General features: G+C 47.1%; 1 long non-coding RNA gene across 2 annotated transcripts; it reads left to right on the forward strand.

Moving 5' to 3' along the window:
- Positions 1-21,958: 21,958 nt before the first annotated feature.
- Positions 21,959-34,359, forward strand: LOC144806106 (uncharacterized). 2 transcript variants are annotated; one of them, XR_013605692.1, is made up of 4 exons: positions 21,959-22,079; positions 32,270-32,423; positions 33,226-33,382; positions 33,495-33,648. It is a non-coding gene; the product is annotated as an uncharacterized LOC144806106 (long non-coding RNA). The 2 variants fall into 2 exon arrangements; XR_013605693.1 differs by lacking the exons at positions 33,226-33,382; positions 33,495-33,648 and adding an exon at positions 33,694-34,359.
- Positions 34,360-72,089: the final 37,730 nt, after the last annotated feature.

The raw sequence follows: 72,089 nt of genomic DNA on the forward strand, positions 1-72,089 counted from the left end.
TGACAGGCACAGACTGTATTGCACGAGGGTATTTTAAAACGCACTGGTTACATTTGTTTGTAACACACATTTTTCTTCTGAAAACGGAGCATGTTCACTGTGGGATATTTCGAGCACCTGCACTTTCACTCTTGTTTGTGGCGAACTTGGTTTGGTTACAATTATGTCCAGCTTTATTGTTATCAGCATTAGCACGTTTATTCAGCATGTTTATTTATGCATTCATGATAACGTTATTGGTTCACATGACGTATTTTATTTTATTCACGTGTATGAATACACAGTACACCGTAGAATGTAGTTTGTGAGATATATGCTTTTAAGTTAGGAGTTATCGGTATAGGATATTGAAATGTTTTTCATTTGGATTGTTTCCTTAGATCTGTCCCCTGAGGAAGGGCTGGTCCCGAAATGCTTGGGATGCACAATGTGATGTGCAATAATTTAATGATTGCAACTCATTCACCCATGGAATGCAGTTTATTTTGTGGATAAAATCATGGATTTTCACCGGTCACACATGAATAAAATGTGACAGCTGTTTAAAAACTACGTTTGGCATTAACATTTGATATTTTTTGATTTATATGGAATTAGACCAATGGTCTTCAAGTAGTGCACGGAGGTGCTCACTCCATTGAGTGAGCCTTGCATTAGTACCTTGGTTTTCACACTGTTAGAGCAGACAGTGTTTCCTCTGTTGCACACTCAGTGTTCAAAAGACATTACCCGATTTACTTTTAGCTGTGCGAGTACCCACGCTTTGAATCCATCACTCGAACATTACGAAAACACTCGTATATATTACACTCGTCATTTTCGGCCCGCTATGACTAAAATCGTCACAATACGATGACTTTTATTGAACGGGTTCAGAATCTCGGAACCTCAGTCCCTCCTTTTGCCCTTACATAGGCAATCACCTAAACCCACGTCAGTCTGAATCCAGGTCTATACTCATCAGATCATCAAGATGTTGCTGTAGCATCATCCTATTACTTAGCACGTCTCTTGATACAGGTCTCCTTACACACAAGGTGGCACAAATGCCACAAATAGCAGGAGCACACTGTACGCACATACAGAACAGGAAAAGAATGGCTAAGATCATCCCAATGATCATCAGAATCTTCCATCCCCAGGTGGATAACAATCCCCCAAACCATCCCATTAATGACCAATCTCCTTCGTCCACATGTATAGACTCAGAGATCTTGTGCAGTTTGGAAATGGCTTGGTACACCGTTGGTGCATTGTCTGGAATGAAAACGCAACAGCTCGAGTGGATCAATTTACATACCCCTCCTCTATCTGCAAGTATGACATCTAACGCGACTCTGTTCTGAAGAGTCATAAGGCGGTCCGACTGGAGCTCAGCAGTCAGGTTACTAAGGGCACCAGCAGTTTCAACTACGGTGGACTCAACCACTCTCGTCAATTGCCGTATGTTCCTGCTGTTAACCATTAGTCCCCAAAACGGCAGAAAGCCCTTCGAGAAATCACCTAATTCTTGTCCTGCAGTATCTTCCTTACTGAAGACACCTCTAACAATTCTCGTCTTGTGGTAATCTGTCCCAGCTGTATAAGTAGGAGGCAACAGGAACGAGACAAAACACGTGCCCGAGAAATCAGGGGGCAACCACGTGTATGCTTTATCGTAACAGACAAAATAGGTACCCTTAGCTGCTAGGAACGATGGGGAAGTCTGGGACGCAAAAACATACATCTCAGTGCAAATATTCTTCCCTAACTGAGCTCTCGGACTCTTGCCATTAGCTTGCAGACATAGATGACCCTGATGGGGTACAATCCAAATCGGAGAGGATCTTTTCGCTCGCTGTTTCTCACTCAGACTCGCTCCATATCCGGTCACGTTCCATCCAATATACGCTAGTGTCTCATCTTTCGGGATAGTCTCATAGGAATCTATTCCTTTAATCATATCGACTATTCCCTTAACTAGAGCACTATTCTTTGGATTGTCTTTCACAGAACGTTGGGGGTACACTTCATGAGCATAGATGAACATCGTTCTGTATGCCCACACAGAACCATTATAGCTGAATGGCAGGACCAGGTAAGGAATACCTTTATTAGTAGTATGAGGCATAAGGCCACACACCCAACAGTTAGTCGTGTTCACTACTAGCTGGTGTTGGTGCAAAAGCTGAACAAAGCTCTATTATTAACGAATTCCAATCTCCTAATGGACTCATGTTCAGGCAAGGGATGAAAAGAATGCGAAGAAACAGTAGAAGAAGGTAAGGGTTGTGTAGTGGGTGCAAACGTCACTTGAAAAGAGAATGTAACATATCCCATTAAGAACATCATTAGGCTAAGCAACATGAAAAGACACAATATTAAAAAACATTTTCTGCTCATAATTGTACACATTTTGCTCTTGAAACTCGTTTCTTCAACAGGTCTCTCCATCTCGAAAAACTCCATCCTCTAACCGCGCTGCTCGCGGCGGTTGGGTGTTCCGTGGTAAGGAATGCGCCTGTCAGCCCAGGGAACGCCCTAAGACCAACCAGAACCGTCGACCTTGTGTCTTCGGCTTGCACTCCAAAGGCTTGACACCACGACCCTACAGCTGAACCTGGATGGTGGTTCGAAAAACAAAAATCAGCCAAAACAGTTTCTCAGATGGGAGAGCTGAATTTCAAAAATAGCAAAGAAAATGAATTTTTATTTTATTGGTCCCACAACTCTTGATCGCAAATTATAACGGCCTTTCCCAGGCAATGTCTGGTCATGGAATAAAAGTTCAGGCTCGGTAGTGTCCAATCGAACGGACGGTGGCACAGCTTTTTGCAAAAGATCGTCACTTTCATGCTCAGAACCCGTCCCAATTAAACGTGCATCGCTAAAAGGCAGAAAACGAGGCACAGTCTCAGTTTCAGAGTCAGGAATGCCCTCCTGGACCCACCGGTCATACGGCAGAGGCAAAGGGGCCCTCTTACAATGTACGCCGTGTATCCAGTTCTTCTTTCCTTGCACTCGTACTGCAGATCGCGTAGACAATAGCACCAAGTAGGGGCAGGTCCAGAGGGGTTGATCGTTCTTTGTTCGCTGGAAGTTCTTCACGAAGATCCAGGAGCCAGGATCGATAGAATGCCCTGAATCTTCAGAAGCCTGAGGCAATGTATCGTGAACCTGTTGGTGTAAAACACGCAATTTAGCCGTCAAATCATGCAGATAGTCAAGCAGTACAGGGTGTTCGATCTCGCTGAATTTTGTCGGCCTCGGCACTCCCCATACGTTTGCCGGGCGACTGAAAATTATTTCATATGGACTAAGTTCCACTCGAGAATGTACAGTCATCCTTGTCGACAATAGTGCTAATGGCAAAGCATCAGGCCATTTAAGACCAGAGCTCGCTTGTATCTTGGCCAGTTTCAATTTGAGGGTGCCATTATAGCACTCAACTAGACCAGCTGATTGCGGGTGATTTGCAGCATGGAATTTTTGGCGAATTCCCAAACCATCACACACTCTCTTCATCACTTGACCCACAAATTCACTCACATTGTCACTCCAGACCATTCTCGGCAAACCATACCTAGGGAAAAACTCTTTAACAAGAGCTTTAGCTGTGGACAAGGCAGTATTATCTTTCAGGGGATATGCTTTAACCCATCTTGAAAAGGCGCAAACAACCACGAGTACATACTTCAGGTTGTTGCATCTCTTCATGTGGATGAAATCCAATTGCAAAATCTCAAACGGATACGTCGGAGGCGCAAAATGACCAGCTGGAGTTGGAGTTCCCTTACCAGGATTGTACATCAGACAAACCATACAATTCTTGACCACGTTCTCTGCACACTTAGGGATTCCAGCATTTTGCCATCCTGGAGCCAACAACTTACAAATCCCTTTCGTACTGATATGGGCCATTCCATGTGCCATTGTAACCACTGCAAGCACGTACGCATCGGGTAACAACCATCGCTGATGTTCTGACAACTCAACCCAACAACCATTCGAATCCAATTTACCCGTACTCTCTCTCCACACGCTCAACTCTTTCTCTGTAGCTTCAGCTTTAATTGACTTCACATTTTCTATCGTATCTTCACATATTCCTCTATCCGGAACCCATCTCGCTGGACCCGCAACATACATTCGACTCATCACATCTCTTGCCGTTTCTTTCGCAACTTCGTCTGCAAACGCATTACCACGACCAACATCATCTGTAACCTTCTTATGTGCACTGCATTTCACAATTGCAACTTGCAACGGCAGGGTCAGGGACTCGAGAAGCTCATTCACCAACTGACCATGCTGTATCTTCGTCCCGTGAGACGTGAGGAACCCACGTTCCTTCCACAAGCGACCAAAACTCTGAGCCACACCAAACGCATACTGGCTGTCAGTGTACACAGTCACTCTTTTCCCTTTCGACAACACACACACTCTCGTTAATGCAATCAACTGTGCTGCCTGAGCTGAATTATGTGGGATACGTGCAGCTTCTACAATCGTATGCAAAGTCGTAACTGCATATGCCGTAGTCGTATCGCCATTCAGAAGCTTGAAGCACGAACCATCCACCCATAAGGTACCATCACACTCCGCAAGAGGAGTGTCCCTAAGGTCTATTCTCGCTTTTGTTTCCTCCTCTGTCCTAAGAAAGCAATCATGCCGTTCAGAAACATCTGTCCCCACTGAAGTCGGAAACAACGTAGCTGGATTCAACGTATTGCATCTCTTTATATGCACATGACTCGCTAAGAGTGTCAACTCATAACCTGACAATCGAGCACTAGTTAAGTGCTGTGTCTTGGTTCTGTTTAACAAGATATCCACTGCATGTGGAACCATCACCATCAACGTATTATTCATCACCAAACCAGCAGACTGTCTAATAGAGACAGCCGCTGCCACTGTAGCTCTTAAACAACTCGGCAACGCTCTAGCTACCGGAACCAAAGTCGACGAGAAATACGCACATGGACGTTGCCTATCGCCGAACTGCTGTGTCAAAACTGACTATGCACATCCCACTCTCTCGTGGACATAGAGTGTGAAAGGCTTACTGTAGTCGGGGGTACCCAACACAGGAGCAGAACACAACGCATCACGTAATTCAGAAAAGCTCTTTTCGCGTTTTTCACTCCAAGTAATAGGATTCGGAGTATCCTTAACAGTAAGAGCCATCAGAGGTTTCGGAAGAAGCTAAAAATTTGGGATCCACTGTCTACAGTATGACAAAATACCCAAGAAAGCACGCACTTCTCTCTATGGGGTTGGCACACTCATTTTCGCAATCGCTTGGATTCGTTCTGGGGTCAATCTTCTTCCTTCCTTCGATAAGAGATGGCCTAAGTAGGTCACTTCTTGTCGACAATACTGTAACTTTGAAAGAGACACTTTATGATGCAAATCAGACAAATGACGCAACAACACTAAGGTGGCTTCTTTACAAATTTCCTCAGTATCTGCAGCGATTAGCAAATCGTCGACGTACTGGATAAAAGCAGCACCATCAGGTAAAAAAATCGTATCAAGCTGTGTTTTCAAGGCCTGACTATAAATTGACGGACTCTCATAGTAGCCTTGAGGAGCGCGCTTGAAGTGGAAGCTTCGACCTCCTAAAGAGAAGCAATAAATATCTCTACTCTCCTCGGCAATCGGGATGCTGAAGAAAGCATTCTTCAAATCAATCACCGAAAACCAGGTAGCCGAAGCTGGAATCATGGTCAGTAAGGCAGTAATATCTGGAACAACAGGAAATTGCGGGACTACAATCTTGTTCACCTCGCGAAGATCGATCATGAACCTATATACAGGCGGTTGTGAAGAATCAGTATGTTTTAAAACAGGCAGAACCGGACTGTTGCACACATTACCTCTCATTTCTTCAATCACATCTTTCTCAATCAGGTCATAAATGATCGCTAGCAACGCTCTTACACCTTCAGTGGAGATCCTATACTGTGGAACACGTGGCATTCGAACATTCGCCTTCAGTGTCACAACATATGGCGGAATCTCCAAAAGACCCACATCATTAGGACCAGTAGCCCAAAGAGTATCAGGAAGGGAAGACAATTCATCTGGGAGTCGGTCTCTCGACAAATACATCGGAGAGATCACTCTCTTACCCAATGTAAGCTGTACTCCCGAAGGAGAACACTGTAGCGTCGCATACAATCTTTTCAGCAAATCCAATCCCAACAAATTCTCACCACAACCTGTCGTCAAGATAAGGGGTGCCTTCCAATTCACAAGGTCCAACAGACAGAGACAAAGGACTAGAGATTTGGTTCCTAAATGGTGCACCAGAAAAACCTACCGAAACATTTGTTAAGCCAGACAAAGGTGTGCCAGGGAGTTTAGAGTGCATAATAGAACTCTTTGCAGCACCAGTATCCAACAGAAAAGGCTCTGACACACCTGATGTAATCACCTCAACGTAGGGTCCACTCTGATCTACTGGAACTGAAACAACTCCCTCTCCTTGTCCATGGCTGTCAGCAATCATTATCGTCCATATTCTGACCTTCGACATAGTAGTCGTCAGCATAGTACTGAGTCATTCTTTCATTTCAAAAAATCTTTATTTCGATCACTGATCATAAAAGATACATATCAATATATACAGTTAAAAACTTATTAAACCAGACTGATCCAACAGTTAAAATGATTGAATTAAAATACATATGAGACAGTAGATAGAAATCAAGTGATAGGGAGCATTATACCAGTCTTTTCATAGCTCGGCTGCGGATAAACCAGAGTGATGTTAAAAATTTTGAAATTGCAAAAACCACAGCAGCAGAAAGATCTGTTTTTAAAACTCTATAGGCGGTTTGGTGTGATCTAAATCCCATGTTCCTGAGCATTGGTACTAGCCAGTATTTCCTGCTCCGCTCGTAACCCTTACAGAAGAAAACAGCATGCATATCATCCTCCTTTGGATGTGCACACATTGGGCAGGATACTACAGTGGAGCACGATTTCCAGGATGCTGTAAATGAAGCTAGTGGAAGGCATCCATAACGCCACTGTAGGAACAGTTTCCTCGTTAATGGAGGAGCTATCTCGTCTAAAGTTTTTTCGAGGGAATATGAGTCTTTCGCTTTCAAAAATAAGTTTGTCAAGGACCCTTCTCGAGTGTCATTAATTGTTCTAGTCAACATCAAAGCATAATAAGCACTCGCAATGACCTTTTTTGGAATCCTGGTACATGAGTTTAAGGGGTCTGTCCACAATTCCGGGTAGCCCAATTCATCGAGCCTCCCTTTCACATACATTAACCACGGAATCTTCCTTGTATTCCGTAGTTCGAGGAAATCCTGTAATTCCTCCCTATAGTGAACGAGATCTGGGCTGCTCCACAATCGCCTCCAAAAAATTAGGGGTTTGAGTCCTAGCTCCTCTGTAATAGGTTTTATTCCCAGATCTAATCTAAGGGGCAGCAAAGGAGTGCTCTGGGGGAGGGCAGCTACCTGTCTCAGAAATTTATTTTCAGTTGTCTGTAGCTTTGGAGTCATTCTACCAGACGCACCATTTTGCTGATCAAAACAATTCATCGAATTTTGTGGAGGAAAGGAACGCGCATTCTGCGGGAACACACCACGTCCCCTACCTCTAGGAGCTTGCTGAACACCTCGACCTCTCACACCAGTCACACCAGTTGCGCGCTGCAACAGAACCGGGCAACTACTTTTAAAATGACCCTCTTCCTTGCAATATGCACACTGATTAGGGCCTACAGGAAAACGCGGTTGAGAAGACTCAAACCTTTGCGAGTTTCTCTGAAACTGCTGAGGTTGCTGATAATCACGCTCGCTACTACGAGGCGGATACGCTTGCTGCAAAAGAACCTTCGTCTTCAACTCTTTAGTCTTTTTGTCTGCTCTGTCCTTCTCGTCCTTATCCCTATTTTCGTAGTACTGTGCAGTAGCCAGTATCTGTGCTGAAGAGGTAACGGCCCAAGAACTCTCTGAATCTTTCAAATTCTTACACAACTCGGGGAGCAAATTATGCACAAACTTGTCAACAAACAACCGTTGACCACCTTCCGTGCTCATGTCTTGACCACTATGGTCGATAAACGTCTCTTCAAACCTGGTGAAGAAATCAGATACGCCTTCATCTTTCTTCTGCTTACACGCAGACAATTTATCCCCATTTACTCGCATAGCAGGCATTAAAGTCTTCATATAAGCAACGATTCTACCAGAAAGTTCTGCGACTAAAGGCTCAGGTTTAGCACCACCCACTTGTCGGCCATCCGCAGCACTAATATTATCCCATGTATCACCCAACTCTTGCGCATGATCCGTATGACGAATTAATGCCCATAAAGGCTGTGGAACAACGTTTCCAAACAACATGTCCATATCGGCTAAATTCATAACACACAAGTCTGCAGTCTGTGATAATTCCTTATAGTACCCTGCAGGATTTTTACGGGGGTCAGGTAAGGTTTACTTAAGAGCCAAAACTTCAGCTCGCTTCCACGGGACATATACCCCAACAAGCTGAAAATGTGCCGGTGCAGCTAAAATACCAAGACCTACATCAGCCTGAACTGCTTCCTTCCACACCGGAGGAACCTCTCTCATTGGATATTGTCGTACCTTCCTCCTAACAGAAGGATCAGGCTCAAACAACGACTGAGATGGAGACTCGCTCCTAAACGAAAACAATGTCGCAACTGCTTTTTCAACATTGGGACCCACTATTGTTCCCTTTGCAAACTCGGACTGTACACGGAACAACTCAGGCGGAGTCTGTCCCAAATCACCATCTTCCCATTCTCCACGAAGGAAAGTACACATCTTATCGAAAACATATCTCTGCTTCGGTTCTTCCCATTGACGGAAGAAGTCCATAACAGACTCTACATCATATCTTAAAGAACGAGTGACCCATTTATGTGCTAAAGGATCCAATACGTCCCGTTCTTGGGAATCAGGCAGTTGGCTACGCAATTGTTTACGCGCTGAAACAGGGGTCAAACTCGATGTCCCAAAGAAAGGAGACAAAAGACTAGCAACAGTATCAGTCATTCTCTGTCGAACAGAAGGAGAAGTCGACAGAAGAACAGGAGGAAAAACAGGATGAGACATAACAGACGCAGAGGCAGTATTAGAAGGAATATCAGAAAAAGTAGACAATACAGGAAACAAAGTCGTAGGAATTAGAGACGGAGCAGGTAGCAAAGTCGGCGGCCCTTGATGAGGCTGCGCCAGAGGAATAGGAGCCAACTGAAGAGGAGCTGGCGGCTGTGGAATAATCGGAGGCAAAGCAACCGGAGGTTGCGGAGGTGCTGTAGCACTCTGCATATAAGGAGGTGGCGAATTCAACAAATGTGACATCAAAGGATCTTTCTCAAGTTCCTTCGCTGAATCCTGCTGAAGAGTCGGCAAAGCTGGATAGCACTTATCAATCGCCATTTTACGTTGCCTGTGCAACTGCTCACTCGCTTGTTCCTCTTCATTATCTTTAAACTGTATAGCAGCCTGCATTATCGAGATACCCTTCTCTCTTTTACTTCTCTTAGCTAATTTAATTTCTTTCTGTTTGGCTTCCTTTCGCCATAGGCGGAAAGAGTCAAACATCGCCGGCCGGGCTTTCTTCTTAAAGAGTTTAACCTCTAGATTATCTAAAATTTCCGTATCATAACTACCATATTGGGGCCACTTTAGGACACCATCCTTCCTAGTGTAGCGGATCCACACTTCGTTATACGTGATAGGACCCACGCCACGTTTTAAATAGGGCTCATAGGTTGGAGTCCTAATCGGAGGAACCGGACACGAGTCCTCCAATCGGGAATCCCTCTTACAACCACAACAAAATATCTTTCCAAGTCTGCTAAGACCAGGCATCTTCGCTCACTAGTCTAGCTTCAAACTTCGAGGGAATATCGAATACGATAGTCTCGTGAATACACGAATCCCTCAGCTTTGGTACTTGCAAGTCCCAAATCAAAGATCCCAAGGGGATATCCAAAAACTAAGGACTGGGAGACGCTCCACTCATACTCAACTGAAGTATCGATGACGTCGCCAGAAGACCCGTCTATCGTCTCGCTTTACAAATCGTCTAAGGGCTCCAAGACAGGGCGACAGTCAGGGCAGCAGTCCTTCATAGCCGTCGGAAAGCGGGGAACCTCGCAGCAAAGACTTTCGGACCACGACGACATACAGGGGTCGATGAAGTGGCTCGCCTTCCTCCAGAATTTTCACACGAAGCTCCTCACGATCTTCAGGCTCAGACCGGTACCGCTGAAGTCGCCCTACATTGGGCGCCAATTGAAGAACCGGGTTTTAGAACCCAGCGGCGCCAGGGGAAACGCCCGAAGTCTCCGAGTTCTCCTGTCTTGGCATACAGAGACACAGGATACTTCTTGGTGACTTCAAAGATCAAATTTATTGGCTGCAACCACAAACAGAGGTCCACAACCACAAGCAGAGGTCCACGAAGTACAATGACGTATATTCGTAGGAGACTGCTCAACTTTACAAAGCTAGTCATCCCTTTTTATACAAAATATTGTGATTTAGGCAAACATTCCTTATTCACGATCAACCAATCCCATGTGTACACGACAAAAAGCATTGCAGGACAAACCCACATTTCGTTGTCCAGCCCACCATCAATTACACAGGAAGGCCCAACATTCTTGCTCGAACGGGCCGGACAGAAACCAATAATAAAAGACCACAACCCAAATCATAAATAGGCCATAAAAGAAGGAGCAGAAACAGATTAGAGGCAAGATAGAAGGGCGAGTGTATGCACCATAAACTCAGAAATGTCCTGCTCTTTGATCTCTATCTTGACCAGCTGCCGAACAAGGTTAGCTTCGGGCAACGGTGCCCAGGTCACACAAGAGTCAGCTGAAGGTGTACGTGTCCCAAGGACTCGTTCGGCGGTAGTCATCAGCCTATGTGAGGGCAACCACAAAATGGCTGCCGTACACAAAATTGAACCCAAGGGTTCAGAACGGAACTCCTTATTTCATGGTGAATCCATCACTCGAACATGATGAAAACACTCGTACATATTACACTCGTCATTTTCGGTCCGCTGTTACCAAAATCGTCATAATACGACGACTTTTATTGAACGGGTTCAGAATCTCAGAACCTCAAGCCACAACCCCAATATCCTATGCGGCGAGAGGCTAAATCTCTGGTTGCGGAAATCCTTGAACAATTAGAATATCAATATGTGATTGAGATATGTGTGTCACCCATGAATAATCCTCGTTTCACTGTTACCAAACCTGATGGGTCGTACTGCCTGGTTTTGGATTATCGACATTTAAATTCACATTGTTGTACATGTGCGGTACAGAACACCCACAGTTCAGCTCTCGTTGACAGTCTGGTGTGAAAAAGATTTAAGACCACACTAGACATTTCCAATGGCTTTTTTAGTCATAACCTGTCCTCTGTTAGTAGTCAATGGACAGCGTTCACTTGTGGCGGCAAGCAAAAACAATTTAAAAGATTGGCTATGGGCTATAAAAACAGCCTAGGCGTCTTTGCCGCAGGTGTAGTCTCTTTTGCTAGATGGCATTGATCCTGATGCGTACTCGTACATTGATGATATTTATCTCATGGACGACGAATTATGGCCGCATCTGTGTTGCATTGACCGCATTATAGTTATGTTTGCGGACTTCGGTTTTAAATTTGACTTTGCAAAGTCACACATTGCGGAGTACACAGTGTTGTTCCTGGGCTATGAGCAAAACAATGAAGGTAGAGGTCTCGCACCTCACTTCCTGGAGAAATGCGCTCGTTTATGGTCTCATACAACTCTGAAAAAACTACAATCCTTGGTGGGATTTTTGAATTTCGGGTGTACTTATATTCCTGATTATGCCCAGCATATCAAACCTCTATATGCTTTGACACAAACAACTTTTAGCAAGTCATGCTGGCTGCCTGAACATTCAGCTATTCTGCAATTTTTGCAGTCTGATCTTCTTGAATCTAAGTACTTATTGACTCATGATAACCACACTAACCTGGTAATAAGAATTGTGCATGGTGCCGTGGGTTTCACGTCCTTGACGTTTAATGAAGGAGACACAGTGCCTATCGCTTACAAGTCACACTTGTACACTTCGGCTGAAAAGCAATTTTCTTCTGTCGAGAAAGTCTTGACAGCTGTACAGATGGCGATTCTAAATGAGAGAGCGCAGTCACAAGGAAAACACATGTTGGTTGTTACACCTTATCCTGCATTTGAAGCAGTGATAAAAGCCAGTGTACCAAATTCTAAAGTTTTATATCCTAATTGGATACAATGGGCAACTTCGTTGACATCTCCGGATGTCACAATTATCTTTGACCACTCATTGCAAACTCAGGAGTTCTTACAGTATGAGTTTGTTCATCCTGCTCCTCTGTTCATGTGCACGCTTGAGGATTACCATTGTATCATTAACACTGACGGTTCGGCGCGCGAACCGGCGATAGGATCTAAGCATTCTTATTCAGTGGCCTGCGCAATTGTGGCTGGTACCATGGTGAATGGAGAATTCAAGCCCGATGTTGTGCACACACAGACATTAGGTGACTGTACCGCCCAGTTGGCAGAGCTACGTGCTCTAGTGCTTGGGTTAGTGAGAATGAGGGGTAAAAGGTCCCAATCCCTTACTAGCCGTTTATTGAGCAATGGTCCCTCTTTTTTGTCAAGCTTGCCCTCGGCATGGGGCAACCCCTAACCCCCTATTATAGCAAAGTTTGAGAAAGGTGTGTCAGGGCAAGCTTTGTTTTTTATGGTCTATTATGGAAAAATTCCAATCGCACGAGATGACTCGTACCGGCATTACACCAAAATCAGGGAATCCCTATTTATCCACAGAAAAGAACGACCAGATATACTTCTTCTACCTGATTCGTAACACCTTGAGGAAGCCACAGGCCGGATGGCCATGTAAGGGGTGAAACAAGTGTTGGCTGTTCTCCTACGTACTACCACGAATATAGTAACACCTTTATTAAAACAAAAAAAGGAACCATCGTGTAATTGGAATTTTTCCATAATAGACTATAAAAAACAAAGCTTGCCCTGACACACCTTTCTCAAACTGTGCTCTAGCGCTTGCATTGAAGTTTGCTGACCCTCGTGTGGCTACTTTAATTGTGAGTGACTCTTATTACTGTGTTCAGTCCTTCAATAATAATGTATTCTTTTGGACTCAGAATGACTATCGTGATTCTAAAGGTGACACAATTAAGCACAAGATGCTACGGGTTTGAGTCGCAGAAAGAAAGAACGTCTGCCTCTCGTGAATGTAATTCATACTCTTGGTCACCAACATGTAGGAGTACACGCTGTTGGCAACAGTCTTGCTGATGAAGCAGCAAAGACCGCAGTAGCAACATATGTAGTAGCAGCAGTTACAAGGTCCAACAGTAACATTGATGATGACATCTTGGCAGCTATAGTTGCTACAGAAACTTTATGGCAGTGACACAGCGCCCAGAGCATCTAACACCAGCAAACACAGAGGAGACAAAAGCGAAACATGGAAGGACAACCCACGCCAAAGGTGCCAGGTCTAATACTGACCCAATGTTTCATTATATCCTGATGCTGAAAGGATACAAGGACACTATGGTGGGATTGTATGTTACAGCTGCTGACAGCCTTTTTTCGAGCACCACTGCCCACAATTTATGCTGTTTGTAGATCAGAGACTGTGCCTCTCACTCTCCGAGCAGGACTGGCACAACCTTTGGAAAGACCATGGCAGTTTCCCCCAGGAGGTCAGGTTGAAATTCAGTTATTTCAAGTTCCTACACAACTGGCACTGGATGCCGGAGTGGATCTATAAAGCACATACACAGACGATTCCAAGTGCTGGAGGTGCTGAAGGTGTGGCGCACTCGCCTATGACATTTTGCATTTCCTGCGGACTGTACAGTGCTTTGTGCTACTGGGGCTCTGTTTGGGATACCTTGATGACTAATCTAGGTCTGGCACAACAATTGATGGCCCGGCTGACCTTGCTTCACAAAATGTCAATATTCTAGGATTTAATACACCATTTTAAGAGTTATCTGGATACGGCCTTCGTAATGGGGGTTGGCTTTTTGGGGGGTGACTTTGAAGGGCCTGGCACACTGACTTTTCCTCCTGTTCCCATGTCCCTTCCCCTCGTGTTCCCCCTCATCCTCCTTCCTTGATAATCTGCGGGATCTTCTAGGACGCATCAACTCTATCTGGAGGGGTTATTTTATTTATTGTTTTTCCTGTTTTCAATGTCTTCTCACAAGTTCTACTTTACACAGTATCTTGGACTCTGCTGAATCGATAAACTTTCATACCTGTTGTATGCTCATTGTATATGAAAAATCAATAAAGAATTGAGGAATTTACAAAAGACACAGGGAGTGCTGTCACTTAACATTTGACTTTGACAATACCAATGAAAGAGACATTACTGAATTTATAGCCCTAATCAGCACACATGTAAAGTGATAACATTAACAACCAAGTCTCACTAAAATACACATTCAATTTAACATTCTACTGAACTGTGTGCAGTACTCATGGTGAAATATGGGACATTTTTTGCCACCAAAATATGGGACAGAGGGTCTGCTCTGTGCCGAATAGTCATGTGTGAAGTTCTAGTTAATCCCAATAGTTTGGAAGAATGGGCCAGGTTTGAGTGAGACTTCATACCCACCTCCAAATGTGTGAGTGTCACTCGTGGTGAGTGAGGCTTGAGGGCTCTCATGTATGCAGGTCCAGTCTAATGTCGCTGTCGAGGCACTCAAAGCTTCTTGCATGACAATGCTACAAAGAGTTGACGCACTCACTAATCAATGGTGTACTGATGATGAGTGTACTGTGATATAGGGGCCTATGTGAAGGAGTACAATATTTTAGAGTAGTGAAATGCCCCTCCCCTGTTCTTCAGACCAGTAACACCCACTCATTTGTATGATACAATGCAAACTGTGTGAGACATTTCTGGTTCATACTTGATATCTCTGTCTTAGGAATTAATTGCTTCAAAGATAAATTGCTTTATTTTTTGTCAGCGAATCTTTGTTGAGAGAGAATGGTGGTTACTGGAAACAAAAAAACAAAGCCTGGAAGAGGCCGCTATCTTGATAATTTAGGAGACAGTTGTGGTCTTAAATCAGAAACTCAAAACCTAATTAGGGCATAAATTTCAGTCTTGTTCGAGGATATAAAACCGTATCAAATATAAGGAATAAGCGCCAGACACAGGAAAATTGGAAATAAGCTTTTCCTTTAATTGTCCCTTTGACACATGACCTATGCCCCTTACTATTTGATCTGGTGTTCAAAACTCCATAGTATTTTCCTCTGTTTACTTTCCTCTATACCAAGCTGTGGATTTAAAAAACCTGCAAATAAATTATTTAAAAGAATAAATAAGCTGCCCAGTTTAATTGCAAAACTGACCTATATACCCAAATATTCATTGAAATACAGATATATTCATTGAAATATTGATATATTCACTGAAATACAGATATATTAATTGAAATACAGATATAGTCATTGAAATACAGATATATTCATTGAAATGTGCAGTACAAAACCAAGAGAAAGGGCCCAGCCAAGCATCATCCAGGCACAGACGGGCAAGGACCCTACATCTTACTACACTTTGAGCAATCTGTGCATGCTGAACCGCCTTATACTACAATATGAGGGATCTGTGCACACCGTACTGCATCTTACTAGACTTTAAGAAATCTGTGCACGCTGCACTCCATCATACTGTAATGTGAAGAATCTGTGCACACTGCACTGCACCTTACTACACTTTAAGAAATCTGTGCACGCTGCACTGCATCATACTACAATATGAGGGATCTGTGCACACCGTACTGCACCTTACTACACTTTAAGAAATCTGTGCACGCTGCAAAGCATCATACTACAATATGAGGGATCTATGCACACTGTGCTGCATCTTACTACACTTTAAGAAATCTGTGCACGCTGCACTTCATCATACTGCAATATGAAGGATCTGTACACACTGTACTGCATCTTACTACACTTTAAGAAATCTGTGCACACTGCACTGCATCTTACTGCACTATAAGAAATCTGTGCATGCTTCACTGCATCATACTACAATATGAGGGATCTGTGCACACTGTACTGCATCTTACTACACTTTAAGAAATCTGTGCACGCTACACTGCATCTTACTGCACTATAAGAAATCTGTGCATGCTTCACTGCATCATACTACAATATGAGGGATCTGTGCACACTGTACTGCATCTTACTACACTTTAAGAAATCTGTGCACGCTGATCTGCATCATACTACAATTTGAGGGATCTGTGCACACTGTACTGCATCTTACTACACTTTAAGAAATCTGTGCACGCTGCACTGCATCATACTACAATTTGAGGGATCTGTGCACACTGTACTGCACCTTACTACACTTTAAGAGATCTGTGCACGCTGCACTGCATCATACTGCAATGTGAGGGATCTGTGCACACTGTACTGCATCTTACTACACTCTAAGAAATCAGAGCATGCTGCACTGCATCACACTACAATATGAGGGATCTGTGTACACTGTACTGCATCTTACTACACGTTAAGAAATCTGTTCACGCTGCACTGCATCATACTACAATATGAGGGATCTGTGCACACTATTCTGCATCTTACTACACTCTAAGAAATCTGAGCACGCTGCACTGCATCATACTACAATATCAGAAATCTGTGCACGCTGCACTGCATCTTACTGCACTATAAGAAATCTGTGCACGCTGCACTGCATCTTACTGCACTTTAAGAAATCTGTGCACGCTGCACTGCATCATACTAGGATCTGTGCACACCGTACTGCATCTTACTATACTTTAAGAAATCTGTGCACGCTGCACTGCATCATACTACAGTATGAGGGATCTGTGCACACTGTACTGCATCTTACTACACTTTATGAAATCTGTGCACGCTGCACTGCATCATACTACAGTATGAAGGATCTGTGCATACTGTGCTGCATTTACTAAACTGAATAATCTGTTCCCACCACGCTGTTTTTTCTGTTTGACGGCAATATATGGGCTTCACTGCTTTTTGTTGCACTGATGAATCTGTGCACACTGCACTGCTTTTTACTATACTACAGTATGAAGGATCTGTGCAACTGTGCTGCATTTACTAAACTGAATAATCTGTTCCCACCACGCTGTTTTTTCTGTTTGACGGCAATATATGGGCTTCACTGCTTTTTGTTGCACTGATGAATCTGTAGCACACTGCACTGCTTTTTACTATGCTCTGTGTACACACTTCATTACTTGTAATTGACTATGATAAAGCATTGCATGCTGCTGTTTACTGCACTATGAACAAAATGTGCACACTGCACTACTGTTTACTACACCTTGAGGAATAATGGGACGCTACAAAGCCTTTTACTACTTGAGGAGAAATCAGTGTACACTTCAGTGATGTTTACTGTACTCTGGAATCTGTACACACTACGCTGCTATATGAAAAATATGTGCACAATGGATTGTGCATTCTGAACTGCTGTTTAATACACTTTGAAAAATCTTTTAACACTACTGAGATTTGTTCTGATCAATGAGAAATGTGTGCATACCTCACTTCTTATCTAAATCGCTATTAGAGCACTATTAGCCACTACACCATGAGAAATCAGTGCAGGCTGTACTTATTTTCACCATGACTAGAGAAATATGTGCCCTGCATTGATCTTTACTGCAGTTCGAGCCAGATGTACGGCCATTTCATTCTGGGAGTCTCTAATTACGATTTTGTGCAATTTGCAATTTGAGGCAAATGCAATGCAGTGTACTTAAGTCTCTCAGACACATTTAGCAATGCCCAATGGGGTCGCAAATGACCTACCTCATCAATATTCATGAGTTAGGCCGTACTTTGCACCCCATTGGGAATTTCCTATAAACACAGGGATGGTCACTATGTCTGTGGCTTTTTAAATAAAGCATTATTTTTTCCTGAAATGGAGCCTGTTTTCCTAAAAAAAAAAAAGCGGGATGCATTTAAAAAACAAAGTAGGTCATGGTCAGTGGGGCCACTGGCTGCTCTTAAAAACATTTTGGCACCCACATTCACAAAGGGGAGAGGGTCCCTTGGGGACCCCTTTCTATTTGCAAAATATGTTAACATCTCTTTAACGGAGTCGGTAAAGTATGAGTGTTTTGCAACCACATTCTGTTCACGAAACATTCATACACGCCCCGTGACTCTTTATTAGGAATGGATGCCCTTGAAACACCCCTTCCTAATAGCGACTCTCAAACCCTATTTTGCAGGTCGGTAATAGGTTACCGACTTCCAAAAGAGGGTCAGTACATTGGAAAGCCATTTTAGTGGTCGCAAATGGCCCGATTCTCCATTTGCGACTGCTAAAAACGGTCATATTTCTAGCCCTATGAGAGGCATTTACAGATTAAACAGGAAATCTGTACCTACTGCGGTGCTTTTTACCAACTAGGAAATCTGTGCACTCTGTATTTCTTTTTACTGCACGATTTTTACTACACTATGAAAAATTTGAGTACGCTGACTGCTTTTACTTGTACCATGAGGGGAATTTACAGTGCATTGGTTTTTATAACACAACAAGGGAGGACTTTCAGAAGAAGAAAAGTGTGCATGCTGCGTTCATTTTTACTACACTATGAGGGATGTTTACAGAAAAGGTCATCTGTATCCAGTGCACTGCTTTTTACTCACTTCATATGTGTAGCTTACAAAAGAGAAAGTATGTGCTGTAGGTCAGTGTTAGAAGGGCCGATCTCAGGGGGGACAGAGAATGTTCTCCGGACGACCCCGGGACCCACCTCTCCCAGGAGCGCTGCCGAGCACAGGCGTGAGACCCTCGCAGGAGGGGACTTCACATTCGATATCGTATGCGCAGAGATTCCACCGCGTTATAAATGGACACCACACAATTGGGTACTGAGAAAAAAGTTATTTATCAAGCAGCAGTTATTACGTTCTTGCAGATTAAAAAGTCATATATTTACATTCAGTTAAAGGGTTGGTAAGTTCTTGATCATAGGGGAGGTGAAAAGCGGGACAGTCACAGTACGGGGGGCCGGTACAGCGTATCCAGCGCACAGCTCTCAATCCTCGAGCCGGGGGATACGGGTCTGCTGTAGATGTTGATGGTACTGGGTGTTCCACTCACCCTCCTCGAGCCACGTAGTTTCAGTAGTGCCGTATGTCCAGCCGGACCAGAGTATCCTCGAGCCGGGACCAGGTCAGCAGGGCTTGAGCAGTAATGAGCGGAGTGTCCTTTAGTTCTTGGGGAGCCGCAACCTCGTCAGCAGGGCTCAAACAAAGATGGTTACAGAGAGCTGAGACCTCGTCAGCAGGGCTCAAACAAAGATGGTTACAGGGAGCCACGACCTCATCAGCAGGGCTCAAGCAAAGATGGTTACAGGAAGCCGCAACCTTGTAAGCAGGGCTCAGGCAAAGATGGTTCAAGGAGCGGCGACCTTCTTCAGCAGGGCTCAAGCACAGGTTACTAAGTTCGGGTAGCGTTCTTCTTCGAGCTGGTTGAGCCGCGACCAGGTCAGCAGGGCTCTCTTCATCCAGGATTCAACTGCCCGTTCGTTCCAGAGTGGGCCTTGTTATGGTCCTTTTTCCCTTTGAAGTCCGGGCACTCACAGGCAGGTATCTCATGCCTCTGGGCTGATTGTCGGGGTTTCCTGCCGGTCGGCCCTTTGATCCTTTGAAGATGAGTCCGGGGGTTTCCAGACACCCAGCAGGGAGTGGAGCCAGCTCTCGGGGAGGCCGGAGGTGCCATCGAAACCAGTCCTCAAGGGAAGGCCAGAGGTGTGATGGAAACCAGTCTCCAGGGGGAGGCCGGAGGTGTGATCGAAACTACTCTGCCCTATCTCACTCAGAGGGCATGGCGCGTCTGGAGCCTAGGTTTCACTGGGGCCGGGGTCATGCAGGGGCCCATGCAGTCAGGGATCTGTAGGGAAGGGTGATGGCTACCGGGAGCCCTCTGGGGTGATGCGGGTTTGGGGCATCGGTACCGGGAGGATAGATGGCGGGATGCTGGGGTGGTCGTCCGTTTGGTAGGGTTATGTAGGGAGCGGGGCGGACAGGGGATGGGACGACTGGGGGTGGTTGCTGCGCAGGGGTAACTGTCGGGGTGCTGAGGGTCGGGGGGAACCACGCCACGATGCCAGGTCCAACAGTCAGTCCTTGTCAGTCTCAATAAAATAGACATTCAATTTAACATTCTACTGACTGTGTGCAGTACTCATGGTGAAATATGAGAAAGGTTTTCCCAACACAATGTGGGACAGAGGGTCTGCTCTGTGCCGAGTAGTCATGTGTGAAGTTCTAGTTTATCCCCATAATTTGGAAGAATGGGCCAGGTTTGATTGAGACCTCAGCACGACCCCCAAATGTGTGAGTGTCACTCATGATGAGTGAGGCTTGAGGGCTCTGATGTATGCACGTCCAAACTAATGTCGCAGTCGAAGCACTCAAGGCTTCTTGCATGACAATGCTACAAAGAGTTGACACACTCACTAATCCATGGTGTACTGATGATGAGCGTGCTATGATATAGGTGCTTATATGAAGGACTACAATATTTTAGACTAATGAAATGCCCCTCCACTGTTCTTCAAACAGTAACAATCACTCATTTTTATGATACAATACAAACTTTGAGAAAATTCTGGTTCATACTTGATATCTCTATCTTAGAAATTAATTGCTTCAAAGATAAATTGCTAATTTTTTATAAGTGAATCTTTGCTGAGAGAGGGAGGTGGTTACTGTAAACAAAACAACAAAGCCTGGAAGAGGCCGGTATCTTAATAATTTAGAATGCAGTTGGGCTCTTAAATCAGAAACTCAAAACCTAATAAGGGCATAAATTTCAGTCTTGTTCGAGGATATAAAACCGTATCAAATATAAGGAATACGCGCCAGACACAGGAACATTGGAAATAAACTGTTCCTTTAATTGTCGCTTTGACACATGACTTATGCCAAATTCTATTTGATCTGGTGTTTAAAACTCCCTGGTATTTTCCTCTGTTTACTTTCCTATGTTTCAAGCTGCAGATTTCAAAAACCTGCAAATAAGTTATTTAAAAAAATAAATAAGCTGTCCAGTTTAATTGCAAAACTGACCGAAATAGTCATGTATTCATTGAAATACAGATATATTCATTGAAATGCAGATATATTAATTGAAATACAGATATATTAATTGAAATACAGATATATTCATTGAAATGCAGATGTAATCATTGAAATACATATATATTAATTAAAATACAGATATATATTTTGAAATACAGATATATTCATTGAAATTCAGATATATTCATTGAAATACAGATATATTCATTGAAATACAGATATGTTCTTTGAAATACAGATATATTAATTGAAATACAGATATATTCATTGAAATGCAGATATAATCATTGAAATACATATATATTAATTGAAATACAGATATATAATTTGAAATACTGATATATTCATTGAAATTCAGATATATTCATTGAAATACAGACTGCCACTTCCAGTTGTCACCTTTCTGTAAATACACTTTAGTCCTTTACATCAGTGTTTGGGAGATGCTCATCTGAAGTGAAGCTATAAATACTTTTTTACAGCAGCAGCCAAGTGTAAGGCCCTGTACTTGAACTGTCGGACCCTTAAAAACATTCACGTCTGTAACATTGGAAATCCCAGGTCTTTGCAGGTATAAATGCTTATTTTGTGTGAAATGTATTCACTCCTGGAGCCTCGAGGCGGCGGTTCTGTCAGCAGCCACCAGAGGGCTCTCCTCGCATGCTGATGAAACCCACTGAGCGTGATGAAGGGAGAAGGGTTTCCTCTTCCGGGTCAGCGGCGGCAGAGACAGCACCAGCAGCGGTTGTGACATCACTTCCGGCCTCTCCTGGTGTGTTCAGCCTGCTGCAGAGGAGGAAGGACCCCTGTCTGGTGAGCAGATAACTCCATCTTCAGACCCCAGATCTGGCCCCCCCAGGAGGAGGAGAGAGCCTGGACAGGTTTCTGCTCAGGTAGGAGAGCTGTTTACTCACTTGGCTGCAATTTATTAATCCATGGATCAGTGGAGGGACAGAGGAGGTGAAGCCTGTCTAGAGGGCTGCAGAGGAGGTGAGGCCTGTCCAGGGGAGCAGAGGAGGAGAGGCCTGTCTAGGGGGGTGCAGAGGAGGAGAGGACTGTCCAGGGGTGCAGAGGAAGAGAGGTCTTTCCAGGGGAGCAGAGGAGGAAAGGCCTGTGTAGGGGTACAGAGGAGGTGAGGCCTGTCCAGGGGTGCAGGGGAGGAGAGGCCTGTCCAGGGGTGCAGAGGAGGTGAGGCCTGTCTAGGGGTGCAGAGGAGATGAGGCCTGTCCAGAGGTGCAGAGAAGGTGCGGCCTGTCCATGGGCGCAGAGGAGGAGACGCCTGTCCAGGGGTGCAGAGGAGGCGTGGCCTGTCTAGGGGTGCAGGGGAAGCAATGCCTGCCCAGGGGTGCAGAGGAGGAGAGACATGCCCAGGGGGCAGAGGAGGTGAGGCCTGTCCAGGGGTGCAGAGGTAGAGAGACATGTCCAGGGGTGCAATAGAGGAGAGGTCTGTCCAGGGGTGCAGCAGAGAAGATGCCTGTCTAGGGGTGCAGAGGGTGTGAGGCCTGTCCAGGGGTGCAGAAGAGGTGAGGCCTGTCTGGGGTACAGAGGAAGTGAAGCCTGTCCAGGGGGGTAGAGAAGAGGTGAGGCTTGTCCAAAGGGTGCCGAGGAGGTGATGCCTGTCCAGGGGGGTACAGAGGAAGTGAGGCCTGTCCAAGGGTGCAGAGGAGGGAAGGCCTGTCCAGGGGTGCAGAGGAGGAGAGGTCTTTCCAGGGCTGCAGAGGAGGAAAGGCCTGTCCAGGGGAGCAGAGGAGGTGAGGCCTGTCCAGGGGTGCAGGGGAGGTGAGGCCTGTCCAGGGGTGCAGAGGAGATGAGGCCTGTCCAGAGGTGCAGAGAAGGTGAGGCCTGTCCATGGGCGCAGAGGAGGAGAGGCCTGTCCAGAGTGGTGCAGAGGAGGAGAGACCTGTCCAGGGGTGCAGAGGAGGAGAGACCTGTCCAGGGGTGCAGAGGAGGAGAGACCTGTCCAGGGGTGCAGAGGTTGTGAGGCCTGTCCAGGGGTCCAGAGGAGGGGAGGCCTGTCCAGGGGTAGAGGAGTTGAGGCCTATCCAGGGGTGCAGAGGAGGTGAGGCCTGTCCAGGGGTGCAGAGAAGGTGAGGCCTGTCCAGGGGTTAGAGGAGGAGAGGCCTGTGTAGGGGTGCAGAGGAGGTGAGGCCTGTCCAGGGGTGCAGGGGAGGTGAGGCCTGTCCAGGGGTGCAGTGGAGGTGAGGCCTGTCCAGGGGTGCAGAGGAGATGAGGCCTGTCCAGAGGTGCAGAGAAGGTGAGGCCTGGGGTGCAGAGAAGGTGAGGCCTGTCTAGGGGTGCGGAGGGGTGAGGCCTGTCCAGGGGTGCAGAGGAGGAAAGGCCTGTCCAGGGGTGCAGAGGAGGAGAGGTCTTTCCAGGGGTGCAGGGGAGGAAAGGCCTGTGTAGGGGTGCAGAGGAGGTGAGGCCTGTCCAGGGGTGCAGGGGAAGTGAGGCCTGTCCAGGGGTGCAGGGGAGGTGAGGCCTGTCCATGGGTGCAGAGGAGATGAGGACTGTCCAGAGGTGCAGAGAAGGTGCAGCCTGTCCATGGGCGCAGAGGAGGAGACGCCTGACCAGGGGTGCTTGAGAGGCCTGTCTAGGGGTGCAGGGGAAGCAATGCCTGCCCAGGGGTGCAGAGGAGGGGGGACATGCCCAGGGGGCAGAGGAGATGAGGCCTGTCCAGGGGTGCAGAGGTAGAGAGACATGTCCAGGGGTGCAGTAGAGGAGAGGTCTGTCCAAGGGTGCAGCAGAGGAGATGCCTGTCTAGGGCTGCAGAAGTGGTGAGGCCTGTCTGGGGTGCAGAGGAAGTGAAGCCTGTCCAGGGGGGTAGAGAGGAGGTGAGGCTTGTCCAAAGGGTGCCGAGGAGGTGATGCCTGTCCAGGGGGGTACAGAGGAAGTGAGGCATGTCCAGGGGTGCAGAGGAGGAAAGGCCTGTCCAGGGGTGCAGAGGAGGAGAGGTCTTTCCAGGGGTGCAGAGGAGGAAAGGCCTGTGTAGGGGTGCAGAGGAGGAGAGGCCTGTCCAGGGGTGCAGGGGAGGTGAGGCCTGTCCAGGGGTGCAGAGGAGGAAAGGCCTGTGTAGGGGTACAGAGGGGTTGAGGCCCGTCCAGGGGTGCATGGGATGTGAGGCCTGTCCAGGGGTGCAGAGATGATGAGGCCTGTCCAGAGGTGCAGAGAAGGTGAGGCCTGTCCAGAGTGGTGCAGAGGAGGAGATGCTTGTCTAGGGGTGCAGAGGATGTGAGGCCTGTCCAGGGGTGCAGAAGAGGTGAGGCCTGTCTGGGGTGCAGAGGAAGTGAAGCCTGTCCAGGTGGGTAGAGAGGAGGTGAGGCTTGGCCAAAGGGTGCAAAGGAGGTGAGGCATGTCCTTTTCAGGGGGGGTTGCAAAGAAGGTGACGCCTGTCCAAGAGGTGCAGAGGAGGTGAAGCCACCCCAGGGGGAGGAGAGGAGGTGGCCTGTCCAGGGGGAGTAGAAGAGGTGAGGCCTGTCCAGGGGTGCAGAGGTGATGAGGCCAGCAAAGCTGGTGCAGAAGAGTTGAGGTCTGTTCCGCAGGGCTGCAGAGGAGGCGTGGCCTGTCCAGGGGTGCAGAGGAGGTGATGCTTGTCCTGAGGGGTGCAGAGGAGGTGAGGCCTGTCCAACGGTGCAGAGGAGGTGAGGCCTGTCCAGAGGGGTGCAGAGGAGGAGAGGCTTGTCCAGGGGTGCAGAGGAGGTGAGGCCTGTCCAGGGGTGCAGAGAAGGCGAGGCCTGGATGGGGGTGCAGAGGAGGTGAGGCCTGTCCAGGGGTGCATAGGAGGTGATGACTGTCCTGAGGGGTGCAGAGGAGATGCCTGTCCAGGGGAGCAGAAGAGGTGAGGCCTGTCCCAGGGCGTGCAGAGGAGGTGAGGCCTGTCCCGGGGTGCAGAGGAGGTGAGGCCTGTCCTGAGGGGTGTAGGGGAGATGCTTGTCCAGGGGGAGTGGAGGAGGCAAGGCCTGTCCGGGGTGCAGAGGAGGTGAAGCACGTCCTGTCCATGGGGTTAAGAGCAAGTGAGGCCTGTCCAGGAGTTCAGAGGAGGTGGTACCTGTCCTGAGCTGGGGGTATAGAGGAGGTGAGGCGTATCCGGGAGGGGTGCAGAGTGGTTGAGGCCTGTCCAGGAGGATGCAGAGGAGTGGAGGCGTGTCGTCTGCTGGGATGAAACCTGCCCTGTAGTAGGAGGTGAGGCCTGTCCTGTTCTCTTTGTATGAAGAATGTGGACCGCCTCAGCCGCTGCTCTCACCGCCCAGAGATGCTCCTTTCCAGACATATCATTTTATTTTAGGAGCTCATAATCCGAGTTTTTGAAAAGAGTCCGGAGTTACCACAGAGCCGGAGACTGCTCCTGACAAAGGCACACATCTCCTCCAAGCTATCTTTAGTAAAGTAACCAAGACTACAACCCCCAGAATGCACTTACGTATTACATGAATGTACAGACATGAATATTCGGGGGTCACTCTACGGAAATATTTGGTACCTCCCAGGGCATTGTGGCAGAGAAGAGTAGAACAGTTCATGTGCAAGGGTGTTCATTCTCAGGCTCTTTCTGCAGATTGTGAGTCCAGTGAGATCTGTGATAATATGAATCTCTCTCAAGGAGATTTCTCTCAGTTTTATCTGTTTCAGGGAGAAATACAATGAAAAACAGGGGGTGCAAGTCCAGCGCCCCAGTCTCTGGTGTCCTTGGCTCTCTGGACTGACCATTGCCTGGACCTGCAAGAGAGGACAAACCAGGTGTTTAGTCTGGCCTCTCTAAGGGAGCAAGAGTCGGCTCAGTATCCTGGTCCACCAGGCCCGGCTCACGTCCTGGTCCTCAACAGTCCCTGATCACATTCTCTTCCTCACTAGACACCAGCTGACGTCCAGATCCTCACCAGGCCAAGCCGGAGAGGGAGATCAATTGGTTATTGGCCCACAACGCCATCTCAAACAGGAAGCAGACATATGCAAATCAGCTTTAGACTCCCTCAAATAGGAGCAGTCCAGATCGTTTCTGAACTAGAACACAAGCAACCCAAGACAGGTTTCAACCTATCTGGGCTCTGACTGTAGGGTGCGGCTTGATTCCAGCGGTGCAGCGGGCATGGGACCCACATCTGGGCACACCTGGCGTATTCATGAATAAGCAAAATGATGAATGGAATGTTTGAATTCATCTCTGCCACTGGTAATTACTCTGGGACACATTCAAACTCATCCTTCTTGTTCTTGCCCTCCGTTGCACCCCAGCGTGCAGCCATTCATAGCGTTTCATCCAACATTACTTCCAGATGTCTGCTCCAGTAGTCACAGCAGTTCTAACTCTAAGGATTGGCCTGTCTCTCTGTTCCTGATGTTCACCAAACTAACCGAGGCCACGGTGAACAAGCAGCTCAACAAATACCTTGAGTCCGACCAACTTCTGCACAAAGTCCATCCAGGGCTCCAACAGAGCTAAAGCCACGTGGGATATTAGAGACATTGTGTATGGGGGAGGGGAGGTGGGGCTCTGATCTGATTAAATCTATCAGAAGCCTGTGTCACCATCTCCCACTCCACTTTACTACAGAGATTGCAGATGGTGGGTCTTAGGGGAAAGTGCCTGCTTGATTCTTATCCTTTTTGAAAGATCTGACCCAAGCGGTGGCCTCAGCTAACTTCAGGTCAACCCCTAAGACAATTCCCCCTCCCCCGGCTGGTTTTGAGCCGCAATCTTTTCAACCTTTACATGGCTCACTTGACCAGCCTGATCGGGTCATTCGATATCACCTCTACTCGATGATACACAAATCATTAGATTAGAAGAAAATACGCCTGATTAAGCCATTCAATATCACATCTACTCAAATGTTCACAAATCATTAGATTAGAATTAAATACAGATAACATGCCCAGTTATTTCAGGAGCTGCCGCCAGGAAGCCGCTGATTGGATGAGCTCATATTCCCTGGCGCTGAACGGTGAAAAAAACGGAAATAGTGGTATTTAGGACCGGAGCCTCATGGCACAAGGGTGGCCGCCGGTGTCTTGGGAGATCTGTGTACCCCATTCCATCAGGTCAGCAAACTGGGAGTTTAGGTGGACTCTCATCTGTCCCTAAAATAATACATCAAAATCACCTGCTCTACAGGCTTCTGACTGCTGAAAGTTATCAGAAAAATACATCCATTCATCCCAGCTTCATCTAGGAAGGACCTGGTACAGGTTCTGATCCTATTGAGAATGAATTCCTGCTTCACTTTATATGTAAACACAACAGTGGTGGACAGAATGTGGATCAATGTCACACATTCACCCAGTCCAAAGATATGGGCCCAAATCCATCGTTTTTCCACTCCACACCACCCTGGGTTAGACAATGGCGATATGCAAATCAGCGCTGACCCTGTGCCCCATGGGAACAGTCCAGTCCGAACTACAAAAGCCATGTCCTTCCCAGAACGGAATCAAGCATCCGAGGACCGGCCCGGTTTCAAGGTAACACCTCTCATCAGCCCGGCTAGCTTGACTCCAGTGGTGTGGAGTGCCTGGGACTCACGTCTGAGCATCCCCAGTACACTTAGAGCGGTAATTGCAAACACAACAGTGATGGACAGAATGTGGATCAATGTCACACATTCACCCCAGTCCAAAGATCTGGGCCCAAATCCATCGTTTTTCCACTCCACACCACCCTGGGTTAGACAATGGCGATATGCAAATCAGCGCTGACCCTGTGCCCCATGGGAACAGTCCAGTCCGAACTACAAAAGCCATGTCCTTCCCAGAACGGAATCAAGCATCCGAGGACCGGCCCGGTTTCGAGGTAACACCTCTCATCAGCCCGGCTAGCTTGACTCCAGTGGTGTGGAGTGCCTGGGACTCACGTCTGAGCATCCCCAGTACACTTAGAGCGGTAATTGCAAACACAACAGTGATGGACAGAATGTGGATCAATGTCACACATTCACCCCAGTCCAAAGATCTGGGCCCAAATCCATCGTTTTTCCACTCCACACCACCCTGGGTTAGACAATGGCGATATGCAAATCAGCGCTGACCCTGTGATAATGTGGATGAATTGGATGAGCTCAAACTCCCTGGCGCTAAACAGTGGAAAAAACGGAAATAGTGGTAATTGGGACCGGAGCCTCATGTCACAAGGGCGGCGTCCGGTGTCTTTGGGAGCTCTGTCTACCCCATTCCATCAGGTCAGGAAACTGGGAGTTTGGGTGGACTTGCATCTGTCCCTAAAAGGATACATTAAAATCACCTGCTCTACAGGCTTCTGACTGCTGAAAGTTATCAGAAAAATACTTCCATTCAACCCTGCTTCATCTAGGAGGGACCTGGTACAGGTTCTGATTCTATCGAGAATGGATTCCTGCATCACCTTATACGTAGGCATATCTGAATATCGCCTACATAGATTGTTGCTGCTACAAAGACAGCAGTTGGGCTTGTTCTGAGGTTAATAAAATCAAGCTCGATCTCCAACAAACTGGTCACATTGCACCGGCTTCCTGTCCTGAAAAGATGTCATTATAAAGCACTTTATGTCATAAACGCTCTACAATCAGGGGATTCATTCTTATATGTCCTCGCCTTTTGCCTGGTATCAGCTGGCCAAGGGGTGAGAACCCATCATGCTTTGCTGCGTAAAGTATCTAAGTTTATAAAGATCAGAATAGATGGCTGCTCCCTGCCTGTGGTGACTGCAGGTACCTGGAATGGAATGCGCTCCCACCTGCCCTGTGCGCCCAAGAAAACATGAGTTCTTTCAGGAAACAAATCAAAACCTTTCTGTTCATGTTCAGGGGTTGTGGGATTTTGATACGTATGTGCTTATACTAGCGCCAGGACACTTCTGTTCCGAACTAGTAATTCAGTGCTATATTAATTTGCTTTCACATCCAGTCATAAGCCATCGATCTCTGGGCAACAGATCGTTGCAGCTATAGACGCCCTAGGAGGAGGAAAGGCTCCGGGATCTGAAGGTCAGCTGTAGAGTTTTACAAAGCTTAGAAATAAATCCCTGCCTGAGGTGATACGACTCGGCTATCCCTCCTACGAGAGAGAATTGTCTCCCCGTTACAGTTTAGATTTGTCCCACATAAACCCATAGCGGTTCATCTACGGATGGTATTCGCAGTGCTTCATTGGGAAAACACACACATGAAGGCTGGTGAGGCCGATAAGGCGTTTGACTCCCTGGAGTAGTCTTTTATGATCGAGACGTTTAGGCGCCTTGGTATGTCAGGGAGTTTGAGATCACGTAGGAAGCTGCTCGACACACAGCCTATGGCCTGAATTTACGTAAATGGGCTCAACTCAGACGCCATTCAGATCACCTGGGGCACTGGGCGGGGACGCCCTCTGTCACCCGTTCTTTATACCAGGAATGAACCCTTAGGCCCGTGAACCCCAGGAGAGGCATACCATAACCATACTGGGCTGACACCTTTTAGACACTGAAACCAAGAAGAAAACACATCTTTATAAATTGACAGATTTATAGTCACGGTGGCCAGGCCGGGAGGTGGGTTGAGAGTTGAGAAGGTCAGATGACGGAACTTCAGAGTTCAATTGTTCAAAATCCTTGAAATTAGAGGTTTTCTGGACAAGTCCGCTGTCCTCTGGAGATCTGTTCTTTATTGAAGAGTAGAAAATAAAATATCCTCTTGGAATCAAAAGTATCACCAAGTAGGTATAGCCACCATTCAATCCACTCTACTCAATCACAGCTACACAAGATCCGTTAATTATACATATATACCACCAAGAAAGAAATTCCACATAATAGCTTTAATATAAAAAAAATACAACTCGTGTTATTTCCTTTGTACGTAAAAAGGAGATTATGTATGAGACTCCCTATAAACAGTTCTAATTTTAATCCCCCAGTGCAAAATATAATTTGGCGCACTAAAACACTTCAGATAAAAATGCATGAGGTACTGGCATCAGTGTGGGTTTAATGTGCTGAGAAGTTTGATACCAAACTTCCCAGGTTTCAGTGGAGCCATTATGGTGTTGTGGAGTTCGTAATGACAAATTCCCCGCACCATATACTCTTAATGGCAGCACTGTACTTACAATGCCCAAGAATGAACTTGGGCACTGTAGGGGTACAGGGCTCATTCACCTGTACCCTCACCACTGGTATAGTGAACCCAGCAGGAGGGGTGGCTGATCTAGGCCAGGGCAGTGTTTTGTAGGCATGGCACACATGAATAATATTAGCATTAGATCCTTCTAGTACCTGGCCTGTGTTAATACATTGTTTGCATCAGATTCTCCTAATGCCTTGCCTGTGTTATTGCATTGTTAGTGTCAGATTCTCCTAGTGCCTGGACTGTGTTATTGCATTGTTTACATCAGATTCTCCTAGTGCCCGGAAGGTTTTATTGCATTGTTTGCATCAGATTCTCCTAATCCCTCGCCTGTGTTATTGCATTGTTTGTGTCAGATTCTCCTAGTGCCTGGCCTATGTTATTGCATTGTTTTCATCAGATTCTCCTACAGGATGGCCCTTGTTATTGCATTGTTTGCATTAGATCCTTCTAGTGCCTGGCCCTTGTTATTGCATTGTTTGTGTCAGATTCTCCTAGTGCCTGGCCTGTGTCATTGCATTGTTTGTGTCAGATTCTCCTAGTGCCTGGCCTATGTTATTGCATTGTTTGCATCAGATTCTCCTACGCCTGGCCCATGTTATTGCATTGTTTGCATTAGATCCTTCTAGTGCCTTGTCTGTGTTAACAATTACGCCCTTGCTCCTACCCGCAGCATCTCTATTCCCGCTGTGACCCTGTTACCGTCAGCGGCTCACACGCGTGACTCGATTGATTCAGCCCTCTCTTCTTGCACACATGCCCGTGCCTGGTTGTTCCACTCTCCATCACGGGCTACTCCTCCTTGAATGCTTTGCGCACGCCTACTGTTGACCATACCTACTGCTGCTCCCCCAGGCGACCACCGTGCATAGTCTGATCTACTCTCCGGTCCCTGCCTGCTTCCCTTTAGCCCCATCCGCTCCAGCGCTTTTCTCCTTCTGTGCAGTCCTTCCCCCTGAACTGACCGCCCACGCCAGGTGCTACCTTAACACCCTACCAGTTTTGCGCGTGCCATTCCGCCTGTTCTGCCCTAACACCCCACCCCCTTTCTCTATCCCCTTGTACAGCACTGTTCTTCCTCCAACCCAGTCCTGAAGATGATCCCAATTAATGCGGATCGAAACGCCGTCGACCATTCAGCCTAATAATAGGCGCTACCCACAATGTGGCACATGTTACCAACAGCCTAGCTACATCCAAAACAAGCTTTTTTTAATTAATCTGTAGCCACATTGTTTTGTATAAATCACTGTATATATTCGACACTAATCACTATTGCACCGTTTACGCTGATCAATTTCTCACTTGCGTCACCACCTTGCTCACCATATGCAGCTTTCACACACCAAGTACAATTGGGGTTGGATTACTTGTGTATCTACAGTGCTGCTACTACTCCTAGATAAACACGATGCCTCGGGCATCGCTGGTGCGGCTAAGGACGGTTGCGTCCTGGTCGTGGAGCTTAATTCAAAAGGGCACGGGAAAGTGCGGTAGGCCATCTGCTCACCCCCTCCCGAAATAAGGATCACCTCCTTCAGGCTTTCCAACCACACCGCACTCCACGCTAGCGCCCTTTCACACGAGGCCGCCCCTTTACAGCCTTGATGAGTCACCACCCGTACACGGTGTGACGAAACACGTGTCGCTTTGTGCTCTTTCTTGTACTGATTTTCTATTTAGAACCATTAAAACTTTTCTTCAAATTCACACTGTTGAATTACATCACTCCGCTTGAATAATAATTTAATTTCCGGTTCTCACCTGAGAACTACGTACTTTTCTCGTGTGCACAGGACACTTGTTGCAGGAGAGGGGATGAGCCATGTAACCCCCAATTGTGTGTGGGTAAAAACCCTCACTAAACAAGCAAAACGGAAACCTAGGCACACATAAATAGTAAATTTACACAGTATGTATAAGTAAGTGCTACAGTACAAAATCCATAAAACAGAAAGGAAAATGTCTTCAGAGATGTTGAGTAATGTTCAGCCTTTTAATTTTTTCTTAAGATTCAGTGATCAGTGGAAGAACCAGCCGACACGTGTTTCGTCGCATGTGGAAATTACTTCTGCGACTTCCTCAGGGCTGAATACAGATGACGAGTATCCGGATTGTTGCTCAGCCGGTGATAATTCCAACCCGGCTGGGCAAAAACCAGACAGGGTGAGTCTGTTTGTTCTAGACGTGTCAAGTCTGCGGTAATGGTGAGTATCCCGCATACATTGGGTGAATTTCAACAGTGTTTTTCAAAGGATTGGAAATCGTCACACCAAGTCACGGTGGACCAGCGTGAGACTTTGTTAGTTTGCGTAGCGGGATGCCGTAAGGGGGTTGAAAAGTCTGGAACATATAATTCCAATGTTGTAGTAGATCTCAAGGCGGGTGCGCCTAGTGAGCCCCTCCGGCTGATCACTGTGTTCCGGGTTGTGGACTGGTTTTTGAGCCTGCAGTTAGATCTATAACCAAAACTTTGGTAGTTAGAAGCCCGAAATTAAAAGACGGGTGAGAGCTTGCGGTTAGACCCAATACCGTAACCGGGTTAGTGAGAAGCCCGACACTAAAAATCGGCTTTAATGGGGTGAAAAAGTGGAGCTCTGTTTGCAATTGACAGGAATAACAAGAAGCTTGTTTACACGTAACTAGGATATGCTAGACGCCCCAAATTCTTCTCTCAAGCAAGGAATTGGTTTGTAAGGAATGGGGAAACGCTAGTATTTTGAACTCTATCCCAGAGGAATAGATTTGTTTGTAAAGAATTAGGAAAACGCTACACCTGATCTTAAAACATGTGATGATACATAAACTAAAATGGATTTAATACTAAATCAAAAGGAAAAAATATGACGATGTGTAAAACAAAATGGGTACACTAATGTGGAGTTAGGAGGTTCTGTCTCTTAACTAACAAACAAATCGACAGATGTATGTAAAATCATTGACGAAATTCCTTCCATTTTAATTGTAGGTGTGTTCTTACCTATGCACACTGAAAATTGCAAGGTGGTACGATCAAGATAAAGACGTACTGGACAAAATAGTCAAGGAGGATTGAATTCCCCCCAGGAGCATTAGTACCCAAGACGATGCCCCTGTATTTTGAAAAACCCTATGTGAGATAACATGTGAGTAGCTCAACCAACCATTTCAGCTGTAAATAAGTGAAATAGTGAGAAGCACTTTTTACAAATAGAAGACCCATACTTAGAAATCTATTTATGCCATCCCTAAATATAGGATGATGTCCCGTTGAACCTCTGGAAGAAGGACCAAAAGTTTATTACCGGTCCACTTCAAAGGATAACTAGAAGAACCAGAGATATATGCTTTTTAAGTAAGACTCTCTTGACCTTATTATGATACCTAAAAATCTAGACGAAGTATAGGTAAACCACATAACCTCTCTTTGATATTAATTGTATGTATTTGTTTTCAGATTTGAAGTTTTTATATAAAAAATTGACCTGTCCTGAGGAAGGTGTTCACAAAATAAGATCAAGACACCGAAACGCGTCGACAAAAGGACTGCTTTTTAATTGTATTTTGTTTTTGTGATATGTACACTATGTACTTTGTGTGAATTTGGTAACTTTTAAATATATTGCGAATTTTGTACTGTATGTATGAAAAAATCATGACACTTTGGCATTAAATGCCGGTTTAAAAAAAATAAAATCGAGACAAATATGTTACAATTTGTGTGTTGAGGTATATACTTCAGGTTCTATTCTAAACTGCATAATAAGGTCTTGAGTCTAGATATAGTGAATTACACAGAAAGGAATACTTTTTTTGTTACATTGTTTGTACTTCCCAGTCCTTTCTGGTACAAGGGAAACTCTCTCTTTTTGAAAAGAATGCCAATAAATAGGGCACAAGTAAGGAAAATAGTGAAGGAGCCCATTATCATATGCAAATCCAAATGACGTCACAAGTGGTGACGTCACAAGAAGTGATGTCAGGCCCTTATAATAATTTTCACGTGAAAGGTCGACGGCCTGTTTTAAAAACAAGAAACATAAAATGTAAAAATCTGTTTTTGGTTTCAGTTATTATACATCATATGTTTTTCCCACTATCAGTTTTTAACTAAACTCGGAAATGACTGAAAGTGTAATTATTTTTAAACAGATATGTGGAACTTGGAAATTAAATTTTTAAACAGTTTTCAACTAATAAATAAAATGTGCTTTTAATTTATGTTTGTTTCCTGACGTTGTTCTTTATCCAGCCCCTAAGCCCCAAAGTGTTTCACATTTATAGTGTATTAAGCAAAAGAAGGGCTAATTTTGTCTAGTTCTCTGTTCCTCTTGTGCGCCACTCACACTAACAAACACTCTGAGGCCTGTGTCTGCAGTGCTGGGGCACAAAGTATCAATTACCAGTCGCTGGCTTAGGAGCTAGGAGAAACTGAGTCCTGTTTCCAGATAATAGGGGGGGACCCCATCAAACTGTGTCGACCCTCAACTTATGCCGTGCTGATAAAACAAATTTGAATAATTTAAGATGAATTGAAATGAGAGAAAGAGAAGAAGAGAGTGAGGTGCAGGACGTAGTAAAAAAATGAAAGAAAGAGGCACAAGACTTTACCCTGTTCTGTGTACAAGCATTTTACGTTAACAAGTTGTGAAGTACGTTGTGAACAGGCTGCCACCCCCCCCCCCCTTTGTATGTAAATGAGCTTCTGTGACCAGGCACCCCAGGGTCCCATCTCTTCTAGCGCGGATGATAATGTGAGCACTGTAAGGTAATCACAAACAAGGGCTATATTGAGAAATAATCGGCTTCCAGGTCATACAGCTGTGGATATGTAGGTCTTTATTAGTTTATTTTAATTTACTTTAGTTTGCTGCAAATCTCCAGGTTACTTTTTCCCAGTATATTGCTTTATATCGCTCTTTGCTCTCCATCAGTTAAACGTGAGGTTTGATGTAGGATTTGTTGTTAGTGTCCCTAGACCATGTCGTAATCCCTTTGTCCTCGATTTGTCTGTATGTGTTTTGTCCACTAACTGGTCTAGGATGGGCCTTCTCAAGGTAGAAGGCGCTTTAATAGGAATAATAAATCAGAAATATATGAAATTGTATGTAAACAAATATTTGCCTTTCAGTTATCAGGCACTACCAGACTCACATCTACACATGTAATTGAGCACCAGACTAAAGTGACTACTCCCTATATAAATATGTGCCATCAGTAATCAGGCTGATGGTTCCGCTGATACGCACAGCAAATAAAGTTTCTGGGATTAGGCGCATTGGTCTACATTTTAATTGCTGAAGTTTCACTGATGCGCACAGCTTATAAGGTTTGTGGATATTGCGCACTGTGGGCAGATCACTGAAATTCACCCTTAAGTAGTAACTAGGTCAAAACAGTACGTACACCATTCTTCTCGTCTCTTTGACATCTCCAGAAGTTCCTCCTCTCTCGTTGCTGAAGTGGATGAAGGTTTTCACACATTATGCTTGTGTCTGTGGCACTTCCTTAAGCACAGAGAGGAAAGCCTCATTGTTAATCCATTGTTTGGGCTCTGAGGGACAAGAATTCTTTGAACATCTTCCTAAACTCTCTGATAGGGACTCTGTCACTCTTAATGAATATGAGATCTGCTTCACAAAGTTGGACTTGCACTACCTCCCCAAAGTGAGTACTGTCCTTCAGCAATATCACTTTGGGAGAAGGATGCAAAGGCAGGATGAGTCAGTCAAACAGTACATAACTACCTTGCACAAATTGACTTCCACATGCAATTTTGGTGCAGCTTTAGAGGAGCGCTTAAGAGGTCAGTTCATGTTGGGATGCGCCCTCGACAAAATGAGAGACGCCCTGTGGCAAAAAGACATGCCACCGCTTCAAGAAGTGCTAACCATAGCCAAAAGTCACAAGCATTCAAAAGCGTGTGTTTATATTATGCACAAAGACAGTTCAGGTGATAAAAAGGAGAACATTAATGTCAAGGTGGTGGTGGATAGATTAGGTAATCCCAAATCGAGCACCACTTCAAAGCCCTTTAATACAAAGAATTTTCTGGGGATGTGCTTCAGGTGTGGCAACCCTGCCCATGTGGCCAACTTTAAAGACTGCCCAGGCTGGAAGGCCATGTGAAAAACTTGTGAGAGAATAGGTCACGTCTCAAAGAGCTGCAGAATGGGCAACGAGCATTAAAATGTCAGGGAAGTAGATCTTTATGAGGAAGATTTAGAAGGAATCAATATTCTCCCAGTCACAGGGAATGCTAGTGATGGCCCTCAGGAGCTAGTGTTGATTAATGATGCTCCAGTGAGCATGCTCTTTGACTCTGGGGCCAAGATACCGCTAGTCCCCAAGACACTTTATGAACGTAATCTGCTGGGCAAAGTCACCCTGTTGAAGCCAGACATTAGACCAAAAGGTTAAGGTGGGGTGACTATTGAGTTGCTGGGTTATTTCTGGGGCACAATTGACTTCAAAGGGAGAGTCATTCCTGGTAAAATCTGTCTTGTAGAAGCGGGACTCGCTCATAAGTTGGTCCCATCAACATGATCTACATATCTGCCTTGATCCCAATGAGATCTGTCTGCCTAAAAGAATTACCACCAGTTAAGGTTATTAGTAATGCTAATTGAGACTGGATCATGGAATTCCCTGAGATCTTTGCTGGTGAACTTGGTTTGTCTATAAACCGATGTACATTGGATAAAGGTCAAATCCTATGCTATTTCAAAAACAGATAAGGTCAGGAATGCACCTGGTAAGTAAGGGAGAGCATGAAAGTTGAATTAGATAATCTCTTAGCCAAATGCATCATTCAAGAAGTTGAAGCAACAAAGTGGTTCTCTCCTGTTGTTATGGCCCCAAAGCCAATGGGAAGGCCAGGCTTTGTGTCGGCTTGAGAGAGCTCAACAAAGCAGTTATTGTTGATCATAATCCTTTACGCAGCATAACTAAAATGCTGTGTTCTCTTGAGGGTGCAAGGCATTTATTTCTCCTTGGACTTGACCTCCGCCTATCACAAGGCCAGGCTTCACTCCTCGTCAGAACCTTCAGAATATTCACTCTTCTTCCCATCGACCTTACCACCTGTGTAACACCCTTTGGTACCTTTAGATTTCTAAGAATGCCTTTTGGACTGATTTCTGCAGCCTAATTTTTTCAGAGGGTGATAAAGGGCTTTCTTGGAAGCCTTCAGGATGTCAAGGTGTACCCAGATGATGTGCTCATCTTTGGCGTGGATTTTGAGGAGCATAATGGGAGGCTGAGGTCAGTATTGAAGAAGTTACGTGATGCTGACCTCACCCTTAGGGCTGACCAGTGCTAATTTGGTGTCAAAGTAATAGAGTACCTAGGGCATTTTGTGTCCGCTGCAGGCATTAAAACCCAAAGCCTCATTGGTAAACACCCTTTATAATTTGTGCACCCCTTTGAACAAAGAAGAGTTTGTACACTTTCTGGCCATAGCTGAATTTTATCACGAGTTACTTTGCAGGGAAAACCTCTTGTTTGAGGTCTCTCCTCAAGAAGGGAGGCAAATTTGTTTGGTCCAGGGGCTGTGAGGAAGAGTTTGAGTGCATTAAGAAACATCTGAATGAAGCACCTTGTCTAGGAAGTTTTGACCCCACAAAGGTATCTTATCTCATGACTGATGCCAGCTCGAAGGGGTTAGGAGCAGTTCTTTTGCAGATGCTTGATAGGGAGGATAAAGCCATTCTTTTTGTCTCTAGCCCTTGAGAGGTGCTGAATGCAACTGTTCTGTTGTAGAGAAAGAAGCTCTGGGTTCCCCTTTTTATACACACAAATCCTTTGTCTCTGAAGGCAGAGAGTTTCTGTACCTAGTTCAAACCAGTTCTGGGTGTATCCTGCCAGTGCACAACTTCTTCCTTTGTCAGGGTGGGCCAGGGTTACCAGACGCACCACAGGAGGTGGAGCCAGCATTGTGGAAGGCAGGCACAGCCTTATTTAGGGCCAGGTGCTACTCCTCCCACCACTCCCAATGCAGATAGGTCTATTCAGCCTTGTGCTGACTCACCCTGTCTCCTGGAGCCACCCCAGCCCCTTTCACTCACAAACCAGACATGGAATACACAACCTAGCAGGGGCAGGCTTGGATGGTTAGGCCTACAACGCACTTTACAAGCTGCTTCTGCGGGTGGCACAATCAGTGCTGCAAGCTTACCAGCAGCATTTGACTTGCAGGCTCTGGGCACACGTAGTGTACTGTACTAGGGACTGATGCGTAAATCAAATAAGCCAATCATAGAGTCACTGATCCATTACATCAATTTAACAAAGGGAGCACTTGCACTGTGGCTCTGAATAGCAGTGGCACAGTGCCCAAAGCATCTAACCAGCAAAAACATATCAAAAACAGAGGAGACAACAGCGGAAAATGGAAGGGAGACTCACACCAATGCTACCAGGTCTAACAGTGAGCATTATTGAGGACTGGAAAGAGAGAAAGAGGTGATAAAAAAGAAAGATCTTGTATGATAAAAGGAGGTCTGTGAAGAGAACAAGTGGTCAAGATTAAGTCTCCCAGATCCAAATTCCGTTTAAGGTTATCAAGGTTCTCAAAAATGCAATAAAGACGAGTGACCATAGAATTTGGAATTTAAGTTGAGTGGCGAAGTGCCAGGCGAGTGCTAGTTTTGATACTAGCACCGCAACTGGTGGGCCTGATCCAGGCTCTGAGGTGGAAGATCCTTTTGCACGAGAAATGATGCGTCACATTGTAAAGCCCTGCGCCAGAAGGAAGCGTTCCGGCGCAGAGGGGGGGCGTTTTGGTGCAGGAACGCCTCCTAAAAGTGACTAAGTGAAATACTGAGTCATTTTTACGTCCATGCTGCGTCCAAACCCTGCACCTGCTTGAAGCAGGCGTAAGGATTGACGCAGCATTGGACAGATAGGGCTCCCAGAGCATTGCTGGAGCTGCGTCACGCAGCAATGAGCCGCATTTACGGCACAGATGCGTCACGCATCTGTGCCGTTCTTGCCCCGTGGCGGCGCACCCATGCTGGCGAAGCCGTGGCGCACAATAGCTGGCGCATCCCAGCTGATATAAAGGGATGGCGCATTTATTGTAAATCTGCCCCAAGTTTCTGTAATACGCTTTCCAGCAGACTTGGAGCGGGGTCATTGGTTTTCAATCCCTTCTTCCCCACTTTTCTGTTGTTGCTTTTATTGCCCAATGAAATGCGCGAGGCGGACACTACCAGGCATTCCTTTGAGAATACAAATGCCATTGACTGAATTTATTGATTTTACCGATGCTTATTAAAATGTCACTCAAGAAGCAAATTACCCGGTAACTTCCCTTAGTAAAGTAGTATGCCTAACTACGGTTTGTGTCTTCCTACTAGCGGGCTGAGTACTCTGGCTCCTTCGTTCTTAAACGTCTGCTCTTTATCATATTCAATGCCATAAAGAGCCCTGCATTTAGGATGAAAGTAAAGCAGCATTATGACAGGATTGTGGGTATGCAGAGTGATGGTGATGCGGTGACTCTTCCTCTCAAGCACCCTGACCTCTAGCGACAGGAGGGAGCGCTACACCTCAGCTCCTTCGCGCAGGCGCACGTTGCCTCGTACTGCGTCCGTGAGCCTGTGACGCCTCCTCTCCTCAGTAGCCGAGGAAGCCCGACCGCCCCAGGAAGCTCACATTTCTGACCAATAACGGAGTTTCTTGTACAGAAACCCTCCAAAAATTGAAAATGTTTTCCACTTCTCACGGCCCCTCAGAGTGCGCGTGATCAGCGAAACATAAAGCATAATACATGGTATAAGTTGTTCATCTGTTCGCGCAATCACGATAAAAAAATCACCTACTACTGGTAGGTTGACTTTGCAGCGTTCACGTGCCGGTCACTTTCATGAATGCCTTTGCATGCAAAGCTGTAGTGTAGTTCCTATTTTCCCAATAGGCCCTGCGCATTGGAATAACATAAACAGTAGTATGGACGTAGAAGTGCGGATCTTCCAGGTCTCCACTGACTATGCTAAACTTAATTGGGTGTGCTACCAACTAGCTCAGAGGTCACTGGAAACTTTCTTGACTGAATAGGAAGTGATCAGCTTCCCTGGTACAGACAAGAAGGGATTCAGTTTTTCAACTACCGCATAAACAAGACAACTTTGCTCCTTAGAATAAGAGTCAATCTCTAGAGTCGTGTGAAACAATAGACAGTTATTTTACTCAGTCAGTTTTGTGCAGATTACTTTCACCAATATGCAGAGAATAGCGAGACGGGCGTTTTCAATAAAAGGTATTATTTATTGAACAGTCTTTCTTCTCATACAAGAGAAATGAATTGCCACAATTGCAAGACTAGTTATAATAAAAAGTGCGTACAGTAAAATGAGGATTGCGAAATAATACTGTAAAAGCATTGATATGGTTTCTTAGCCATACAATGGTTTAAAATGAATAAAACCTATATACATTCATATATACATTAGGCTAACGTACTCAACTGGTGCTTCTAACTACGCCTACCCCAGTGTACCTGACCTAAGCCTAATACTTGGGAGGGAGTAAGGAAGTAGCAGTTTTAGTTAAGTTGGTTTTGCCAAGGTTTGCTTCAAGAATTCTCTCTAAGGGTTTAGTCAACACCATACCTCTGGAATAGAATGTTGGAAGTCTTGTATCTCCTTCCAGGACTCGATATCCCAGTCACTCGCAAGAGTAGGCTGGAAACGCCAGAGCTGGATTTTCTTGGCAGGAGAAAAGACAGCGTCTCTCTCAGCGCGTCGAGGAGGAGGAGGGGCAGCGTCCGTGGGCAGCTTGTATCTGCTGGGCTCTGCAGGGGACAGCTGTTCTGCTCCTATGTTCACCACACCATTGCTCTCATCGATGTCGTTGAGGCAGCGGTAGCATCAGCATCAGCGTTTGCTTAAGGCAACGTTGGTAATATTTATACCTGAAAGGTGCCTTGTTTGACGTACGTTTTTGGACATAAGATGTCAATAAAGATGTCACTAGGAAGTGATCGTCTCTCAGTGCTCATTAGAGTTCTATTACTAATCAAAACATAGCAAGCGGGGCTTTCCCAGGTTGCTGAGTTTTTATCTTGTTGAAGAACTCGGAGTGTAATCTAGGAATCTTAGATAGTGGCTTCTGCTGTGTCATTTGCTCTAATGAGCTGCAGAGGAAGCTGCAGAGGAAGAGATTCTGAAATGTGGCTCTGATCATGTGAGGCCAGAGACGAGTTTCTGAATATTGCATTTGATCGTTTATGCCAATATAGGGGTACAAAGGGATTATAGCCGTATAGGGGCATAAGGTCACAGTATTGATCGGGGTCCTAGATTAGAACGCGACAGTCGGTGTAGCCAGGCACTTTACAAATTACTTTATTATTATTATATGCACTATGTGCACAGGCTCTATATGCAATATAGGCTTAGGTCAGGTACACTGGGGTAGGCGTAGTTAGAAGCACCAGTTGAGTACGTTAGCCTAATGTATATATGAATGTATATAGGTTTTATTCATTTTAAACCATTGTATGGCTAAGAAACCATATCAATGCTTTTACAGTATTATTTCGCAATCCTCATTTTACTGTACGCACTTTTTATTATAACTAGTCTTGCAATTGTGGCAATTCATTTCTCTTGTATGAGAAGAAAGACTGTTCAATAAATAATACCTTTTATTGAAAACGCCCGTCTCGCTATTCTCTGCATATTGGTGAAAGTAATCTGCACAAATATCAACTGTCCCCCGATACACTCTGCAACACTCACCTTGGACCTCGACATGGACTGCCATATTCTGTTTGGTCACCAATGACACAGCATTCAGACTGCGGACTGAACTCTTCCTCTTCTGATGAACTTGTCATTCCCTAAATGACTCTGGCTGGCCCTCCACGGGCCAAAAATGTAAAGTGGGGTTTGCATCGCCCTGCACTGCTCCAGCAGCAACACTCCACTGAATGTGCATTAAACATTCATATTCACACAGATGTGTCATGTCTATGATCTTTCACGTGTGGAAGTACGGATGATGTAGGGTCAGTGGTTCCCCCTTACGTCCATGTTACTCATGTTGTGGGACTTGGGTCACAGGGAGATACATTGCCAATTGCGGTCCGGGTGGCGCGACACTAAAACAGAGATACACGCATTTATTACTTCCTTGTTCAGCCCAGGATGGAGCCACGCCCAGAGCCCCGGGGTCATTGTTCACACCCTTGCGTTGGACTGTCATACGCCAGGCCAGCCCACTCCTCTTACGCTCACAGGCGTGGCAACAACGCTTCATGTCCCAGGTCTTCCCTGTAGTGATCTGATCACAGGTCTTGTTGTCAGCATGTCACAGCCACTCCCTCATGGCTGGTTTACACCCACCCCACACCCATCCGGGACATGCTTCACAGCAATGCGCTCCTACAAGATTTTGTGGTTCACGGTGTCAAATGCCGCAGACAGGTGAAGGAGGATCAGAGTCTGAGTATGGCCCATGTCGACCTGTCCCTTGAGGTCGTCCAGTACTGATAGAATCACTGCTTCAGTGGAGTGTGCGGGATGAAAACTTGCCTGATGGTTCGCCAAGAATTTAGTGGTTTCCAGAAAAGAGCTGAGGCAAGTAGCCACATGTGTCTCCAGCACTTTCGCCGGGAAAGGGAGGAGAGAGATGGGTCTGTAGTTCTCCAATTTATTGGGGTCTATGCCTTGCTTTTTCTGAAGTGGACCGACCACTGCTTCTTTAAAAGTAAATGGAACAATGCCATGGGACAGTGAATGGTTCAGTAGTTTAAGAAAGATATCAGGGAAGGAGCGATTGATTGCTTTGGAGACATAGATGGGGCAATCCTCCTTGGGTGAGCCTGATTTGCTCTTAGCTACAAGGTCCAGGAAACATTTCTTGTCCATTAAGGGAAGGGAGTTGAGAACACAAGGATTGGAAGTCTCCCTGTTGTTTCGGGGGTCACAGTTAGTGGGAGCAATGGAATTTAGAATTTTCTTTATTTTGTCTAAGAAAAAGTAGTTCAGGTCATCGCAAAATACCTGACTAGGCACAAACGATGGAGTGACACAGCTGGGGTTAGAGAGTTCTTTTACTATCTTGAACATTTCTTTCGAGCCATTGTCTGAGTCGAGTACCCAGTTCATAAAGAAGGCTCTCTTGGCCTCCAGTATAGCTGCCTTATACTGATGAAGAATGGTGGTGTAATCAAGTTTATCCTGTGCTTTGTAGGTTTTCCTCCATTTCCGCTCGGCTTGGCGTACTTGGAGTTTAATGTTTTTTAGATCTTTGTTAAACCATTTGGCGACTTCATGCTGCCTAGGGCGGTAGGTTTTGGTCTGTAGAGGTGCATGGAGATCGAAGGCCTTCCTTTGCCAATCGGTAATCTCACTCTCCCAGTTATCAGGATTGCCTTCTGGTACCGGCTTCTCCCTAGACAGAGTTTCTACTAGTTTATCCCACAACCCGATTTTAGTTTCTAAAAGTGCTTTTTGAGTGTGAGGGATTAGAGTTCAGTGGGGGGGCAAGTAGATTAAAACTGATGATATAGTGATCAGACCAAGCGCAGGGTAGTACTGCGAGGTTAGTCAAGTTAACATTGATTGACCTCACTTGATCAAGGGTGTAGCCCTTAATGTGCGTAGGGGTATCAATGTGTTGAGTAAGGTTTAGACAGGCAAGGGACTCAGAAAGCTCTCTGGGAGATTTTCCCTCGTCAGTCTCATTGGCCCAGTAGTTCAGGTCACCTATAATAATTACTTTGTCATAGTCTGTGATCAAAGATGCAATGTGATTAGGAAGGGTCTTGGGGAAGTCAGGCATTGTTGCGGGGGGTCTGTATAATATCAGAAAAATAAGCGGGCTACTGTATAAAGTAAATGTAATTACAAGAGAGTCTACTGATGGAATTACCAGGTGAGACAGGGCAGAGGGGGGGGGTTCTTTTTTATAATTGCAGCCACTCCGCCCCCTCTCTTCCCTAGTGGCCTGTCTGTGCGTAGGATATAGTAATTGTCGGGGAGGGCTGCCAGGATGTCAGGTGACGACTCCTCTGTGAGCCAAGTCTCAGTAAGTAGCAGGCAATCCGGTGCGTTCGTGTCTAAGGTATTACAAATTTCTAACTGGTGTTTGACCATGGAACGTGTATTAAGGTACATGATATTGAGGTCTTTAACCAAGCCTCAGTCTGTGCCTAATAGGGATGAGATCAGACGACTCACAGATTGTACACCCGGGGGTTGGATATCGTCAGCAGTCAGGGGCTTAGAGTTTAAAAGCCCAAAGGACTGTAGCTTTTGCCGTAAATGATCCTCAATCGTATAAAGTTTCTTGGGTGCCATATGTAGGAGACTGGCTATAGAATAGATGTATTTTTGGCCAGGGTGGCGTGCCCCGTGTCCCGTACTGGCGCGGACGGGTGCAGACTGGCTTGCCTTTGGGGAGCCCACTGCGCCCGTCCGCTGCACGTCCACCCCAGCTTTGACTAAAAAGGCTGGCCGGCGCGGGAAGAGTGCCCGAGCTCTGCCCACTAGGCCAAAAGAAAGAGCTAGCACGAGGTGTGTCCGCCTCCCTCCGAGCAAACGGACATGCCACGTCAGACTGTGGAGGTGGAGACAGGAGATCAAGGCAGTGCAGTCAATATGTAAATAACAATGTGCAAAATGCAAACGAAATAAAAATACATCAATCAGCAAGATAAATAAAGGTTCTTGGCAGCCACTGCAAGATGAAATTAAGGCAGGCAGTAAGAATAATGCCGGTTCAAAGCATAGGTTAAAAAGATTAAAAACTGTCTTCTAGCGCAGTAGCACTCGGTACTCACGTTTCTTAGTGCGTCCGCCTCAGCTTTCACTAAAAAGGCTGGCCGGCGCAAAAGAGTGCCCGAGCTCCGCCCACCAGCCCGGAATGTGAGGATGGTTGTTAGACCGTGGGCTGGAATAGAGACATTTGTCAGTCGGTCTTAGCTTGATGATGGATGGGGTCTCTGTTGCTGTGATGCTTGAATAAACATGTCTTGACCCCCGTGTGATCTACTCTGCTTTCTGGAGGAACACACTTCCACAGACGTCCATGTTAAATCTAGCACCGCACAATGCACTGAGCAATTCTTGCAGGTGTGGTACTTGATGGCAAAGGTTTATTGTCAGCGGTTTATGTCATAACACCTAAAACATTGATATTTACAGCACATAATAAAACAATCACAATTCTTGATCATTTAAAACGACTTAAGCACAGTTCATACAAATACTACACTTTGAGTATAATCCATGATCTGATGTAAAATGCTAGTGCCAAATGGATGACGTACATCACTATTTTTGTTCTTTTGTTTTTTTTGTGAAAACCTTTATTTCAATCAAAGCAATACAGTTGCAGACCTACAACCACAGGGGCCGGCCGTCAGCAATAAAAGCCTAAAATTGCATCGGTACACAGCTCTTCAGCCGACAACCCGAGGACCCGGCAGCGAGTACGCACTTCAATTTGAGAGATCCTGTGGGGGCAAGCAGGATAAGTTAAAGGTTTCACATTTTACATTTTAATAAATAAACAATAAACACAAACAGAAAAATTAACGAGGCAATAAGACTATACGGTACGCGTCTGTCTCTGGGGGGGGGAAGTCACATCAGAAGGATATATGCGATGTAAGGGGATAAAATCCCGGAAGAGGGGGGGCAGTAAGCGGGCGAACATATCATAAGCAGTAATATGGACCCAACAAGGAATGTACGGTCACGGGGACAGTGGTACTTCAAGGACGTCTACAAGAGGGGGAGAGCAAAGTTCCCCACGGTACGCGTTCCATTGATTTCATATCCTCCCCCACTTCTTGGGTCTACCTCGAGCGACATACACAGTTTTCTCCCTAAACATGCACCAATTCATGTTTTCTTTCCAGGCCGAAACCAGAGGTGCTCTTTGGGATCCCTATAGTTGGGCTATGTCCCTTTTAGCTACCATATGGCCAAGGGTAGCCCATTGCGTCTGTGCCACATTATAGTCGTTTAGCTCCCATACATTCAATAAACAGCGTCTGGCCTCTGGCAACAACGAAACACCCGTCACCTCTTCCATAACAACATGCACACGATTCCAAAACACCACAACATCCGGACACTCCCATATAATATGAAGGTAAGTAGCAGGCATACCACACCCACGCTTGCACAGCCCGTCCACTGAATAACCCATACGCATCAGCTGTGGACCCGTGATATAAATACGATGTAGGATCTTTAATTGCACCAGCCGGAGACGGGCCGTAATCGTGACCTCTTTAGGAGAAGATATCGCAGCCTGCCAATCTTCATCGTCCAACTCCAGTCCATCGCCGGTCCAGGCATCTCGAAGCTGTGAGAGCAAGTCCGATCGATCATTAATACGTTTTTTGTATATTAGGGAAATAGTGCTATCAGGGACGTGTCCATCAAGCACTCTATCTTCAAGAGGAGAAGACTCCGGGATAACGATCCCGACCGGGAAAACCGACCCAAGCGCATGCTGGATCTGCATGTAACGGAAGTGCTCCCTATCACTGAGCGCGTATTCTGATTTGAGTTTGTCAAATGTCTTGATCCTTTTCTTAACCCAGAGATCCCCGACCCTGCTAATGCCGATAAGATCCCACTTCTCGAAACCCTTCGTAGCCCAAAGATTGCCCAATCTCTCCGCCGCGTAGAGCGGGTTCACTCTAGTCAATCTGTCCGACCACCCCATGGCTGCAGTTGCACTACGCCACACACGTACCGGGACTCCGGTGGGCCCCGTCAATGTCTTTACCGACGATCTGGAGTACAGTGCCCTATTATAATTACCTCCCGGCAACTGCCACTTATCCATCTCAAATGCAGGATTTGGGACGGGCCGTACATTGCATGATTAATGGCACTCAACTGGGATGCCCAATAATAACGTCTGATGTCCGGCAAAGCGATGCCCCCATCGTACCAGGGCAAAGTCAGCTTCGCCAGAGCAATGCGAGGGCGCCCGCCCCATATCAGCTTCCCCTGGAGGCTCTCGATCTCGCGAAAATAACTGGCGGATACAAGATCAAGCGTATTTTGGACGGCATATAGGAATCGGGGAAGGGACATCATCTTAAAAAGAGCAGCCCTTCCCACTGGGGACAGCGGCAAGCCGCACCAAGCCGTCACATCAGATTTGAAGCGGAGAAGCGGAGGAAGCAAGTTTCGCTCATATCGTACTGCGAGGTCTAGAGATATTAAGATCTCCAAATATTTGAAGCCAACGTGTGAAATCGGTATCGGGCAAACGCGCGGCAAGAGGGGCATCTCTCCGGTGAGCGAATAAATACAAGACTTAGCCCAATTAATTACCAGACCAGAGTTCTTCCCGAACGAACACAATATGTCAAACAGCACCCCCAATGACTTCCGGGGGGAAGTGAGGTATAGCAAAACGTTGTCCGCGTATAACGATATGCGGTCCTCAAAATCAGGGGACCATCTAATGCCTTTGAGCGACGGTTCCCATCGCAACCACGCAGCGAGGGGTTCTAAAGCAAGCGCGAAGAGAAATGGAGACAGAGGGCACCCCTGTCGAGTACCCCTCCCGATTACAAAGGATTCCGAGACCCTGCCATTGACCACCACCTGGGCCAACGGTTCCTCATAAAGGAGTTTAACCCAACCGATGAACCCAGGGCAAAACCAAATTTCACAAGGGCCGCCCATAAATATGGCCATTCCACTGTGTCGAAGGCCATCGAGGCATCCAAGGAGACCAAGATGGCCGGCTCGCACAGCGACTCCGCCCTTGCCAAGACGCCATGAAGACGGCGCAGGTTGAGTGCAGTATTTCGATGGGGAATAAACCCGGACTGATCCGGGTGTATCAGATCGCCAATCACCTTTATCAGCCGGTTTGCCAGAAGTTTTGCCAAGATCTTGGGTTCGGCGTTCAAAAGTGATATCGGCCTATACGATGTGCATAGGTCTCGAGGTTTCCCTTCTTTATGAATGACAACAATGGACGCTACTCTCTGATCCCGGGGAAGGGATCCGATATCTCACGATTCTAGGAACATCCGACGAAGATGCGGCGCCATTTTGTCGGGACACAACTTACACAATTCAATGGGGATGCCATTCAGGCCCGTTGCTTTCCCCGAGCGAATGGAGCGGATGGCGAGCGCTATTTCATTGTTGGAAAATTCCGCCTCCATAAGCTCTTTGTCCGAATCAGACAAGCTAGGCAGTGCGATATCCCTAAGCAACAAGTGCGAGTCCTCCTCCGGTCTGTCTGAAACCGGCGCATACACCTTTTGAAAATGGTGTGCGAAGACCTCCCCTATCGCAACCGGATCCATGACCTTCACCCCATCCTCTCTCACAACAACAGGCACAACACGATTTAGTCTATCCCTTTTATCCAACCAAGCAATCAATTTCCCCGCTTTGTCTCCAACATCATACAAACGCCCCTGTTGCTCACGACTCATTGCCTTGGCCGCATCAGTCACCAGAGCCCTATAATCAGACTGTTTAAGGGCTAAAACATGCAGCCCCTCCTGTGTAACCCCAGATTGCAACTCTTCCTCCAAGTCAGTAATTTCGGTCTCCAGTCGTACCACCTCCTCATTCCGACTTTTCTTTGCACTAGCTATCAATGACAAGGTTTGGCCTCGGATCACCGTCTTGAAAGCCTCCCATAGTGAGATGGAGGAAGACACCGACCCCACATTTTCAGCAAAATAATAGTCCATAGATTTAACCACCCCAGCCCTGGTTTTAGGATTGCGAAGATGCCAGGGGTTAATCGGAGCCACTCGACCATCCGTTCCCAGCTGTATATGGATAGTAAGCCAAAGTGGGGAGTGGTCCGAGATGCCCCTGGCCAGGTGTCTGATTTCTCGCACCGAGACCGCCTGCACCGCCGGCACAAGGATATAGTCAAGCCTCGAAAGGCTCCCATGCGCGCCTGAATAAAAGGTATATTGTGCCTGTCCGGGGTGCAGTAGCCTCCAACAGTCCACTAAACCCAGTGTCTCAAGAAAGGCACCCAGCCAAGATTGCGACCTCGTAAGATCCCTGGGGGAGCTGCGGTCCTCCCTACCACAGACAACCGAATTAAAGTCACCACCCACAACCAAAAGACCCTCGGGGAGACCCAACACCACCCTTCCCAAATCGGAGAACGTCGTTGACTGCAAGCCTGGCGGGACATACACAGAAAGTATGGAGATCGTCTTCCCCTCCCACCTGCCCGTGATGACAGCATATCGTCCCCTATCGTCTAGTATAGTATCGTCCACCTCTAGGGGGAGGGAGTTCCTGACAAGCACTCCAGCCCCCCTCGACCCAGAAGTAAATCCAGAGTGAGCCACCAGACGATAGCCCCGTCTATTCAATGCATGGCATGTGTTTCCGATCAAGTGCGTTTCTTGTAACAACACGACATCCAGGGAAAGACGTTTCAGATACTGCAATACTATCCCCCACTTTATCCTGTCTCCCAGACCGTTGACATTCCAACTCAACACCCTCAGCCCCCTACCCCCCATCCCGGAAATGAAGACAGAGCCCCTTCCATAACGAAACAGGCACCAAAATCAGAATATGCAGTATTGTGTAGCCTCGGAACAAATAAATGAAAAACAAAGTCCCCCCCACCACCCCCAAAGAAATTCCCCAAACACTCCCCTCCACCCTGCACCCCTGCGTTAGACCAAAAATCCACCCCAACTTGCAGTGTGCCTGTCGCCCCAGTATAAAACCAATCTACAAAAAGAGAGAAGAAACCCCCAGAGGAGGGAGAGTCCCGATTCCCCACCGCCCGAGTATTTACTAATATACATTCAAATACAAACAGGTCATCAAACCACTGCTGCAATGTCTATAGAACACGCGCGCCGGACAGTCCTCACTCCTCCTGCTCCGCTGAGCCACCTTCAGCGCCCCTCGATTGTTCCGGGTGATCTCGATGCGTTGGCAGAGTATCAAGCCAGTCACTGACGACCTCAGGTCGGTCAAAGATGAACGCACATTCCTTATATTCGATGCGTAGTCTGGCAGGGAAGAGCATAGCATATTTCAGGCCCATGTCCCTAAGTCGCCTTTTCACCCCCATGAATCCCATCTGCTCTTTTTGTACAGCCTGTGTAAAATCCGGGTAGAACCAACTGTTGCATTTTCAAATTTCGTGGGACCGTTGGCCCGCGACGCCTGCAGGATAGCGTCCCTGTCCCGAAAATTGAAAATCCTAGCTATGATGGGTCGTGGAGGGCCACCTGGTTTATGTTTCCCACCAGGGACTCTGTGAGCACGTTCCACTGCGAAAAGGGTACTGAGGCCCTTGTGGGCCAAATGGTTCAGTATCAGGTCCTCCACAAGGAGATCCGTCGATAGTTCAGTGGGCTTCTCCGGAACCCCGATTATACGCACATTATTGCGTCTAGCCCGACTTTCAAAGTCATCCAGCCGACGGGTGAACAAGTCATTAGAAGTCCGCAGATTACGAACTTCTGTCTGAAGATCGGTCATGTCGGTCGTAAGACTGGAAGTCTTAATATCCAGAGACTTGACCCGCTCGTTGGTCTTCGCCAGATCAGCCCTGATCAAGGTAACATCGATTGCCACCGTGTCAATCTTTGAATCCAATGTCTCGTACTGCTGGCCCATGGACGTCTTCATGCTTGCAATGGCGCCCATGACGTCCCGCAATGTCAGTTCTTCAGTCGCAGGGGAGCCATCTCCAGTCTCGTCCAGAGCTTTACCCATACCACTGGGAGATCCTTTCGGGCGGGTGAAGCGATCAATAGTGTGGGTTTGGTTGGTGCCCCCTCGGTGCGTAACCTTGGTAGATCGCTTCTCACTTTCTGGTTTGCTCGCCATATTGAGCAACGCGCCCCGATGGGGCCTTTGGGACCTGGTTTGAATGGCTCCCCGCGAAGCCGACTTGTAGAGTCCAGGGACAGGGCCAGTAGGCAGGCGTTCGACCAGTGGTGGACCACGGGCCAGCAAAGACAAGCGGCAGCAAGTCACGTTAGACAATGACCAAAACCGAAACCGAAAGAACTACAGGGGCACTGGCCGGTTTCCACAGCCGTTGTTGTTCAATTGCCACCTGGGTACCTCGGGGACTCAAGTCCCGGGCTTCTCTTCGGAGTAGGCCACAAAGTTTCGAGGTGGAGTAAGTCCGGATTCCGGCGGCCAAATCGATTTCTGGAAAAAGTTTCCGTGTCAGCAGGGTGATGCCTAAAAGAACCCGCCGTTTACATAAGGATCGATGGCAGGATAGATGCGGGAGGCAGCGAGGGTCTCGGGAGCCCTGTGCTCATGCGACCATCTTGGATGCGCGCTAAGCTCCTCCTCACGTACATCACTATTAAAACCAATCAATTAGATGAAGCGGTCATTAGAGCTTACAAAGCGTACCAGCTAACAAGCGCATACCTAGGTTAGATACCGGCATCTCCGTCTGCTTGTTGGCTACTCAGAGCAAGTAAACCCTTAGCAAGCCTGACCGCTGTCTTATAAACATCAGAAATAAAAGAAGAGCACAAACCTGCTGCGCACACGTTACCTAGTGTGGTAAAAAAAGGAGGATTGACCAAATAATTACAGTTTTGCTGACAGCCACATGGAAATTAAACCCTCAGATATGGGCGAATAGACGGCCAACACCTAAGTGAGCATTTTCTAAAGTGCAGGTGCAAGTAGAAATGTGCAACGATACCTCTCGATGATCTGTCCAGTCCATAGGGTTCTCCAGGTTGTCCATTGTGCCCTTGTGCCTTTAATCCCAGAGTCGAGCCACACTCCAGTTTATGAGGGCAGATATATCAAAGGACGACCACAGCCCCCAGAGATAAACGGAAAATTGCAAAACCATCACTACAGTTGGTTTATGGTTTGAACCCACTTCCTTCGCTGCTGTCTATAGCAGGTCTGCATATACAAAGCAACTGCCTTACGATCAGTTCTATACCATAAGAAAAGTACTGCACTGCAGCATCTCAGATTACATGTTAGAAAAAGTGAACGTAGGTAATACCTTTGGATTTTAAGCGGCATATCACACAGCAGCATAAAATTCATAAATGACTGAGTGCCTCCGTATGTAAAGGGACACGTGTCAGATCCGCCTCCAGGGGCTTTACCGGGCTTTACCGATGATTTAGTAAAGGCCCGCACCTGAAGAGTTCCTAATCTGAACATGAGATTTAAAGCCATTTTCTCAGCAGGGAACAGCAAGTCCATGAACTGCACCAGGCGCGGTTCACATTTTACTTTCTGGTAATTAGTCGGAAGGATGCCTTTCCTGGCTTCTTGCTTGCTCCACATGAATGCCCAATATTTCTTTTTAACCAGTTCTAGGGTTGCCTTATTCATCAGTTCCAGATTATTCTATTGCTCTACTCAACTAGTGTATGTTAAAATGTTCTAAGTGTGTTTGAACTGGGGTTCTAAGTGTGCTTGAACTGGGGTAAACTATTGTAATTCTGCATTGTCGCAGTTCCTGCAGGACCATTCTATATGAGGGAAGAGCTGGAGTCCACCACTCTCGCACCCAGTGTCTTACGGGGTGAGATCCTCCAGTGAACCCCAGCTCAGCTGTTAATACTGTCATTGGGGTTCCAGGACCCAGGTTTAGTACATGTCACAAGAAGATGTTTACCAGTTTAAGAAGAGCCTGAACTTTCGTAAAATCCCACAGTTAGCACCATAAGGGCAGGCCACCCGTTCATTTGTCTTGAATGCATCAGTGCTAGGTTTATTGGTCTCTTGCTGCTTGAGTTAGCGAAATGTAGAATCGTGGCGTCAAGTTTGTTTCCGCCTTCGCCACATGAGCTTTCCAATATAAATGGTCATCCATTCGTATGCCGAGGTAGTCATGTTTTAATTAGCTTAGTTGGTTTACCATTAATCCTGAATGTCAACAATAACTTTGATTTAGGATTCATTATCATATATTTTTCTCTTTATTGATTATTAACTTCTGTACCTTACAGAATAGCTCGAAGCCTTCCAAAAGTTGATGCATTGATTTTTCAGTACGCGCTAATATTACTGCATCATCTGCAACCAGCGGGATCGGAATATTCTCCTACTCCAATATCACAACATCAAGACGAAGATTCCCGAGAGAATCAGTTCCATTGATGTAAATGTTGAATAAAGCTGGGGCAAGTACGCAACCCTGCCTAACGCCAATGTTTATATTCAAACTTCTCTGTGCATTCTTCTTTTACACCAAATCTTACTCTGGAATGATTGCCGTGGGGCAGATACTTTCAGGTACTCAAATAGTTGCTTGGGAACCTCCTTCCTCCAGAAGACTCTGAAGGACTGAGCGGCGACAGAATAGAATGCTGTTTTTGGATCTTTGAAGACCAAGAAGATCATACAGATCATGTACAACCTCAGAGCCTGGTCGATTCTACTTTGGCCTTTTCAGGATCGGGCCTGAGGGTTATAGGCAATATTGTCCTCCTCTGTCCAGGTCCCGAGTCGTGACTGTAAGACTTTCCCAAAGATTTTCCTGATGTTGCCTAGTTGGGAAATTAACCGATAGTTGGAGGGGTCATCTCTCCCCCTTTCTGGTGAATCACCATAGTTATGAAAGGCTTCTATGATTCTGGAACCACACCAAGAGTCATTACGGTGTTAAATAACGCTGTTAAAGACCCTGAAGCTCTGAACGTCTGAACTGGCCATCCCTCCTCTCCTCTGAATATATGCAATAACGCTTAGTGAAGGTGTGGAGGAGGGAAGCCCATGTCACCGCACAGTAAATCTCAGCCACAGGAACGCCCCTAACAAGTGCTGATGCGGAGGACTCTGCTATGGGGGACTGAGCGCAGATTCCCTCAGTCAGTTCCTTTGTGATGCACAAGATGATGCAATGAGATAACGTCCTCTTCTAGGCAGAGGTGCCCTTCTTGCAGCCTCTACAGTCCGCACCTAGGGTCGTTATGAAAATAGACTTCCTTTTGGGGCTCTTACTGATATGATCTCGCCTCCTTTGGGGGAAGAAGGTGGGAAAGGTGTCAGATCGCCTCAGATGGAAAGAGGTCACCACCTTGGGAAGGAGAGGCGATGTAGTTCTGAGGAATAATTCCTACAGGAAGAATCATGTGAAGGGCGGCCGCATGCTCAGTGCCTATAACTCACTGATGCGCCGCAACAAAGTGATGCTATAAAGAGAATAAAGGTATGCCCAAACTGCAAGTGCAGGAACCTGGGGGAACAGCAGATAACAAGTAGCAATGCTTCGCTGTAGACTGATTACTGAAAAATACCAACTCGATGACTGTGTGGATGCCGCCGCTCTCCATGAGTGGTCCATTTACCAGAAATGTACAGTTTTAACATTTGCTGACATGACAATTTGGAAAATACATTTGAAAAACAACGATAGAACAATCACACTTTGTTCAATCTATTCACGGAATTTAGCAAATGAAGTCAGCTATAATAGTGAAATAAAGTGGTCAAGATGTGAACAGCTGCTCATGTGAATAAAGAAGTGAGGGGTGCATCGAGACAAAGTGAAGACGTATGACTCGACTCCTCGAGCGAATTTCAGGCACTATGGACACTCCATTTCGTTCTATGGTTTGTAAACTGTCTTAGTTCATAATAAGTCTACAGCGAAGCATTGTTGTTTGTTGTATATCATCAAAATAATAGCAATACAAAACAGTGTACAGGATCAGTAACCATAGCTGCTATTTGTGGAAGGGCTCAGAAATGTGAAAACAAGTCCATTGACGTATAAGAAAGAGAATAGGTGCAAAGATATGTGCCAGTCACATAAAAAATCTAACTATGATTGGAGATTGCATGAGGCATGCTGAACAGGGCAGCAATGAATCCTTCGTCTACTGCACAACTCGGCAGGACCAGCGACAGAGCACAATGGAAACCTTCTGAAAGGAGAGCTTTCGAAGGATCCACTTTATAATTAACATGTCAAACGATGTATGATTTTTACCTTCCAGAATAGACTGACTAGGTGGAGGAGCAACAAGCTGATGAAATTACATCGACCACTTCCATTGGCAGCTGGTAGGAGCTCTGATGCCCCTCTCAATCTGCAGACGTGAAGGTGGAGGCTCTTCAGGTGTAGGTGCGGGTACCGCCCCTCTCAGTCTCCAGACATGAAGGTGGAGGCTCTAGAATGTGAGGTGCGTATCCTGCCCCTCTCAATCTCCAGACTTTCCAATCTGCCTCTCAGAGTGGACCTTGAGAAAGAAGGTCCACTCTGAGAGGTAGATGTGGAGGGTGGCGCAAAGAGAGGCTCAGATTGTCCACTTACCACAGCCTTTTGACCAGTCATGGGTGGTTAGAATTTCTTTGCACCAGTCATGGTGAATGTTCCTGACAACTGGAGGAATTAAGGATATAGGAAGAAAGGTGTAGTGAAGCGGAAAACTCCACCTCAACCGAAATGTGTCCCCAACATTTCCCAGTGTAAACTGGAGGACACTCAATTGTGGACAATGGGCGTTATCACAAGTTGCAAATCGGTCAACCTGAGGGGGACCCACAGAGCTAACATGTTCTTCACCAGAATCTAAAAGGAGATGCTGCTCGTGGTTGGCAAGATGAAGCCACCTCAGGCTGAGAGCTGACCAGATGGTTGGCACCTAGCCAGGTCCCATGCTGGTGCAAGTCGAACCCAGAGACTGGCACTTTTGCACCACCGGAACTTCACATTTCTGATGTTCCAGTGGCACAAAGTGCCACTGCATATTTATAAGGCCACGTAAAGCTTTTCATGGCCTTATAAATATGTGCCCCTTTCATGCAGAACACTGCATGAAACGGGCGTTCCATGGGTGTTACTGTGGGTGTTCCCACACAACACTCATGAAACCTGACACATTCCCAGATTTACGAGAGATTGTGAACCTGGGAATACATCCGAATCTTACGCCACCCCAGGGGTGACGTTAGGGAGGCGCAACAAGGAGGTTTATTATTATTTCTCCTCGTGCTTTCCTTTTTCTATTAGTGCTGCATTCTGCAGCACACATAGAAATAGGAAATCGCCTCTTGTGATTGACTTTGTGCAGGAAGGTCGCCCTTCCTGCACAAAATCAATCAACGCTGCAATGCACGGACGCTTGCATTGCACCATGGAGAAAGGCTGCCTGTGTTGGCACATGGCAGCCCATTGTGTACCTGCGCTGGGGAAAAGGACAGGAATGCGAGGTATCCCATAGATACTGTGCATTCCTACCATTTTGTTCTGGCATAGAACAGTGCAGCAAATTTCCTTGTGGTGCTGCCCGACCCAAAACCTCGTAAATGAGGCCCAGAGTCTCTGGGCTTTCCGACTGAGGAGGAGAGACCGCCAGAAGGAAGGCGTTGGATTGACTGAATCTAGTCAAGAGTGAACTAGAAAAAGATCTAACCACATTCTTTGAGATGTTTGGAACAAAGAGCCAGACCACCCGTAGCATCATGAGACCACCATGAGCCAGAATAGATTACCCCACACATAGGATCATGAGACCACCATGAGCCAGACCTGATTACCCCACTCGTACGATCATGAGACCACCATGAGCCAGACCAGATTACCCCCACCCATAGGATCATGAGAACACCATGAGCCAGACCAGATTATACCCCTCTCAAATGATCATTAGACCACCATGAGTCAGACCGGATTACCCCACCCCTAGGATCATGAGACCACCATGAGCTAGAATAGATTACCCTACCCGTAGGATCATGAAACCACCATGAGTCAGAGCAGATTACCCCCCCCCACCCGTAGGATCATGAGACCACCATGAGCCAGACCAGATTACCCCAACCGTAGGATCATGAGACCACCATGAGCCAGAACAGATTACCCCACTAGTAGGATAATAAAACCACCATGAGCCAGACCAGATTACCCCAACCGTAGGATCATGAGATTACCATGAGCCAGACCAGATTACCCCAACCATAGGATCATGAGACCACCATGAGCCAGAGCAGATTACCCCTCCCCACCTTTAGGGTCACAAGACCACCATGAGCCAGACCAGATTACCCCCCACCCGTAGGATCATGGGACCACCATGAGCCAGACCAGATTACCCCTCTTCCCTCCCATAGGATCATGAGTCCACCATGAGCCACACCAGATTACCCCCCACCCATAGGATCATGAGATTACCATGAGCCAGACCAGATTACCCCACCCATAGGATCATGAGACCACCATGAGCCAGGCCAGATTACCCCTCCCCACCCATAGGATCATGAGACCACAATGAGCCAGACTGGATTACCCTACCCGTAGGATCATGAAACCACCATGAGTCAGAGCAGATTACCCCCCCCCCACCCATAGGATCATGAGACCACCATGAGCCAGAACAGATTACCCCAACCGTAGGATCATGAGACCACATGAGACACACCAGATTTCCCCCACCCGTAGGATCATGAGATTACCATGAGCCAGACCAGATTACCCCAAACATAGGATCATGAAACCACCATAAACCAGACCAGATTACCCACCCACCCATAGGATCATGAGACCACCATGAGCCAGACCAGATTACCCTCCCTCCCTCCCATAGAATCATGAGACCACCATGACCCAGACCTTCCCATGAGGCACAGGGTCAGACTGATTTGCATATGGCCAGGTCTGAACTGGGGTGGCGGAGTGAGCTAAAGAACGGTGATGGATTAAACCCAGATCAGTTGACTGGGGGTGAGTGTTTGTATTGTCAACGCTCCGTCCATCATCCCTTTTGGTTTTCCCCAGACGTGATTACCCCACCTGTAGGATCATGAGACCACCATGACCCGAGAAGATTACCCCACCCGTAGGATCATGAGACAACCATGAGCCAGACCAGATTACCCCATCTATAGGATCATGAGACCATCATGACGCAAAGCAGATTACCCCAACCATAGCATCATGAGACCACCATGAGCCAGACCACATTACCCACTCATAGGATCATGAGACCACCATGAGCCAGAACATATTACCCACTCATAGGATCATGAGACCACCATGAGCCAGAACATATTACCCACTCATAGGATCATGAGACCACCATGTGCCAGACCACCCATAGGATCATGAGACCACCATGAGCCAGACCAGATTACCCCCCTTCCCTAGGATCATGAGACCACCATGAGCCAGACCAGATTAACCCCCCTCCTGTAGGATCATGAGACCACCATGAGCCAGACCAGATTAACCCCCCTCCTGTAGGATCATGAGACCACCGTGAGCCAGACCAGATTACCCCACCCATAGGATCATGAGACCACCATGATCCAGACCTGATTACCCCCCCCCACCCGTACGATCATGAGACCACTGTGAGCCAGACCAGATCACCCCCCACCCGTATGATCATGAGACCACCATGAGCCAGACCAGATTACCCACCACCTGTAGGATCATGAGACCAACACGAGCCAGACCAGATTACCCCCCGTAAGGTCATGAGACCACCTTGAGCCAGATCAGATTACCCCACCCGTAGGATCCTGAGAGCACCATGAGCCAGAGCAGATTACCCACCACGCGTAGGATCATGAGACCACCATGAGCCAGGCCAGATTACCCCCCGTAGGGTCATGAGACCACCATGAGCCAGACCAGATAACCCCCCCACCCGTAGGATCATGAGACCACCATTAGCCAGACCAGATTACCCCCCGTAGGGTCATGAGACCTCCATGAGCCAGACCAGATTACCCCAACCATAGGATGATGAGACCACCATGAGCCAGGCCAGATTACCCCCCTCCCATAGGATCATGAGTCCACCATGAGCCACACCAGATTACCCCCATCCATAGGATCATGAGATTACCATGAGCCAGACCAGATTACCCCACCCATAGGATCATGAGACCACCATGAGCCAGGCCAGATTACCCCTCCCCACCCATAGGATCATGAGACCACAATGAGCCAGACTGGATTACCCTACCCGTAGGATCATGAAACCACCATGAGTCAGAGCAGATTACCCCCCCCCCCACCCGTAGGATCATGAGACCACCATGAGTCAGAGCAGATTACCCCCCCCCACCCGTAGGATCATGAGACCACCATGAGTCAGAGCAGATTACCCCCCCCCACCCGTAGGATCATGAGACCACCATGAGCCAGACCAGATTACCCCACCCTAGGATCATGAGACCACCATGAGCCAGAACAGATTACCCCAACCGTAGGATCATGAGACCACATGAGACACACCAGATTACCCCCACCCGTAGGATCATGAGATTACCATGAGCCAGACCAGATTACCCCAACCATAGGATCATGCCACTACCATGAGCCAGACCAGATTACCCTCCCTCCCTCCCATAGGATCATGAGACCACCATGACCCAGACCTTCCCATGAGGCACAGGGTCAGACTGATTTGCATATGGCCAGGTCTGAACTGGGGTGGCGGAGTGAGCTAAAGAACGGTGATGGATTAAACCCAGATCAGTTGACTGGGGGTGAGTGTTTGTATTGTCAACGCTCTGTCCATCATCCCTTTTGGTTTTCCCCAGACGTGATTACCCCACCTGTAGGATCATGAGACCACCATGACCCAAGAAGATTACCCCACCCGTAGGATCATGAGACAACCATGAGCCAGACCAGATTACCCCATCTATAGGATCATGAGTAATACAGCGAAAACACTACAGATTGACACCACACAGGTTTTATAAAAATAAGTATTCTTTATATAGACTTAACACAAGACTCAAACGACAAAAATCCACAATACCCTAATCAGAAATAAGATAGGAGAAGTAGCTCACAAATACATTATTCACTAAAATGCAGTGTTTAGCAACAGATAACCCCAACTGGAGTTATCACGACGTCGAGGTCAAAGAAATCCCAAAGTACGGCATCGACCGCGAGGTGCGCGGCTTCGGGTGTGGACTCAAAACAGACCCACAAATAACAGTACCTTGGAAAAGCAAAAACAAAGATAGCTCGCGGCATCGAGGAGATGCGGAGTCGTTGGTACTGTGCGGCGTTGTTTCCTTGCTTCAGGGGAGGCGACGCGTCGGGTCCTCATTGCTTGCGATGCTTGCGCCAAGCAAGGGAGGCGTTGGTTCCTTACTAGAGAGGAGGTGACTTCCCGATGGTGCCAAAACCACGGTCCCAAACGATGTCGATGGATCGGCTCCACGATGATGTCAGCTTTGGAGTCGATGCAGCACAGCAGCTGGTGCTGGGCCTTTGTCACAAAGTCGGAGCAGCGTTCAGGGCTTGTGGCAGGTTACGATGTCGCTTGCTGGTGCCGATGTAACGCTGTGGCCGGCGTTGGGTCTACGTTGTAAGTCGGAGCAGCGCTCACGGCTTTGATGCAGATTACGGCGTCGCTCGCCAGCGTCGGTGTTGCAATTTCCTTCTGTTGCAGCCAGAAAAGCAAGTTCCAGATGCAGGCAAGCAGATGGGGTGAAGGCTTTGTATCCCTGAGACTTCAGACAGGAGGCAAGCTCAAATTCAAGCCCTTGGAGATTTTCTGCAAGATGAAAGTTTCAATAAAAGTCTTTTCTCCTTTCCTTGGCGATAAAGAAACCACTGCAGGCCATCCCCAGCAAACAACACACTGGCGTAGGGGTAGTCAAAAACTCCTGCCGATTCTCTGGATCTTCTCCTTTGTCCCTGAAGAGTGTCTGTACCTCGTCCAAACCAGTTATGGGTGCATCCTGCCAGTGCACAACTTCTTCCTTTGTCAGTGTGGGCCAAGGTCATCAGACACACCACAGGAGGTGGAGCCAGCATTGTGGAAGGCAGGCACAGCCCTATTCAGGCCCAGGAGCTACTCCTCCCACCACTCCCAATGCAGATAGGTCTATTCAGCCTTGTGCTGACTCACCCTGTCTCCTGGAGCCACACCAGCCCCTGTCACTCACAAACCAGACATGGAATACACAACGTAGCAGAGACAGGCTTGAATGGTTAGGCTGAGACACACTTTACAAGCTGCTTCTGCGGGTGGCATAATCAGTGCTGCAAGCTCACCAGCAGCATTTGACTTACAGGCCCTGGGCACTTGCAGTGTACTGTACTAGGGACTGACAAGTAAATCAAATAAGCCAATCATGGAGTCACTAATCCATTACATCAATTTAACATAGGGAACACTTGCAAGGTGGCACTGAATAGCAGTGGCAACGAGCCCAAAGCATCTAACCAGCAAAAACATATCAAAAACAGAGGAGACAACAGCGAGAAATGGAAGGGAGACTCACTTCAATGGTACCAGGTCTAACAGTGAGCATTATTGAGGACTGGAAAGAGAGAAAGAGGTGATAAAAAAATACAGATCTTGTATGATAAAAGGAGGGCTGTGAAGAGAACAGTGGTCGACGTGGGAGACTGGGTCAAGATCAAGTCTCCCAGATCCAAATTCAGTCTTCCGTTTAAGGTTATCAAGGTTTTCAAAAATGCAATAAAGATGAGTGACAATAGAATCACCATAACTGGTAGGCCTGATTCAGGGTCTGAGATGGAAGAGCCTGTTGCCACTTCGCTTGAAATGTATTCCCTGACGTTTGCACAATTGTGTTTCTTAAAGTGAGCTCTTTTCCCATTTCCCATGCACCCCAGTTTTCTCTTTGTCTATAAAATCGCTTTGTTGAGTTCTTCAAAGATCCTACCTACATTCTCTATTATGTTCTTTGTATCCTTTGCATTCATAGTTAAGTTTCCTTTTATTTTATTTAAGTTTAGAATGTGTGAGGGGGAGAAGGTGTGACGTCCTGTGTCACGATACGCTATGTTATGCTATGTTATATGGGGATTTCTAGAGCGCAGGTACACCGCCAGGTTTCTTAGCACTGTGTGAGTGAATAGATAAGTGCAGTTGTGGGCCTGAGATAGCTAGTTGTAGGCCATAGTGAAGAGCCAGCTCTTTAGCTATTTCTGAACCACAGATAGTCTCTCTCAAGCCTGAGGTGAGCAGATAAAGCATTCCAGATCATGGGACCCAGGAAAGGGAACCTAGTCCCGCCAACGCGTTTGCGACGGATTCTGGGCACTGTCAGGAGGTTCTGGTGCGAGGACCTCAAAGTCACCTTAGGTAGATGTTTATTGATCAAAGAGATGATGAATCTTGGGCCGGTGTCTTGAATAGCTTTGAAGAGTGTATAACCAGCTTTGAACAAGGCCCGTTGCTCTACTGGGAGCCAGTGGCGGTCTCTAAGCAGGGGGGTAATATGCCATTGTCTGTCCTTAAGATAGATGATCCTCGCCACTTGATTTTGAATCATCTCCAATCGGTGTCTCAGGAATTGTGGGAGTCCAATGTAGAGGACATTCCCATAGTCAATTATAGAAAGGATTAGGGCTATGGCGATTTGGGTGATGGCTTTCTTACTAAAGAAGTGTCTGATCTTGCGCAGTTTGCACAATTGGACAAAGCATGGTGATGTCACTGAGCCAATTTGGGTGCTCACAGAGAGGTCGGCATCAATATGAAGACCAAGACTTTTTATAGCAGATTTAGGGATGGGTGCCTCTCCTAGATCGAGAAACCAATAGGAGGGGTCCAGTAGTCATGTTTGCTGTGGGGAACGATGATCTCAGTTTTTTCTGAGTTCAACTCTAGTTGATTTTCATTCATCCATGCTTTCACATAGAGCATCGACCACTTGACAAAATCCTTAGATTCTACAGAGTTGTCAAGGGTGAAAATAAGCTGCATGTCATCTGCGTAGTTGAAGATTTTCACACCCATCTGACGTAGACCTGAAATCAGGGGTCGTATATAGATATTAAATAAAATTGGCGAGAGAGAGGAACCCTGAGGAACGCCACAGTTCAGGTCTACCATTCTAGATTTGAAGGGTGAGAGCCACACTAACTGTTTACGGGCTTCCAGAAATGAGCTGACCCAGGCAAGGGCAGAGCCCCCGAGACCTGCTGCGGCAATGCGCTCCAACAAGATTTTGTGGTTCACGGTGTCAAATGCCGCAGACAGGTCAAGGAGGATCAGACCCGAGTATGGCCCATGTCAACCTGTCCCTTGAGGTCGTCCAGTACTGATAGAATCACTGCTTCGGTGGAGTGTGCGGGACGAAAACCTGCCTGATGGTTGTCCAAGAATGTAGTGGTTTCCAGAAAAGAGCTTAGGCGAGTAGCCACATGGGTCTCCAGCACTTTCGTCGGGAAAGGGAGGAGAGAGATGGGTCTGTAGTTCTCCAATTTATTGGGGTCTATGCCTTCCTTTTTTCTGAAGTATAACAACCATTGCTTCTTTAAAAGTAAGTGGAACAATGCCAAGGGACAGTGAATGGTTCAGTAATTTAAGAGAGGTATGGGGGAAGTATCGATAGATTGCTTTGGAGACATAGATGGGGCAATCCTCCTTGGGTGAGCCTGATTTGATCTTAGCTATAAGGTCCAGGAAACGTTTCTTGTCCATTAAGGGAAGGGAGTTTAGAACACAAGGATTGGAAGTCTCCCGTTGTTTCGGTGGTCACGGTTAGTGGGAGCAATGGAATTTTGAATTTTTTTTATTTTGTCCAAGAAAAAGGAGTTCAGGTCATCGCAAAGTACCTGACTGCGCACAAAAGATGGCGTGACACGGCTGGGGTTAGAGAGTTCTTTTACTATCTTGAAGATTTCTTTCGAGCCATTGTCAGAGTCGAGTACCCTATTCGTAAAGAAGGCTCTCTTGGCCTCCAGTATAGCCGCCATATACTGATGGGGAATGGTGGTGTAATCAAGTTTATCTTGTGCTTTGTAGGTTTTCCTCCACCTCCGCTTGGCTTGGCGTACTTGGAGTTTAATGTTTTTTAGATCTTTGTTAAACCATTTGGTGTCTTCATGCTTCCTAGGGCGATAGGTTTGGTCTGTAGATGTGCATGGAGTTCGAAGGCTTATTTTGATAATCGTTAATCTTACTCTCCCAGTTATCAGGATTGCCTTCTGATACCGGCTGCTCTGTAAACAGAGTTTCTACTAGTTTATCCAGCTCAACCCGATTCCAGTTTCTATAAGTGCTTTTTGAGAGTGAGGGATTAGAGTTCAGGGTAGGGTGGGGGGGGGCAAGCAGAATAAAATTATTGATATAGTGATCAGACCAAGCACAGGGTAGTACTGCCAGGTTAGTCAATGTGAGAAGTTGGCCTGGTAGGGGATGTTTCCAATTCTGGAACCACCTACTACCTGACCAAACAATCCCCTTATGGTGTCTGGTTGTAAGTCAACCTTATTAGACAAGCTATCCTAGGGGTAGCATGGACTAAGCAGCCTAAAGGCTTAACTTAAGAGGTCGTGTTAAGCGAGCTGTTTTACCACATACAATCCTGTAATACCAAATGAAAGGACACCACACAAGTATATATTATAAAAATATATGTGTTTATTACTAAAAACAATCCCCAGTATTCTTTATGAATAAAGGGGCACAAGCGTTAAATCAAAAGCACTGTTTAAACATACAAGTTGCACAATTATGGATGAGGGCGGGGGGCCACTCAAACCATATACTAAACAAGTGGTATAAGAGAGGCCACTCGAACAGTGGTTAGGCCTAGGGCCTAGGGAATCGCTGGGAGCAGTCAGGACAAGCAATGCTGAAGTCGGGAATGGCCCTCGGGATTCGGGAGATGTGCGGAAAGCGCACGCATGCACCAATGTTAACCAATGGTGCGTAAAAGTCAAATAGTTAAAGTTTAAGGACACTTCCGCTGAACCTAGAGGAACAAAACTTAACACACAGACCCTAGAGGTGTGCACCAGTGTGGGAACACCGGCGGAGCAAAGTTACCTCACCCACAGGAAGTGGGTGCACAGGGTCGAAGTGGCGTCGGGTTTTGACACGCAGGCTCTTGGTGCTTGGAGCTGAAAGGGCTGCAGGCAGGGTGAAGACGAAGTGTCCGGTGGAGTCCAAGGGTGGACTCAAGTTGTAGAGTACCTGAAAGCAGAGGGGACAGAGTCTGGGTCACTCAGCAGTGACCAGGGTGGAACCAGGACGGAACCAGGCAATGTCGGGCGCAATCAGGTGGTCGTCGAGGAGCTTCTCTCCGCTGTCACGTGGGCTCTGGGGCATCTGCGACGTCCAGGAGCAGGTCACGATCTGTCCCACGCAGGCTCTCACCGTCGGTGCAGTCGGCTTCAGGTTTGGAGCAAACAAGCCTTGGTAAGAGCAATCCACGCAGGATCGGAAGATTGCTTCTCACTCGGACCAGGAAGGTCAGAGTCGGGGCTCCTTTTCAGGGGAGCTGGTGTGGATCTGGAGCAACCAGATTCACGAGTCTTCTTCGGTAGTTCGTCGGCACAGGGACCACAAGCCAGCTGGCAAGTGACCGGGCCAACGCGTTGAGCCAAATCGTGCCAAAGGGCCCCACGCAGCACTCGTCGAGTGTGGAGGGCTGAACTTCGGCTCAGGAGTAGCTCAGGGTGGGGGCTTCTCAAACCCCGGTGTACAGCTTCGAGGGTCACTCGTGGGCTGCACGGTCAGCGTCTCGTGGTCACTTCAAGATGGCGTGCCCCACGCTTCCGGTCGCCTCCACGGGTCTCAGCTTTGCATGGACTGTGGATCGGGCTGTTAGAAGCTGGGCAGGCTTAATCTCGTCGATCTCAGTTGCTCGAGTTCCGGCGGGAACTGCAACTAAGTAGACGTCGAGGGCTGGATGGTGCCTGCTGCTGCAGGGTGGTCACTCCTTGACCACAAGGGAGATTCTTCGGGCTTCCACGTTGAGATGGAGGGCGAAGGGTCCAGAATATCGTTTCAAATGTTTCTTCCAGGAAATCTGATGTGCATTGGCACTGCTCCCACTCTTATTCCAATCTGGGGGGCGTGATTACCTGCTAGGTCCCCTCCTATGGGTGGGACCCAGGAAGTGGGTGGATACACCCCCTTCCTTTGATCCAGGCCGCCCTGGCACGAGGGCTGGAGTGCCCCAGAACCGGTTTGGCCGGATTATGCAAGGGGCAGCCTTGTGCGCCCCAGGCAGTGTCTGGTTTCTTTCAAACCTCCCTGCTACAATACACTATCTCCTGTCTGGAGGGCGGTGACACCCTCCTGTGACAGGAAACCCTTTGTCCAGGACCCCCTTGACTGGGTTTCGGTCAGCTCCAGGGGTCCAGACATTTGTCTGTGGCAGAGGCATCCATTTTGTGGATCTTAAGGCCTTTGGAGAAATCAACCGCATTAAAGTGAAGTAACATGTCTTACCCCTCTAGAGGGGTGGAATGCCATCCCCGTCGCCAGAACTGGCGAGGGGATGGTATTCCAAAGCGTATGACACCTTACACGACATGTTTTGATAAAGCCAAACCAGAGTTGCTAAATAACCGCGAGGATTATAAGGCACTTAATAGTATATGGTATGGCATTATCCTGAAACAGCTTAGGGATTTGTTCCCGACAGCTGCAGACAGGCTCAGCTCATGCTAGAGCTCCATCTCACATGAAACCACGCACTCTGCCTCCAGGATTGATGAGGCCTTCCATAGGAGTGGCTCACAGGTTAATATGTGTCCAGATATAGGTTTAGATATAGGTATACTATATCTAAGCAAGGGGTGTTTACACCACCTTACCCCAGCTGAGTGATCAGCCAGTTGTGTCAATTTAAGAACCAGCCAGGGGTGGCAAAAGATATGCTTCAGCCCCTGGTAGGCCTTGGTGGCTCCTATGCCCTGGGCACCTATAGTGCATTATACAGGGGCTGACAAGGAGTCCATTTCCAATTTGTGGTATGTACCTAGGGTACATGGAATCCATTTTACAGAGAGAGCAGATGGCCTGGGGCCCTGATTAGCAGGGAACCAGGTCAACTAAGTCAAAAACCAGCTAAACACAGGCAAAAAATCCGGGGTAACCATAGTCAGGTAGCCACCTTCCTACATAACCCCCCCCCAAACGAAAGGAGATAAGGCTATCCTTGGCCAGGTAAGCCTATATTGCCTGAGTGGCCATATAAGGAAGTACCTGCACTAGCATGGGTACCCCCTGTCTCATGGTCCACTAAGCAGTCCCTCACCCTTTGGGTATTAGAGGGTCTCCACCATAGGGAATCACTACCTTGGGTGTGTTTATGCAAAGTTAAAGGCTGGTTTGGATATGGAGTTTTGAAGTGAGGCTCTACTAAGTTAGGGCTTGGCTTCCTCCAATTATCTTCCACCATGTGTGCCTTTCTTTCTTTAACTGAGTTGCACTGTGCTCTCAGGGTCAACCTCTGGCTACCTAAAGCTGGAGGCTGGGTCCCTCTGTTTGGCTTGCTGGAGGGACAGTTCAGGTTTGGGCCCTTTGGGTCCCAGGTTTGGCTGTGCCCAACAGAATCCGTCTGTGGGAGGTCCCTAACTGTTTTTAAGGGGGCTCCCTTAGGAGTTTTTAAAGTTTTCACCTTACTAGGGCTACTAGTTTTGGTGCACCTAATCTTTTGATGGGGGTGCTTTATTTGACAGGGGGCCCTCCGGGTCTCACTGTCCTTCTTGTCCTCTGCAGCCCTGGGCTGGCTAAGGCAAGGGAGAGAGGGGCAGGTTACCTGCTCCAGACTGGGTCCCACCTGGGAAGGGTCCACTGACATCAGAGGTTCTGTCAGGCTAGGCCCAACCACCTCTGGGGCAGCTCCTTCATCAGGGGTAAGATCAGTTCCCTGAGGAGGCTGATCCTGTCCTAAAGTCTGGTGAGGGGGAGATTTCTCTTCCTCCTCCATGCTCTCAGTTTGTGTGGAGTTATCCATCATTTCAGGTTTCACAACACACATGTCAGTTTGAGTTTGGGCTGTGGCCATCACAGCCCCACCAACCTTTTCAGGAGGAGACTCAGTTTGGGTTTCTGCTGTTATCATAACAGCTTTGCTATTCTGTTCAGGAAGAGCTTTTGCTAAAGATGGGGCAGAGAGTTTCTCAGCCCTACCAACCTTTTCAGGAAGGACATCTTGGATTGGGGCTGTAGCCAGTACAGCCTCACTAACCTTTCCATGGGAATTCACCATTCTAGAATGGGTTTCCTGTTCAACCTCAGCCCAGGCTGAGATTTCTAAATCATTCCCCAGTAGACAGTCTACAGGCAAGTTTGGGGACACTGCCACTCTCTTTGGGCCAGTGACACCTCCCCAGCTGAGACTTACTACTGCCATGGGATGATTTGTTTGGACGCCATCAATGTTTATTACCTGGTATGTGGCACCAGGTAAAAGTTGCTTAGAGGGGACTATGCCATCAGCCACCATGGTGATGCTAGCCCCTGTGTCTCTAAAAGCTTCAACTCTTAAACCATTGATGATGGGTTCTTGTCTATACTTGCTCAAAGTATTTGGGCAAGCAGAGAAGTTGGCAAACCCCATGCCAGCCTCATAAACAAGATCATTGGGTGATGGGGACCTGGATAGGCCAGGGTCCACCTGATTTCCAAAAGTAAACCCACCCAGATTCCTGGGTGTGCTTCCACTTCCTGGGGGATTACTGCTGACAGTAACAGGAGGTGTTGAAGCTGGCTTTGGAGGTATATTTTCTTTATTGTTATTCTTGGGACAACAGCTGTCTGTTTTGTAATGCCCCACCTGTTTACAGGGATAACAATAGGGCTTTTTCTCAGTTGAAGAAGTGTCTTGGGACCCACCCCCATCCTTGGAGTTTTGGGGCCCTGGGGAAGTCTTTTCTTTACTTTTATCCCCACCCTTATCTTGAGGCTTGGTAGACTCCTTCTTCTGGTTACTGTCCTGATTCTTAGGCCTAATCCTGGTTCTGACCCATTTGTCTGCCTTCTTTCCCAATTCTTGGGGAGAGGTCAGATCAGAGTCTACCAGGTGCTGGTGTAAGAGCTGGTTCTGACAATTACTTAGGATCTGCTCCCTCATAATCAAATTATACAATCCTGTAAAGTCATGTACTTTGCTGCCATGTAGCCAACCCTCCAGAGCCTTAGTAGCACAATCTACAAAATCAGTCCAGTCCTGAGTCTGTGTCTTCTGGGTATCTCTGAACTTCAACCTGTACTGTTCAGTGGTTAAGCCAAACCCATCTATCAGAACACTCTTCAGGACTTTGTAATTGTTTGCATCCTCATGTCTAACAGTGAGGAGCTTATCTCTCCCTTTCTCTGAAAAGGAGTACCATAAGATTGCTGCCCACTGTTCCTCAGGAACCTGCTGTACCATGCAGGCTCTCTCAAGAGCAGTCATCCATTTGTGGATGTCATCCCCTTCTTTGAAGGGGGGCACAATCTTTGTCAGGTTTCTACTATCATAGGACCTGGGTTTCTCTTTAGGAATATTGCTGCCACCAGTGGCATCTAAGCCACACAATTTTTTCTCTCTTGCCAAGGCAAGTTTAGCTTGAGCTAAGGTAAGCTTAGCTTGACTCAGGGCTACCTCCTCTCTCTCTATCTGGAGTCTGACAGCCCTCATTCTAGCCCTATGCTCAGCTTTCTGAGAAGCACTCATGCCTCTCTCTGATTCCCTGGAGGCACTAGAAAGATGAGAGTCCCCTGAGGGAGATCTCACTCTTCTGTTGCCTGGGGGAATCATATGTTGGGTTCTGGGGAGGTGCTGGCCCTCTCCATTCCCCAGTAGGTCCAAGTTGGCCTGGCTAAGCCTACCAACTGGAACCTGGCTACCCTGATCCTGTACTCCTAAGTCCTCAACATCTGAGTCCTCATCCAAGTCATCATCATCCTCCTCTTCATGGGGATCAACTGCAGGGGGGTTCCCTCCAGTTCCTGTATCTAGGGAAGCTGCTTTTGCCTTCTCTAAGTCATCCTGTTCTAGGATTTCTACCAGGATTAGGCAGGTGGGGCTTCTGCCCCTTTTTAACCCTCTTGCTTTGCACAAGGCAATCAAGTCTCTGCGGGTTAGTTTGTCATATCCAAAAGTTGCCTGGGTAGGGTCAACTGTCACAGGACTAGACCCTGAGGCCTTTCCTGTGTCAGACATGGTTACTAGTGAGGTGTAAGTGGTGCACTTACCTACACTAAGTGTTTTCCTACTGGACCTTGCTAGTGAGTTGTAGTCAGGGGTGTGCTACTCCCTTCAACCTACAACTACTAAGTTCAGTAGAACTTAATATGCTAAGCTTTTGATTTTATATGTACCTAGAGGTACTTGATGTGATCTTTCAATTTGATATAAAGATTGCAATGGTAAAACAACAGCAAGCTCAAATCCCACCGCTGCCACCAATGTGAGAAGTTGGCCTGGTAGGGGATGTTTCCAATTCTGGAACCACCTACTACCTGACCAAACAATCCCCTTATGGTGTCTGGTTGTAAGTCAACCTTATTAGACAAGCTATCCTAGGGGTAGCATGGACTAAGCAGCCTAAAGGCTTAACTTAAGAGGTCGTGTTAAGCGAGCTGTTTTACCACATACAATCCTGTAATACCAAATGAAAGGACACCACACAAGTATATATTATAAAAATATATGTGTTTATTACTAAAAACAATCCCCAGTATTCTTTATGAATAAAGGGGCACAAGCGTTAAATCAAAAGCACTGTTTAAACATACAAGTTGCACAATTATGGATGAGGGCGGGGGGGCCACTCAAACCATATACTAAACAAGTGGTATAAGAGAGGCCACTCGAACAGTGGTTAGGCCTAGGGCCTAGGGAATCGCTGGGAGCAGTCAGGACAAGCAATGCTGAAGTCGGGAATGGCCCTCGGGATTCGGGAGATGTGCGGAAAGCGCACGCATGCACCAATGTTAACCAATGGTGCGTAAAAGTCAAATAGTTAAAGTTTAAGGACACTTCCGCTGAACCTAGAGGAACAAAACTTAACACACAGACCCTAGAGGTGTGCACCAGTGTGGGAACACCGGCGGAGCAAAGTTACCTCACCCACAGGAAGTGGGTGCACAGGGTCGAAGTGGCGTCAGGTTTTGACACGCAGGCTCTTGGTGCTTGGAGCTGAAAGGGCTGCAGGCAGGGTGAAGACGAAGTGTCCGGTGGAGTCCAAGGGTGGACTCAAGTTGTAGAGTACCTGAAAGCAGAGGGGACAGAGTCTGGGTCACTCAGCAGTGACCAGGGTGGAACCAGGACGGAACCAGGCAATGTCGGGCGCAATCAGGTGGTCGTCGAGGAGCTTCTCTCCGCTGTCACGTGGGCTCTGGGGCATCTGCGATGTCCAGGAGCAGGTCACGATCTGTCCCACGCAGGCTCTCACCGTCGGTGCAGTCGGCTTCAGGTTTGGAGCAAACAAGCCTTGGTAAGAGCAATCCACGCAGGATCGGAAGATTGCTTCTCACTCGGACCAGGAAGGTCAGAGTCGGGGCTCCTTTTCAGGGGAGCTGGTGTGGATCTGGAGCAACCAGATTCACGAGTCTTCTTCGGTAGTTCGTCGGCACAGGGACCACAAGCCAGCTGGCAAGTGACCGGGCCAACGCGTTGAGCCAAATCGTGCCAAAGGGCCCCACGCAGCACTCGTCGAGTGTGGAGGGCTGAACTTCGGCTCAGGAGTAGCTCAGGGTGGGGGCTTCTCAAACCCCGGTGTACAGCTTCGAGGGTCACTCGTGGGCTGCACGGTCAGCGTCTCGTGGTCACTTCAAGATGGCGTGCCCCACGCTTCCGGTCGCCTCCACGGGTCTCAGCTTTGCATGGACTGTGGATCGGGCTGTTAGAAGCTGGGCAGGCTTGATCTCGTCGATCTCAGTCGCTCGAGTTCCGGCGGGAACTGCAACTAAGTAGACGTCGAGGGCTGGATGGTGCCTGCTGCTGCAGGGTGGTCACTCCTTGACCACAAGGGAGATTCTTCGGGCTTCCACGTTGAGATGGAGGGCGAAGGGTCCAGAATATCGTTTCAAAATGTTTCTTCCAGGAAATCTGATGTGCATTGGCACTGCTCCCACTCTTATTCCAATCTGGGGGGCGTGATTACCTGCTAGGTCCCCTCCTATGGGTGGGACCCAGGAAGTGGGTGGATACACCCCCTTCCTTTGATCCA

Source organism: Lissotriton helveticus (assembly GCF_964261635.1).
Source record: "Lissotriton helveticus chromosome 1_1 unlocalized genomic scaffold, aLisHel1.1 SUPER_1_unloc_46, whole genome shotgun sequence".
NCBI classification, from domain to species: Eukaryota; Metazoa; Chordata; class Amphibia; order Caudata; family Salamandridae; genus Lissotriton; species Lissotriton helveticus.